Source organism: Poromitra crassiceps (genome assembly GCF_964638095.1).
Source record: "Poromitra crassiceps genome assembly, chromosome: 5".
NCBI classification, from domain to species: domain Eukaryota; kingdom Metazoa; phylum Chordata; class Actinopteri; order Beryciformes; family Melamphaidae; genus Poromitra; species Poromitra crassiceps.
Window position 1 is genome coordinate 43,940,540 of NC_139642.1, and position 72,089 is coordinate 44,012,628.

Below are 72,089 nucleotides of genomic sequence, written 5' to 3' on the forward strand. Positions count from 1 at the left end.
AGTCCGCATGTCTGGGAACGCCCACAAAATGTTAAACGGCTGGCGCGCGAGTGGGGTAAAACCGCCGATATATCTCATGGGCTGAGTCACCAAAAGACGGTGCTGCGGCTCTAAACTACAGGTTTGGGGGTTCTAGAGCAGAACACAAGACGTCTGCTCTGATGTACGTTTACTGCGGTGGTTAAATCCCCGATCATGTCTGCCTGGGCTGGGCTATCAGCTAAATTCTAACTTTGCTGAATGGATAGAACGGGGGTTTTTACCCCACCCTGACCACGCCCCCAGCCAGGCTGAGCCAGCTAACCCAGCGTCTATAGACCCTTCTCACGGGGGCCATTTTGTGTCGAAAAGGCAGAATAAACACAGGTGCGAGCAAAACACTAATGAGGGTTTCCAAATTCCAATCATGGGAGTTGGAAACCCTCATTAGTGTTTTGCTTGCACCTGTGTTTACCCTGGCTTTTCGACACAAAATGGCCCCCGTGAGAAGGGTCTATTGTGGGCGTTCCTAGAGCCTGTATGGGTGTTCCCAGACATGCAGACTGTCTCTATAGTGTTGTCAAAAGTGTCATCACATCATGGTTGTATGATATTGAATACTGTATGTTTTTTTTTTTGAAATTCTCTTTTTATTATAGAATTATCAGGTCCATTATACATTTCACACATTTTCATCATTGTATCCATCTTTTCATCATACACAACCATATACAACCATCCTACCCAATCATTCCGATGTCAATTCCAATAATGATGTTGTCTTTCTTAAACTTATGTACTGTTACTGACCATTAATCCCCAATTTCCTATCCTATGTCAATAACTTACATCCATAATCCACACTTTTATAGTGCTCGAACCCGAGCAATGGGGTGTGCCTTCATACTACTCTAACCCCTTATCTTATGGGGAGATGAAATAAAACAAACCAGCAAACAGACAGAAAAAAAGAAAAAACAAACACTATTACAGTTTACACAAATGATGGTCTAATATTTATGATGTACATTATCCAGCTTTCCCATCTTTTCAGGAACTTGTCCTGTTGCAGTCTAATTGAAAAAGTAATTCTCTCCATTTTATATATTTCGTAAATTATATCAATCCATTCATCTACTGTTGGTCTGTCCGGTCTTAGCCACCTTCTTGTAATTGCTTTCCTGCCCGCTGCACTCAGAATCCTGAATAAGTACCCATCCGGAGAAGAAGCATTTTCTGATGATAGGGCACCCAAGTACATCGTTTCCATTTTAAATGGAATTCCCCCATGAAACACCTTTTCCATCACCCCATGTATCTCCTCCCAGAATCTGACTAATACCGGACAAGACCAAAATACATGATAATGGTTGGCTTCTGATGACCCACACTGTCTCCAGCACATGGAAGAGTTGGTATAATGTCTTGACTGTACCGGTGTAATAAAGAATCTCATAAGGCCCTTCCAACAGAATTCTCTCCATGAGGCTGAACTTGAAGTCCTCCACTGCAACACACACAAGTTCTCCCACTCTTCATCAGTTATATATATGTCTCCATCCCTTTCCCATTTATGTCTTACATACCCTGTCCCTTCCTTTGTTTGTTGCAGGCCCCCGTAGAGTCTTGAGATGGTTTTTTGACTCGAGCAAGAGACGTATGCCTCTGTAAAAACTTGTAAAAAAATATTGTCCTTTAATTTTTCTTTATTTTCCCTCAGTAGCTGTTCTATATGATGCCGAATTTGGAAAAACCTAAAAAAATCTTCATCAGTCAGGTCATGTTGCATCTTCAGATTTCTGAAACTTTTCATGGACCCTTGTTCAATAAAGGTACAGTAAGCTGTTAAGCCCTTATCCGTCCAACCCCTAAATCTCGCATCCACTCTACTGGGAGTGAATTCTGGGTCAAACGCCCCCCATCTCAAGACTCTAACAGCTTCATTCAATTGGCATTGTACAATTGCCTTGTTCCACAGTTTGAGTGACAAGCTAATCCAGGGATTCCCCAATTCCATTAGGTCATTCCTCCATTCCTTTACACCCAAAACCGCTTGAATTGGGTATCCCTCTGTCCTAGCCATCTCAATCTCCTTCCACCTTGCAGAGTATTCTGAGTTACACCAGCATGCCAGAGGTCTTATCTGGGCTGCCGTATAATAATCTCTCAGACACGGGAGTGCGACTCCACCCTTATTTTTGGCTAACTGTAAACTCCGATATCTGATTCTAGCTCTACGCCCTTGCCAAATGAATCTCGATATAATTTTGTCCCATTCTTGAAATTGTTGATCTGATATTTCCAATGGCAAGGACTGAAAAAGATACAGCACTCTCGGCAAGATATTCATTTTTATCGATTCTATTCTTGATCCAAAGTTCAAAAAAGGTATTAAATCCCATCTCTTCAAGTCTTCCCTAATCCTCTGATTCAGTGGAAGGAAATTAAGCGAAAACAGTTTTGACAGGTCCTTTGATATATTCACTCCCAAATATCTTATAGATTCCGCTTCCCATTCTAGCTGAAATTTTGTTCTGAATACTGTATGTTTTGATGGTTGCATATGTCGTTTTATCACTGAGAGTTGAGTTTTATATATATTTTATGAAACCAGGCATTTATTTTCTAAGATAAGACAGGCCTCCAAACAGTTATGGGGAATTTTAATATAGTTGTGACTGTGGGGATAATGCTACAAGATGAAATATTGAGGATTTGAGTGATTGGGGAATAGAACTGTTCCCCTAATAGTAACTTGGTTGCCATAGTGATGCTCCTCTCTGGCAATACAGCAAAGTCTATCCAAAGATGAATTGCCCATTTGCCACATGTTCGTCCTTTTGCCATATGCGCTCATTTTTGACACTGACAATTGATGTGCTCATATGAACAGCAGTTCAGATTTCTTTATAAGGGGGTGCAGATTTATTCCACTGATGACCTGCTTGTTTACCAACATCTGCTTAATTAACCTCCCGCCTTGGCTTCAGAGGAGCTGGCCTAACAGACTACTGAGGGCCATCTCCAATCCAGGACAGCTGCCAACTGGGCAGCAGGTGACCGCATAAACCACTGGACCCAGGACAAGATTGATCACTCCAATAACACCTCAGGACTCAAATCTGCGAGATGATTGCCATAGTGATTAGATGCTCCCAATAAACAGAGGGCTGGCTTTTGGAGAGCAGCTCACACTGGGTCGTTTAGAGTCCACTGGGTCTGAACATGGCAGCTCTGTGGCCAGATGTTTGATAACTGACCTGTTTCTAATGCCAAGTTTGCCCACATCAGTGACCCTAAGCGTTATTGTTTCATTAACACAGTGAGTCATGGTGCTTTTCTCTGTTGCCAGTTGCCATCATCGTCAATCTACTGACATCAGTGTTAATCCAAAAGCTTAATCCGTTCAAATTAACTGAGGGTTGTCCACTTTATTTATATAAGTAGTGTTCTTATTAGTTGGAATAACTTTTATACAGTATATGGCACTGAGTTTCCAAACACGTATGAGAATTAAAGTCCACAGCAGAAATATAGAACTAGTTCAGATTGGATTTAGCAGTTTGGAAAATAGCCGTTAACTTGTATATCTTTCCCAGTTTTACAAAGCCTATAACAGCAAAACGATGATGAAACTTTTAACATTGCATGCCGCGTTGTGTTCTCTAACTAATAACATGATGGTTTTCTAAGGACATGCATTAAGAGTCCAATGCCTGTTTACACATTTTGTCTTTCATTCTTTGGGGCTCAGGGAGGATTATGGATGGGATGGAACTTTAAATGCCACTGTAACTCTAGGCCTACAAAATAACCCTACAGCCGGAGGCAGAACTCGCCATCTTCAGCTGCTCGGAGTGAGTCCTCTCTGAACTTCCCTACAGCTGTGCAACAATCTCTACACTGGGGACAGCTGTCGCCAAAAGACTCATTCTGAAGGAATGGAAGTCCTCCTCATCACCTTTTCAGGTGTGGCTGATAGACATGATCTCTGTTATGGAGAGACTCAGGTCCCTGAGAACCAACTCACTTAAAAGGTTCTCAACTATCTGGGACCCGTTTTTGGCCTACTTTGACGAGGTTAAGAATGACCAGTGACTAATGTTAGTGGTGACGGATGGCTCGCCCGGCTGGTATCTCATGGACCCCTTGCATGGGATCCCTGCACATTATCTCTTGCAAACACATACGCACCTTATGTGGCTGGTAGCACCATGTTGTAATGTGGTAATGTCGATGATGTATGTTTTTTTTCCCTGTGTCTGAGCCTGTTTGTGTTGTTCGTATATTGTTCTATAAAAAGAAAATTATGAAAAAAAAAAAACGCCACTGTAGATATACCCTGATTTTCTTTTATGTAATTTACGTTACTTAAGAGTGGTACTGCTTTCATATATTAACAAATGTAGAGTGACATGCAAATATTATATGCAAACAGACTTGTACAGTACATGTCAATATCACTAAGGTGTTTTCGCAGTCTAGAATGTATTATTTTTAAAATAAGTTTGATTGCCTGGCACGTAGAATTACTTGTGCTCAGAATGTCCCTAGGTGATGGTATAACATTAACAGACTCAGTGTACATAGAAAATACATTTTACATAGCATACACCAAGCATTACAATACACAATGCAGCGCTGCCGCCATATTGGACTGAAAATGCCTCATTGCACCAATGGGACAACAGCACAGAACCATGACAGAGTATTGCAGTTTTGTGGCCCTAATATCTGTTTCCGATTTGGTTTAGGCCCAATACACACACTCTCTCTCTCTCTCTCTCTCTCTCTCTCTCTCTCTCTCTCTCTCTCTCTCTCTCTCTCTCTCTCTCTCTGCCTATTTGTAATATTCATGGACAGAATATCAAGGCACAGCTGAGGTCTGGAGGATGTCCAATTCAGTGATGTTACAGTGGCATCTCCAATATTTGCAGATGTTCTTTTGACGTCATTGGGCTGTGATCTCTGCAGCGGAGCAGTTTTCTGCGTTACTGGTCAAGACCAGAGTCAGTACTTCCAAATCTGAGACGATAGTTTTCTCCCAGAAAGATGTGGCCTGTCCGAGAACTGCCCCACCTAATGGAGTTCTGGCATCTCAGGGTCTTCTTCACAACAAGTGAGGGAAAAGGGATTGGGACATTGACTGTCAGATAGGTGCAGCAGCTGTATTGGGTGTTGTATTGGGCCATGAGAGAGAGCTGAGCTACAAAGCAACACTCTTGGATTTACCCGTTAATCTTTGTTCCGACCCTCACCTGATGTCACAGCTTTGGCTAGTGACCAAAAGCATGAGATGGAGGAAGTCTTGCTCTGACCCTGACCCAGATAATCGTCAAGGAAATGAAGTATGGCTGGATAGTTTGTTTTTGAATAAATAAATGTGAGAAAATGTAATTTCTAAATTATAGTAGCATTGTTGTTTTGTTGACGTGAAAGCGCATTCCAACAATTGCAGATTTTGTGCAGAGGTCCAGAATCATGTCTGTCAGAGTAATTTAGATTACCGGTACTTTTAAACTGTTTTATATTATTATTATTAATTTTGGGTTTTGTTTGTGTATGTTTTTTTGGGGGTGCCACACACACCTAGCCTAGCCTTACAGTGGATTCCATCTGAGAAGCGTTAGGCCTAATCAGTATCCAAAGGAGGGAACTACATGAGTTCACTATTGTAGTTCTCCAGAGGACTGTGGTCAGGGCTTTGGGAAGGCTTAGCTTGCTGTCTCGAAGCTTTGAAAAGCGTGGCTGGGTGTCTTTAAAGCACGAGTGGAAAAAGCTGTTTTCTGGGAGTCTAGTTTGACTGATGGAATGAAAAGGAAGCAATAAAGTTGATTTATGATGGTTTGCAGTACTAACCAATTTCACAAATATTCAGCATCACGCAGCTTTTTGATTCCACATGGCGCCTCTGCCACTTCTTTCAGCCTTATTAGATTCATGGCTAATGTCACAATGTGACCGAGACACGGCTTCTGTCCACATAATAATACAAAGACATTCGATGGAATGACAAATTACCTGCGGCTTCTATCATGCAATATTAAAAACAGCAAAGTGATTATTGAGATATTATGCTATTCTCAATATTCAGTTCATGTGCTGGAATTATATAAAAATGTTTTATTGATGTAATTTAAAAAACCCTCATATTTTTTTGGATGATGGCTTCAGGACAGAGATGAACTTGTACTTATGGCGAAAAGGCAATATGAACAAAGAAGTGGGGAATAACCTTTGAAGATGATCTTCTCTGTCACCTCTTAGCCACAGGCGATGTTTCCAGTGAGGCACAAGCTAATTTCATTAAGACATGGGGGAGGGGCTGTGTGTGCCTCACAGTTGAGCCCACATTATATCCTTATAGACTTCATCAGTGTTTCAGCCACAGCAGATAAGCATCAGTCCATAGTATTGCAGGAGCTCATAGCAAAGAAGGGTACCTTGCTGAGTGACATCATGGTGCTCACATCGTTCAACCACTGAAAGCAGACAGAGGGCAGGAAAGGCACTAGTTGACAACCCAGTCGCCAGGATCAAATCTACCTCTCTGCAAACCACAGAAACGTTTGATATCTACGTTTCAGTGCCAAAAAACGTTGCATATAAACATGCCGTTTCCGAACAGAGGCAAGCATAATTATGTGACATATTAACATTTGTAGTTACGTGAATAGAACGTCATCGTCATAGAACATAATGACAGTCTGAGGTTTAATGAAGTATGTCGCAGTCGCGGTAGGAGAAGGGCTGGGAGTAGTGGAGCCGTAGCCTTTCCCACTTGTAACGTTTTCCTCATGAGAGAGCTGATTCGAATCCTGACTCAAACCCTAACCGCAACCAAGTTGCACTTGCTTTTGTTGCCTAAACCCAAATGTTGTTTGACTTGCCTAAACCCAACCAAGAAGTTTTACTTGCCTAAACTTAACCGACAATTCGAGTTGCGGTAGCCCACGGCTGGCTCCAGCAACTCGATACCGGGCTGAGTCGGCAACCAGGAAGAGCTGGTGTCTGTGTTGCAGTACTGAAATGTTCATATTTTCCATTTCCGTGGAAGGAAATGTAAAATATGAACATTTCGGTGGATCGCAGAAAGGTACAATGTTGACATTTTTTATCCTGGTGATTGGGTAGCAGTTGAAGGCGTTCTTGTGGGCACGTTATAGGAATGAAAGCCTGCACTTTATTTCATCTACTTTGAGCCTTTCTCCAGCTTCTATCATTGTCCTTCCACCACTGGATAACACTGCCAGGTAGACTGGAAGGGTGAAGCAGTGAGAACATGACCTTATCTCTTCTCTCCAGCTGCTCTCTGGTCCTCATCTATAGAGGGAGCAGGGGAGGACAGTGCAGAGGCATCCTCGCAGGGTTAACCCTGAAACAGGCCTGAAAACCAGTCCCAGTGACAGTCAGTCAGTCAGTCAGTCAGTCAGTCAGTGCCACAGCAATAGGAAGGTGGGGGTGCAACATTTACTACAAGCCAATTATAGCTTACCTCCGCTGTGGTGCCTCCACCATGGCTGAGTGCTCTGCAGTAACTCCCCTATGTCATGGCTTCTCTCCACTGCCCATTCTCCCTGTTCACCCAGGCACAGTGCAGTCTACTGTACCTACAGACCAGCGTAGGACATTAGCGGGGGCTGGGGGGTAAAAATGCTTTTCAAAAATTAGGATGACGGGGGCTTTTAAATGCTCCTGTAAAATAAAGAGTTTAATACTTCTGTATTTTAAAGTTATTCTGTATTTGCCAAGCATGACTCGAGAATGGCCAGCTAGGCATCCGTACCAGCACAATTAGTTCAACTAGCTAATGTTAACTTAGAACAAACATGGAGCGTTTTTTTTAATACGCAAACCACCCACTGTGTCATGACTAGAAACGGATCAATAACAAGTCTATCCAGTGTCTAAAAAATCTGTCAAAGAGTCTACTGTTGATATGTTGTGTTTTTTGTCTTTTGCCATAGGGCATGTTATTTGAAACATTACATAACATGCCAGACAATCAACAGTGTTGCTGAGATAGGAAATGATGATTTTTAACTGTGATTTTTATTAACTTTTAGAGATAAAACATGCTTGGATAAAAATAGTTATTAGTCGGGTTCAATTTGCCTTTGTAGATAATCAAGAAACTTTAAATTAATAACGTAGATGTGTTTAATAGAGCTTGGTCGCTGCCTCCTTGCGCTTGTATCCGGTATAGCAGCAGAGCAGCAGAGGCAGACAGCCTCAAACACGAGGTGATTGACAGCTCTATAATAAGCATAATAGCAGCGGATGGAAATGCGCCTTATTTCGCATTTTCTTTTGCCGACTTTCTGAAAATTTGATTACAATTGTCGATACCTTTGGATGGAAACTCAACTATTGATTGGTAAGGTATTTCCCAACATTTGATAAAATAGCCCTGGAAATGATCCAACATGCCTCCGAAACATATGACGACACCTAGGAACATTAGCAATGAGTTGAAATGGAATTTGCAAGCATATAGTATTTTGTTGCAATGAAAGTGCAGACCTGTGTTGAGTATGATGATCTATGCTTGTGTCTTATGTGTTGGCATGAAGGAAAATTATTTCCAGCGCTTGAATTCTGTTCAATCAAACTTTAAACCATTTTAATTAAAACTCCTGGAGCTTCCTATTCTTGGGCCTGTGTGTGTGTGTGTGTGTGTGTGTGTGTGTGTGTGTGTGTGTGTGTGTGTGTGTGTGTGTGTGTGTGTGTGTGTGTGTGTGTGTGTGTGTGTGTGTGTGTGTGTGTGTGTGTGTGTGTGTTTTATCTGTGTTAGACAAAGAGAGCATAAGGAGGAAGGGAGCGATGCTGCCCTCTCCCATCCCCAGTCAACATGTTAATTAAAGAATTATAAGCACTGTTCCACATGCAGCCAGTCACTGCCGATTAAAATGAAAACCTCTTTTTTCTTCTTCTTTTTTTCCTCAAAATCTGGGTGAGGTTCAGCTGATATGTAATTACAGCTGTGGTATCATTTTAGATTAGAATTCTGCTGACTTTGAATCATCTCATTTACACATTGGCACTGTCAGATCCATGTTAGTTTAGTAGGAATTGTCTTTGGTCAATCTGACTTGCAGTATGTTGCCAGTGCCACTGGGTGCAGGGTGGCAAATGTTGAACCGAACAGAAATGCTTAAAACCCTATCATCAAAGATTAGAAGAAGAAGAAGAAAAGAATCACCATGCCACCTGGGACAGAAGCTGGGCACCGGGCAGATGAGCCTCAATAAACTTTCAGTGTTTTACATTTCTTTTTCTTTCTTTTTTTAAGATTATTTTTCTGGCATTTTTGTTAAGACAGGACAGTAGGTAGATAGGAAAGGGAGAGAGAGAGAGGATGACATGCGACAAAGGGCCACAGGTCTAAGCCTAAGACTAAGCCTTTGTGGTATGCACTCTACCAGGTGATCCACCGGGGCGCACCAGTGTTTGACATTTCTCTGGCTGAACTCTGTCAGATGGAACCATGTTCAAATATCAGTGTTCAGCTCATCATCATTAGCTTAGAGCAGATTGTTCTGTTATACTGTATGCAACACTGTTTGAACTTCAAAGCCCTGAGATGCTTCAGACATGCAGGCTTTTGAAGTGGATCTGAATATGAACAGATAGCATGGTTTTGAAATCTGTGTTTGCTTGTGAGTGCTTGTGTGAGCTGATTGGCAATGGCCCAGATGTTTGGATCCTTCTCCTAAGCGGGGTTATGAGAAATAGGCTCAGCAGGAATATGAGCACTAAGCAGTACTAGTATCCTTGCGAGGCGGTTGGATTTGCGAGATCACGATCACACAAGAAATCCATCTTGCCATGCTGATGTCATTGGAGCATTATTTAGCCCTCTTCCCAACAAACTAGCATGACATTGTTGGTATAGATGGATGCCTTACTGTAGGTCTTTGATACCAGTTTCACTTAGGGGTGTCAAAAATAATCGGTTATAAGATGCATCGCGATGCGGACGTGCACGATTCCGCATCGATTCACAAATGTCAAAAATCGATTATTAAAAAAAATAATTATAATCAAATAAAATATAATGGAAGTACATGCAGTTGTTTATTTTAATTATGGATCATAATACAATGCAATTCCAAATGCACTTTTATTTTAAAAGTAGCCACACAGTGAGAAAAAAGAAAGTGAGAAAAAATAAATAATGTATTGCGGAAAAAAGTGATGCATCGATTTAAGATGCATCGAGATGCATCGATAATCGTAATCGAATCGAATCGTAGCCCTCTGAATCGTAATCGAATCCTGAGGCCAGTGAAGATTCACAGCCCTAGTTTCACTCTAGCTTTAAAAATGAGCCACAGTCCACGACATCTGCCATTAAAAATTGCACAATAACAAGTGCATAAAAAACCATCATAAAAAGGTGAGTAAACACTATGTTGTATTTAAACAGCTACGTAAACAGCGTTTACATGTGTTTATCCTCCACTACAGTCCTACGTGTCAGGTTACAGTAATGCGTAAACATCACAAGATATGCTACTTACTGTAAATGCTGGATTAGCACAAGGATAATGCCAGTAACATACATTTGTGGGAACAAACATTTTGAAAATAAAAATACAAATGTACCGTATATATATTTTTTGCTTGTCTAGGATTTGTTCATGAATGCGTGTGCCAGCAAATGTACATGTACTGTATGTGGTATATTTTGTTAAAATAAAGTGTTGAAGAAACCCAAAATGTAGTGGAAACTGAGCAACCAGTGCCACCAGCTAAAGTTCTTTACAGGAGAGGTAGAGTAGCTCACAAAGTTAATGGTTCTATTATATTGTGGTTTTAGGGTGTGGCCATGTTATCCCTACTATGGGGGTAGAAATGTCATTGCTAGAGATTGTGGCATTTGCTTTTTGTGTATTTGATGAAGCAAATACCTTTCCAATTGTTGTATTATTATAAATGGTAGATATTAATGATGAACAAATCTGGCTATAACACGTTTTGTGGAGATGATATCAAGCTCTTGGTGAATTCCCTCTATTGATTAACTTACAAAAATATCTAGTAGATAGATGATACAGTTGATATATAATGTAGCTATTCCAGTGGTAAATTCCAGGATTTCACACAGATCATTTCTTGATTATTGTTATACCCGAATTGAATAGATTTTAGCTCACCAAATACAGGCAGGAAAACAAGTCTCCCTGTAAGAAGAAACAAGTAGCCTGCATAGACAAACATTAACAACGTACATAACCAGCAAGCACTATACTTGAATTATACAACTCATGATTGAACTGAATATAATGCAGTTTCATTATGTGTTGACATGAACTGTTCATGTTCATAATGACATTCATGTTCACAATAAAAGCCTCGTTCTTGTTTGCAGCCACTGCGGAGTGCAACCCCTATACTGTTAACAAGCCATGCAAGAAGAGACTATTAGCCTCTCTACATTTGCTTTCAGCTGAATTCAGAATTGATTTTTCAAACTTTATTGATCACATTTATAACAGTCAGTGGACTGGCCATGTTTATCAGGCCATGTAGCCTAAACAAGTGTCATCTTCGGTCAACGATTAAAGCGCTATTTTCTGTTCCAAGGTCAAGATTAAAGTCAAAACGTGATTGGATTTTGTTATTTAGACCTATTAACTCTGGATCAAATGATCAGGAGCCTGCTAAACTCTCTCTATATACAGTTATATGAGCATACATTATGACATGTCAATGTTTTTTCTACTGTTTGATAGTCTGGTGTGATTTGCTTTTTTGGAACCAGTGGTGTCAGCCATTTCTAATTCCCTGAATATTTAGGTTGACGTTTCAGTGGCACAGTACATGGTTTTGGTTATTAGTTAACACACAGACGATGGAACGGAAACAGCAATGTTGTCAAGCAAGATGTAACAGCGTAGCCGGATCTGTACCCATACAAACAATATTAGTATGCTACCCTTAAACATGGTGATTCCAGTTTCACAATTGCCAGCCACAAGACTTGAGGTTTCATAAAATCTCTAATAAAACCCAGCTCATTTGTCCTTCCCCCACAAAAAGGAGATATTATTGCATCTTAATGTTAATGACGCTGTAGGGGATTTGGTGACAATATGCAGGCTTTATTGGTAGCTCTCTTGGGCTGGAGTGTTAGAGGTTATTCAAACAGGACCCCCTCCACCAAACACAGAGCTGTGTGTCTGTTTACCAGTGTTAATGCTGTGTTATTTAGTCTGCAGGCCCACAGGGACCCTGCAGGGTTAGTCTGCAGGGTGAATATTCATTTGGGACAGACACCTGAGACTTCACCCCCATTCCCATTAGAGAGGTGGTGCACGCACAATATCGACTGCATTGTTTCAGTGAAACATCTATTATAGTCGACACATTCATGCTCCATGAGGCTATTAGCATTCCTATCAGTCCATTTATTTACATGCATTTATTATGTATTATAATATTTAGCTTTTATAACTGTGCTCAATAATTCAGAAGAGTTGTTGTTGTTGTTTTGTTTCCTTTTTACAATGGCTGCCTATAGGAAAATTACATCTTAGTGCTCCTGTGTAACCCTAATACAGGAATACTATAGATGATGTGTGATAAAAACAGCATGTATCTAGTTTGAACCGTGTCATTTCTGTTAACTTTGAGTAGTGGAAAGTGAGGCATTGAAATGGCCCTGCTTTTGGGCTTCTGGAGACTCTCCATTGTGGGGAATATAATGAAGGCATTGAGCGCTGTATGAAATCCATTTCCCTCCAGATCAATCTGGCCTAATGTCATCTGTCTCATTCACATCCAACTGCCTCGGACTGTATTAATAATTGTATGGGCTGTATTGATTTCTATTGACCGTCGGAGCCTCTGTGAAACATTGTAGCCTTCAAGCGGCCTGACCCTAAATCAAGTGACATCTCATTAGAACAGACAGTGGCTCTTAAACACATCTTTTCCGGCCGTAAAAATGGAAATGGCCACAAGCATAAAGGTGGATTGTTTCTTCATTTTTTTTGCTGATATGTCATTTCCTGAATAATTCAATGGGCTCTTTCTGTGGTTGACAAAAGGTGTCTTGTTCAGTTGTTAGGTTGGCTAGTACATCAATTAATCTGACTGCACTGATTTCTGCACTGTATTACTAGACATGTAATGTATTGTTCTGCTGGTGTTTCCTATAGAAATGTCTAAATTTTGTAAAGCGGCATTTAGTATTTCTCTAGTATTCCTCGTCTTTTATCGACCTCTATCGGTGACTATCGGCATGTCTCTGGCACAGCTGATGGTATCCTGTAACTCAGGCAAATAATAAAGTCAAATTTTTTATGTAAGCCACATTTTTAATGTGATGGCGATGCCAGAAATCTCAATAATACACAAAGTAATCATTGAGTCATTGATATTGATCAACATCCCTATCACACCCCATATATATTTCTTCTTCTCTTATTAGACTTCTTTGGCTATGGGGCAGTAAAACAATCTTGAAATCTAGATATTGTCCCGCAATCCTATTATCATTGTATGCCATTCTTGAGAAATACGTCAAAACCTGACTTCTGAACACAGTTTATGATCATATTATCTACATAACCTTTACATGATGATTGTGACAATTTTATGTTAAACACATATAGCCTACACTAACACAAAATTCTCTTTTTCCTTTCTCTTTTTTTGCCTCCTGACGACTCCTTGGGCTTACCTTATCCTGATACCAGGTAAGTGCATAAACTCATACCACGCCATGCTTGGCTGAATATTGATATGTGTAATAAAATGAAGGAAGCATGCTGTCAATTGAGCAAATATCACAGGGTGAGAGGGCATGACCTGCGGTCGTGTGGATTTCCCTCATTCTCAATCTAATGAATGGCTCCTCACTGCTGCCATCTTAGGTTACTCTCCAGCTTCGGCCGCCTTCTAATTTGCACTGTAAAAAATTATTCAGCAGAACGTCATCTGCTGTAATGTAGTTCAATCAACACTAGTTCTTCTTCTTCTAATGGCTTTCCGGCAGACTAGATGCCTTGCGGCGCATTGCTGCCTCTCACAGTTGGGGATCAACACTAGTTCCCTTTCAACTAACTTTATAACATCTTAATTGTAGGAACAACTCAAACCGCATTCACTGAGCTAAACAAGTCCTTGATGCAGCTAAAGGCAATTAAGGGAGTAAGAAGTCGCTTGTCTTATAAAGTCTATTGTGAAGAAGATTAACAGTCCATGGGCCTTTTTCACAGTGGCCATTTTGTGTCGAAAAGGCAGGGTAAACAGGTGCAAGCAACTTCCAATGACATCACTGATGACATCACAATCATGCCACACACCGCCACCGCCCACACTGCCACCCACTTAGCCAATTTTAACTAAAAGATTATACCTACCTTACCTATATTTTTAGCTGGATGGCATGGTGCTGGCCAGCTCTCGAAATGTGAATGTCGCTGAGTAAGTGAGTGACTGATGACGTTACACCATTGGCCGGCCGTGGCACGTGACACACTGTGAGTTGGTGCATGTGCAGTCTCCTGACCAGACAGGACAGGACTCAGACAGAGCAGCCTGCAGCATGGAGCCTGCAGCTGGCTGGCTGGCTAACAAGCCATGACATGAGTCACATAAACAAATGGGATTAAAATGTGTCAGGCGATGGCTTTGTACAGGGGAGACAACGCTATATTCAACAGCAGCAAGAGTTGGGCTAGTGTTAGCAGCACTGCTAGCAGGTAGCCTTTAGCTACAGATCGCTAGCTGGCATGAGTCTCGACTCTTGAGACATACACTTTTCACCAAAATCTCTAGTTTAGGATTGGAATCAAGGACGAGAGTGTTGCTTCGATATACAGTATAGTCAGTGGGTTAGGCTAAGGCCACAGCCACTGTTTTAGGGTTAGTTCATTAAAAAAACACTCAAATTTAGAGAATTTATGTCATGCTTAGATATTGTTGTCCGCAAACAGCTTTGCTCATTCATTCATTCATTCATTCATTTAATCATAGATATTGAGTTATTTTGACTCCTTATAGTTGTATCTCTTGTAACAGTAAAATGGCATTGTGGTACACAGTAAACATAATGGTAAACGTAGGTTGGTAGGATGCTAAGAGAATAGATTCTAAATTGGAACAATAAACCTTTTTTTACAGTGCAACCCAGGCCAATATAAAGGATAATCTGTGGCTGGATCTGGGGCTAAATGAATGCTTTATGATTCAATGCTGACTCCCCATGGCTGGGCTCGATGCAGTAATGAGATAGTAATGACATTTGGGTTGGGGGGTGTTGGGTAATGTGGCTAAGCAATGCACAGGGGGCCCCGTGTATGCTCACTTGCTTGTTGGGGCCAGAGCAGGTCAGGTTTTAATATTGGACCACAGGCCAGTGCTGGGGAGTTGAGCTAACACTATAGCCCAGCCTTATTGCTTTCCGATGGTGGAATATTGACCAGGGTCAGACGAAATCCACGTCTCACCAAGGTTGCACATAAGAAATTCCCTGGAATTATTTATGGGATAAATAATACATCTAATTTCTCCACTGCAAAATAAATCTGTTTAATTTAACAATATGGCCGTTAGCCACCGTGCTCCCATCTCCATCACCTTCCTTTTAAAGTTCCAATCTCTCCATCGGGCTGGGCTGTTCTGCTGAATGCAGCAAAATGGCTGTGCTCCTTTTCAAGTTTAATAGTTTTTAGATTTGTAACAGAGTGACAGCTTCATGAATCCAGGAAGCGCCTTTCTTCTATTAGTATGCTCAACCTTGTAAATTCCTTTGTGACTCTTTGTAAATTTAAAGCATCAATTACACTGTTTTTTTACTGACGATCTGTAATAAATCTGTGTGGTAAACGAACATGCGCCGGTGTGTGTGTGTGTGTGTGTGTGTGTGTGTGTGTGTGTGTGTGTGTGTGTGTGTGTGTGTGTGGGCGTGTGTGTGTGTGTGCGTGTGTGCGCGCGCGTTTCACCCGGATACTAAACCAGCCACCCATTTGAAAGAAAATCCCACTCACTACTTGTCGGTGTGTAAATACATTTACATTCAACTCACTGTTTTCATGATTGATTGACTATAAAATTGAAATGCTTTCCCCAGGGACCGCGCATCCTCACCCCATTTACAGACACCTTTGTATCAAACCATGTCAAACTTGAAATGATTGCATGCATGGACCCCGTGTTCTTCTTTATGCTAATACATTGTTTCGATAAATCATCTCTTAGCCCCATAACGTTACATGAGATGAATGTATTGCACGGCCGTGCTGTTCGATCTGTCCTCCACAGTGCTATGCTTGCGCTTCCTCCTGAGGTTCAGAGTGTTGTGTCAGGAATATGGAAGCCAGGCCAGGCACTACAGCTATTACAGCCTGTGCATTCATTCACTCAGATATAAGCCACTTCCCTACACTGCCCCGTCGTCATACTCTCACCAACCCACATAATCCACTGTGTTCCCCTGCCTTCCTGAACCGCAGCATCCGTAGTGGTGACACAGACGGGACCTATATACAGCACGCGGGCCAGGTAAAGGCTACTGATGGATTGTCTGAGAATGAGGTCAGCACCTACGGGGAAGAGGAAGCCCCTGTAATGACTAGTGGAGAGCGCTGGATGAAGGCAGCGCAGCCGAGAACAGAGACTGGAGAGCAGAGCACGGCTGACCGCAAGGAGCACGCTCTGGTTTGGTCTCTTGGGGTTTAGATCACAACCAATTGCAGCAGCCTCAGTGCCTAGGTCTCTCACACACGCGTGCATGCACACACACACACACACACACACACACACACACACACACACACACACACACACACACAGAGCATGTTCAGGGCAGCGCTGTTCACAACCCTGCCTCCACCTTTACACAGGAGACTAGGTTGGTAGCTGGTTGGAAGTCTAGTATGCAGGTTTTCATTTCATTCCAACTAAACACTACACAAGGTGGTTTCACTATTAGCACACCTTCAGCCAGAGAGGAGGAACTAATCAGTGGAATCAGCCTCTGTAGTGTTTGGTTGGAACACAAATCTGCAGGCTCTCTGCACTGCATGCCACATAGTTTGCCCTGGTCTACAGGGAGGCGGTATTAAGGAATAATTTGATCCTTATTCTCCTTAGCATGCCCCAGGCCATATTGCTATTGAAACACTACCCTGTGTATTTGTCACACCATTAGAGGTTACCTTATTTTCAATTTGCTCTAATCTTTCAAAGGATTTTTTTCTCTGGCCCTGTTAATATGCACTACGCTGTCAAAGCACAAGCAACTCAGCCCCCGACAGTGTTTTATGAACCTCATTTACATGGAAATGGCACAATTATAACCCCTGTGAAGCTCCACCACTGTGATAGAGAATTGAGACTTTTTTCTGTCAAACAATGCATTTTTAGGCAATGCAATTATTGATGCCGAATTTCTTCTTGTTCTTCTGCTGGGCGGGGAGATTGCTTAAAACCCTAATATGTAACTATTTTACCGTAACTAGTAGAAATCCCATGTGCTCGATTCTTAAGCTCGCCCGCTGTGCGGCCTCGCCTGCCCTGCAGCTCGGCCATTGCGTGGCCTCGCCCACAGCTCGTCAGTTGCGTGGCCTCGCCTGCTCTATTGGCATGCGCAGCGCACAATTGCTCAACTTCGCATCACAATGGCTCGGGTGACCATCACTGATCACATCATGGAGTGCTCGAGTGTCACTGATGATGTCATAGACATTGTGACATCATCAGTGACATCATTACTGACCAAAATCATCACAAATCTCACAATGTGGGACCAAAATCGCAGACAGACAGAAAGACGCCACTTTGTCAATTTTATGGATGATGATGATGATGATGATGATGATGATGATATAACAGCTTCTGTGTACACTGACTTAATAGGGGGATGGCGCCTTTATCATTCCCAGTCTACACCCCGAACGCCTGTTCCATATGTAGCCTACATTTGGTGGGCGGGTCGGGGGAAAATAGTTACCTGGATGTAACTCCATTCCTGCTGCAGCTCCTTCATATTAAAAGTTTTCCGTTGACAAACTAAAGGGACACTTTTATTGATTAGCAGTGCTATTCTTCAATCAAATAAGTCGACCAAAGATTTTAGGATATTTGGAGCTATCTTTCAGCGGATCAGAACAACACTGCAGGGAGGAAGAGTACAAGCAGAAATTGTGAAATAAGGCGGAACATACAAACAGGGGAGTATGTAGCATCTATTAGCATCCTGTAATTACCACCTGTGGCAGCAGAGGCCGGTGTTGCTGCTGCTCTGTAGCTTTCTACATATTGGAGCTTTAAGGTGTGTTTTGCCTGTGAACTGTAGAAAAGATAATGGCAGCTATCAAGCTATCTAGCCTCTTTCAGGAGCTCCACACACGTGGAGCCGATGAGACGGCGTTGCAGCGGTAATCTTCTATCCTGCATGACTCCCACCTTTAGTAGGCTAGGCAGGGCCTGCTGGCACAATAGCCCTGCCACTTATCATAACCACCCGTCATTTACCCACAAACATAATCCTGCTCTCTGACTGGGTAATTACTGTTTGCTTCCACATTGTTGTGTCTCCACCATGCTGATAACCATGTCCAGAGCTGACAGCCACTGCTGGCTCTCCTAAGGCTCTACAGCTCTACAGTGCCATATGTGCCTCTCAAATATGCTTTATCTTTTTGTTGAACCCAGAGCACCGTGAAGGGACCAACTTGTTTCGTTGAAATGCCTAATTTTTTATGCTTAAATACAACCTGTATAACCCTTTCTGTTTGGAGGAGCCATTTCCACTGCAATACTTTTCTCTGAAAATTGAGTCAGTCACGTTGGGGCTTTCATGGGAGTTGTGGCATACGATGGGTGACCGTTCTTTGAGTCGAAACACAGGGGAGGACGATGACTCCTCAGGTCGACAATGGACACAGATGTATTAGGATGGGCTCCTCAACCTATCTTTTAGCACAGCAGGCTACAGCTGCAAGATCTTTGTTTACTTCAGACCTTTCCATAAAGACAAGGCTCCTCTAACTGGCTAGGATTAACACTGTGGAGAAGAGAGCTTCTATGGAGGAGATAGGAGAGGAATGCGGTTTGAGGGGGGGGTAAAAAGCAGCTGTTTGAAGACTGTAAAAGCATCATGATGTAGGTCCTGCTTGCTTGGTAATGATGACCCTGGATGCCATTACTCCAGCATCAGGGAGTCAACATCACGGCCCTACAATTTAGGAGCAGGATTCCAGACCGTAATGAGAGGCCCCCGCAGTCTGGCCTGCGTTGGATAGCCATGTGATACAGGAAGTCACCCCAGCTCCAGGTCACACAACAAGCTCAATGACTTCAGTGCTATGACCTAAACATGACAGCTTCTTACTGTTCCCAGCCATAGTGTTTGGCAGGGTGGGAATTTCGTCATTTTAGGGGCAGGGCCATCTGGCCTTCAGTGTCACAATTTCTTTTAGGGCACAAGGCCACATGCCAGGGCGCAAAGGCCATTGCTCTATTGACATCATGAAGAGAGGTTTTTCTGAAATGTGTGTTAAAATGAGCCAATGGCACATCCTTTGCATAGGGCAGGCTACATTAAACGGAGACCACTGACACTTTTAAAGCAACTGACAGTAGTAGGCTGGTAGCAGGGTATACTGCCAAGGGCTTGAAAAAAAGTCTGTCTTGAGAAATTAATAGAATTAGAATTAACATTGCATTTATCTTGAAACGTAGAAGCAGATGACATATAGATAGTCTATAGATTCTTCTGGTAAAAAAAAGTGATATGGCGTAAACCAATGGAGTATGTTACGAATACAATTTTAAACAATCAACTTCCAGTAAAACATTCCCTTTTCAATGTAACCTTTCCAAACTTGTATATAGAGCAAACTGAACAAGTGAAGCACAGCCTGCGTTGCTCCTCTCAAGGGGATTCATCAGATCATTTGGAGGAAGGACAATTGGTCTCTGCTGAATTTTACAACACGATTACTGTGTTTGGCCAAATTTTGACAGATGGGGAAGTGGCAATTCAGCAGCACAACTTAAGCACAGATAACTAATTTAGTTGAGTTCCCCATAGACCAAAGCTCAAATGCAATGGGGTCACTGACTAGCTCCTGTGACTGAATTACACTAGCCTCTTCATCATGACTACAGTACTGTACTGCATGTGCTGTAGACCTCCACTCGGCACACTTGTCCCCATACACCTTGACTCCCTGCACACACAGATTTAGCCGTGCCCTGAGTGACCAACCGCAGCTGTAATTCACATCAGGATTAGATCCCCCCCCTCTTGCTCTTCCATGGTTATTTTTCTATTATATATATGAAATTCCATCTAGGTGCAGACAGCATCCTCACTCAGTTGATAATGCAGTTTATTAAACTCTACCATGGTGGGCTTGGTGGAATGGAGGTCACATAGGGGACTCTAACCTGTGTCATCTATAATTCATTGTAGGAATATGCTCTTCTTAGAGGGATTAAAGTTTAATAACTCCACGGACTCTGTAAATACCCCTTTGTGCAGTGCTAGTGTCTTGCCTTGTGCAGAGCCCGGTGCTGGGGCCAGATCTGCTGCTGAGGAGGGGGCAGGGAGAGATGGGAGGTATATACACTGTATACTTGGAGACAGAAGCAATGGTAAGCCCAGGTTAAGCCCTGGGAGCCCCACCGTCAGCAGCCTGGTCTCCTGCATAGGGACAAGGCCCAGCTGAAATGTGTTTCCCTGCAGATAAGGTCCGGTCCAGAATAGGGCCACGGGTGAGATGTGGCCCCTATCTGTTATGGCTCTTATTGTGTGGGCGAGCGATTAGGTGAGGGGAAATGTAATACCTCTGTGAGAGTTTTGCTGTAACCTACAGCAGGGACGCGGGGCGAGGTTACACAGGGTTGAGGACGTGATGTGTCTCCCTGCAGTTGTATATTTACTTACTGTAGTCTCAGTAAAGTCTCATCAGTTTGTTATTCAGTCAAACTAAACTGCATGCAGGTGCATGGCATAAAACACTACGTACCCGGCACGCTCTCTTTGGAGCCTGAGCGAGTGTGGATGACTGGCTGAGGATAAGTACAGGCCTTATTGCCTTTTATATATTTTATTGTCGCTGCTTTGGGTTTCTCTGTCTGGCGGGAGTGGAGTGGGCTTCTGCAGTGGGATGCTTGACCGTGTTCGCCTGGCTCTGTCATCATTATTGGGTCTGTCTTGTTTATGGCCACATTTAGCCCGTGTGACTAGGCAGGGTCACAGTAAGGAAACAACCTCTGTTTGCCCATCACTCAGTGATTACAGCTTCAGCACTGAACTCCAGTGCTCCTGCCTCCTGCCGTACAGCACTGCTCTGTTATCAGTGCCTTTGCCATCTTTGATATGGCGGTGGGGACAACTTAGTGTCTACATCTGTTTGCAGTAAATCCATGTTTTGAATCAGACTTGCGAAAGATCACTTGTCAGTCTTTGAATGATCAGCTTGTAGTGGTTTTGGCTTCTTACAAATCAAAGAAATTGTTTCATATAGTCCATACTTGGTCCTGCTTTCATTGGCACTACTTGGCACCGGGCCAACCAATTAACCTCTCTAATTGGCCGTGTGGATTGTTTGAAATTCTGTTTGTTACATTTAGACCCCGAGTGGATTCTAAAGGGGGCACATGATGAGATGCATTGCGTGTGTGTGTGTGTGTGTGTGTGTGTGTGTGTGTGTGTGTGTGTGTGTGTGTGTGTGTGTGTGTGTGTGTGTGTGTGTGTGTGTGTGTGTGTGTGTGCGTGCGTGCGTGCGTGCGCGCCTGTGCGTGCGCATGTTAAGGTGCAGTCTCGGTCTAGGAGCCATGACTACCTATATGTTAATTTCATTTTCTCTTTAATATAGCTTTATGACTCATAATAAAGCTATGGGCATGTGAATGTATTCCCGTCATTTCCCCCCTCAATAGGCTCTGTCTTTCTAGTTTATGGAGCACGTTATGGGCTAATTACTTTGATTGGGATCCTGCTTGTAAAACCAAACCTGAGTCTGCACTCTATCTCCTCACTTCAAAGAAAGAAGCATCCATCCTTACCAACCCCCCTATTACTGCTGTGGCTAGGTGGGCTGGGAGAAGTACCTCACTTCAGACCCATCTCCATTGATGTTGGCAGTAGATTGCAAATATTCCTGACGGACATATCAGAAAAGCCTTTCTCTCTTTACACAACTCAATTCCACTGCTTGCTTCTGTTGTGTCTTTCATGCAATGAATGTGACTTTATATGTGTACTCTCTTGCACACTGGTGTGTGTGTGTGTGTGTGTGTGTGTGTGTGTGTGTGTGTGTGTGTGTGTGTGTGTGTGTGTGTGTGTGTGTGTGAGAGAACCACATGAAGGGACATGTATCCTGGGTCCCTCGGGGGCTGATCCTCTGACATGGGATGGATTAAGCAGTGGGGGAGATGGCTTTGTGTGATGCACTGGGCAAGTGGGCAACTGGTACGAGAGCCGGGCAACGCTGGTGTGATTCATTCACAGCAGCACACCTCCACCTCCACTGCAGCTCTGAATGAATGACTATTGCCTTTTAATTGGCTCAGGTCCTTACAACAAACAAACAAATTTTGCACACTTAGGTATGTGACAATCGTTGGGACTTTACCTTTACCTTTTACAGCTATGTGATACATATCAATGTTGTGGGGTGAAAGACAAACCGTGGAGAATTCAGATACCAGTAAGCCCAGCAGGGTGCTCAAAGGGGAGAAGTCATAGAAGGAGTGTGTCTAGTTGTTAAAGGATGGCTTTACCGGTAATCAACCCACTTTGTATCATTAATAATCTCGGTAATATAAGCAGATAAGATTTCCTGTTCAGGCAAAGCGCTCCTTTGTGACGCATTTTACGTCACAACGCGTCACAATGGAGCTGCGGAAGTTCTGCTGGAGAGGCAGAATCTGCTCCGATGTTGGCTTTTTTTTTTTTTTTTTTACACGTTCACTGCCAATGACGAGATATCTCGTCTTACAGAATCCAACCATTGACTGCCAAAGACGAGATATCTCGTCTTAAAAAAAAAAAAAAAAAATTTGACGGTCGGCCGTGGATCAACGCTCCCCCCGTCTCCTATAAAAATATTGGAGTCAGCGAACGTGTACAACCCATTCCACGGACCCACTAAGTGGCGACAGTGCTCTCCACACTAGGAAAAGCAGAGCCAAAACTGTAGGGTAACGCGCGAGGAAACCATTCTCTACTGTAAAATGGATTGGCGAAAACGCTTTCACTTTCGCGCATTATCGCGCTGGGGGCTGGCGGAGGGGGATTCCAAAAATAGACTGGGTGGAAAACACAGTTTGAAACACGCAGCATAAAGCCTAGAATCGCACAAAGCTTCATCAAAGCTCTCAAACCCAAGAAACAAGTGAGCCCTATCCACACTCGCTGCCAGGGAGGGAGGCTGCTCAAACTCGCAGCAGCAGCAGAACACTCGCTTGTGACAAACGCAGGCTGAAAGCCACCAGACACGCCCACGGAGGGAGGAGTTTGAAGGAGAGGCGTTCAGAACTATATTGTTTAGATGTCTGATCTCTCACTGATGCCAAAAATAAATGGTTAAAGTGACTGTTCTGCCTGTTTGATTGAATTTCACAAAACTGCGATTATCTCAGCTTTCACTCTCAGACGCTGAAACCATGCTGTACTCAACGGCTAATATCTACATAACTACTAACTCTACAAACTAACTCTTTTAGACAGAGTAAGGTAAAACAGGTAAAACACTGCCCATGTGCTTATATTACCAAGATTATATATGATACAAAGTGGGTTGATTACCGGTAAAGCCATCCTTTAATGGATAGCACCAGCACGAACTTCAGGTTTTGCCCTACCTTCAGGAAGTCATACTGAGGCCATGTCCACACGGAGACGAGTTTAGGTGTATCCGCTAAAGTTTCTTCTCATATAGACGTTTCGTCCAGACGGAACCAGCGTTCTGGGAGTATACGTTCTGGGAGTATACGCTAATTTTTGAAACCGGGTCCCAGAGTGAATAAATCTGAAGACGCCACCCTTGCATTTCCGTGTTTACAACCCATACGCATCTTTCCTGAACCGATGACGCCATAGCCCCACCTCTCTCCGCCAGCAACAATTTACAGTGCACTAGCGTTCGTGCTACAGCAGCTACTGAGCTTGTTAGGGCTCTTGCAGCAAAATATAATGCTCCTCTATTACCACCGTCAGCAACAAGTGGACACGGAGAACAGCGTGTACAACATCCTCAGGGCTCCACAGCTGACTCTTTCCATCCACTCCTCCCCTCCCTTCATCGGATATTTCCCAGAAGGCTTAGCGGCGGCTAAGTTTTCACAATAACACAAACAAAATCAGGCTAAACGTGTTAGATATAAATAATATTTATTTTTAATACAACATGCAATTCTGGAATATTTTAATATTGGACCAAATGGAATTAAATGAAATGTAAACCCTGAGTGTAACGGACATACTCGGGATGCTCTATATATATCCCTCGCAAATACAACGTGAATAGTGAAGTGAGAGGTTTGACGACCACAGGTTGCACTGTCACGTGGCAGCGTTACAGCGCCACTTACCGGCCTGGCATATATAGGCTACTACAGCGGATTCAGTGGTTTCATGTGGATACACACATTTCTTGAAACGATTCCGTGTGGATGTTCCTGTTGTATTGATTGATTGATTTTACATCAAGAGACTATGGCGTCTGGGAGGTAGCAGCTTCTGAGAGTGGCGCTGGAAGTACTTTTAGGTAGGAGGTGCTGTAAGGAAGGGATTGTCGGTGCTGCAGCGCAGAAGAAAATTTGATGTTTTTTTTTACTTTTAGTCATATTTAGAGGAATATTTAATTTTAAATTAACATTAGGATTATACTGTTATATGTCATTATTCAGTATCTTCTCCTTTTCTCACTCACTTTCATGTAAGCACCTGCTCTCCCTTTAGTCATTTTACACTACAACAGACAGCAACACAGGCATAAACACTGAACGTATTATTATTATTATGGAAAACCAGATTATGATGAAAAGAGAGCGCGTATGAAATAAGATTAGAGCTGGGAAGCACAAACTGTTTTTTAATGCATTTTGTTGGTGGTATAAACACAAGACAGCCAAATCCAACAATTTCGAAAATCCCATCTCTTGCCACCAGGGGGTGCTGCAGCACCCTCAGCACCCACCTTCCAGCTCCCTTGCTTCTGAGCATGGCAAATAAGTATATTGGTGGCTTTAGATGTTTCATAGGCATTAAAGGGCCACTTTAACAATTGTCCACCAGCTTTCTTAGTATCATTACAGTGTTGCTAGTATTTATATGCATGAACAATGTTGTTCACCTTCCCTCCATTTTGCCTGTAGCAGGAGCTCGCGTTCGCTTACCGGCAGATCGCGATGTGTTTTATACCATTTGGACTGCAAGCGAGTTTCTGCATGCGAACGGACAGCTCTCAGTGCAGGCAACATGGAGGCAAGGTAAACATTGTTCATTTGCATATACGACCGACATTGTAATGATACAAAGCTGGTTGACAATCTGCAAAATCATCCTTAATAGTGTAGCCAGAGGAACACTTTAAGGCATAAATGCATAGCACTCCCTATATAATTGAATTGATTTTGACTGTTATCCAGGCACTCTTTTTCGAGAAGACTTATGGCCTCGGCATGGACAGATTTTAGCGTTTTCACTTTGCTGAAGGGTCTTTGTTCCTAAGCCTGATCATCTGGGACTCTTGTCAAAAATTGTGGCTGGCCATTTGTCTTCATTCAGAGAACAATTGCAGTGTAATACGCCTACTGTCTCTTGTCATTTCCCCCCCAATTGTATTCATTTTTGCAGGGTTCAGTCACTTTGTTCTGAAAGGCAAATTATAGATTTTGTACGGGTATACACATCCAAACTGCCTTAACCCCGAAACACTCATTATTGCATCCTTACAAAGATCATGAAAATAAAGAAACGCCTGTAATTGTAAAATGTGCTCTGTATCCCAGTGGCATTCTTTGCAAGCATTCCTGCAAGAGTCCAGTAGAGGGCACGTTTTGCTAACTGGCTTTCTCTGTGAGATCACTTTGTTTTTAAATATATATACCACACTCCTCACTGCTGTAACTGAGATCCATAAAAAAAAGAAGTTGAACTCATAAAGCAGACATAAAAAACACCTTCCAACGTTTTTTTTTTGTTTTTTTGTTAAGTTATATTAATGTTCTGGTGCGGGGTCAAACCTGTTTTGTGGGTAGAAAGAATGGGCTATTTGTAATGCATGTTAAGAGAGAGAGAGAGAGACAGAGAGAGAAGGAGAAAAATGAGAGGGGGACCTGGCAGTGTGAATTATGCCGTGTTCTTAAACTCTGTGCTTTTCCTGAGACGTCACTTTTACGGTCAGCTTGTAAATCAGTTGTGGTGTACCTGAACGCATGCGAGAATATGAGAGGCATAGCAGCAGCCTTGGCCACCGCTCTGTTAAGCACACACCCACTTTACGAGCAGCGTCATGGGCCCCCCGGGAGAACAGCCCTCTGCCATGTGGTTTCACTGCAAAGGGAAACATATAGCAATCCCAGTCACAAGGTTCCAGGAGGCCATGCAGGCACACCTTTTCAGAGCTTCAAACTCAATGATAGATTTTAAGCATTGAATTTGGATCAGCCTCGCATTTGAGTTTCTTTGATCACTTGATTGAGGCCGCGCCATGGATGAGAAGTATCACTTAGCAGAGTTCATGGCACCCAGAGTTCATGGCACCCATTAGACGAGATGCTGCAGCCTTTCACAGGGTTGTTTGTGTCGGTTGTTGTAGCTCTTTCTAGCATTGCGGCAGCTTGTAGCCGTAGGAATGGAAGAGTTAAAGGCATCGCTATGCAACAACACCTCTAGGTTGTATCATGTACTATGCATAGATTCAACACTAATTTAATCTATTCACACTCGGTTATGGAGATCAGACCTCTTACTTTCCTAGTTGCTTGTGTTACTCTGAGCTGCATTTCCTCCACTGGAAAGGCTTCTTGTCCTTGCTTTTATAAATAAAAAACCATGTCTGCACATTGCTGTGTCACAGTTATTTAAATGAATGGTTTTTCTGTATTGCAGTATCAGCGTTGACAAAACAAATCTCCACACTATGAACATTATTGCTTACCTACGGCAGCTTAAACAAAAACATTATACCCAAGCTGCATCATGCCATGACTTGCCACAACAAATATTGTACAAAGACTTATAAAGCTTCTGTATCAGGCTTCAGGGTTTATATTTATTTTATTTAGCTGCATCTAAATCTGCCATTTCTTTGTTTTACTTTATTAGCGACCATACTAGAAGATTCCCTCAAAATACAGTTGTTTAGAATCATAATGCACAAACTCAACTCCTCATACAGGTCATAATAATGCATATTAAGTATCTGTTTCTATAGAAAGTCTAAATGTTACTTGACATTGTTTAGTACGTGCATTGTAATATAGTGCAGTACTTTGATTGAGTCCGTATTGAATGTCTGGCTGAGGAGCTAGTGGAGAAGAGAGGGTGAAGAGGTTGAAGGCTTGCAGTCCATCTAATGCAGCACACAAAAGACCATTTTCTAGATAGCAGGTATCGTTTATCAGGTGCACCTTTAGTATTACTAAAGGTGCACCACAAGGGATTTAAAACGGTTCAAACAACCAAGCAGTTGGATGGGATTTGGTTTGTATATGGAACATGTCAAAAGATATGACACTTTAGATAAAGACACGCAGACACCTCAGTGGGGTGAACTCCATATGTGCTTGCCTCCCCCGTCTTAGAGAGAACATGAGGTGTGTTATAGTGTTTCAGAACCCAGCAGGTCTTATTAGAGAGAACATGAGGTGTGTTATAGTGTTTCAGAACCCAGCAGGTCTTATTAGAGAGAACATGAGGTGTGTTATAGTGTTTCAGAACCCAGCAGGTCTTACATAACCTGGCGCTGCCAGATGGTTTGTTACACAGAACCACCTGGAACATGTCCTTGGACAACTGTTTTGAAAGGGCCAGGTGCATTAAAAAAATACCTGGCAGGTGATTGGATCAACCATCTGTCTATCACGGGCTTGCTTCTTGCTGTCGTCACACCTAAATCTCGCCTGTAGCTGCTCTGGACGTCGATTGGTCTGGTCCACTGCTGGTATGGAGTTAAACCAATAGCTTGGAGCGCGACCAGATGGATTTCTTGCGGGATCGTAATCTCGTGAATCCAACTGTGGCAAAATGTGCATTATTATAATTCATCATTTTGTTTCTGTCAACTAATTCACATTCACAAGCATCTAATGCACCAATCTTGAAATGAAAATAAGCACATTGTTACCCTCAAAAATCAGCATCCTTGAAACGCTCACATTTCACACACACACACACACACACACACACACACACACACACACACACACACACACACACACACACACACACACACACGTTGCCATGGAAGTAGGGTCAAAAACAGCATACTGTATGAATGCATGTCATGGTGAGATGTGGAAGCAAAGAACCACATGTAGGCCTTCACAGAGTCTGTTAAAAGCATTCAGTAGACACCTCATTGTTACATGGCCACTTAGTACCAACTGAGGACACTTAATAATCCACTTTTCTCAGAATCAAATCTTATTTGTTGCATGTGTAAAAGGTTATTTCTTAGAATAAAATGTTATCTGTTCTTTGGATCAAAAGATTCTTTGGATCCCCAATAATTTACTTAAAAAAGCTGTGGTAATAGTACTCTTACTTCCACTATTTCATATTCTATAGCATAACTATGAAATGGTTTAATTGATTAACATTGATCAAAATATATGTAGTTAAAATGAACAAATTTGTGTGTTTTCCTCTGCTTAATTACAGCTTTTCCTGAACCAAAGCAATTGTGGGGATAGTTAATTTGCTAGCTGTGGACATTTCCTTCTATTCTTAGAGAGAAGGGAGTCTTATTTTGCTATCAATAACATATTAAATACATGAGATTAATAATTTGACAACATCAACGTGACGGTCGCATTACACTGTGTAATTAACCCTGAGTTCACTCACATTTTCATGGGATAATCACAAGAAGCCAGTGAGTGACCTGGAGCAGAGCTGCCGAACCCTGGGTTCAAATCAGCATCAACTGAGATGTCCTGATGACACAGTGGTTTAAGGTGTGGTCTTTGCTGTCTTTCTCTACTTTTCACTATAATAAAGGCCAAAATAAAGAGCTTATAGCATATTAGGCTACATAAGTCTATATAATACACATGTGATTTATTATACAATGGCAGAATGTGTTGCCTTGTCATTATCAAACAATTTAGCTATATGCAAACTAAACACAGAAATACGTTCTCATTTGCATACAAGGAGAGCATTATTGAAGTTTTGATGCAGCTAAATGCGGCACTTTATGCTGTAGCTGAAGTTAAATTTCCACTGCAATGCAACTTTGACATTGATTTCTAGGTGATATACTGCTTAACAAAGAGCAGTCATGCCTCTCCTGATTTGACTGATGTGATTGAGGCTCTTGAAGAGCACATTACTGTTGTGACTGTAGTGGTAACAAGTCCTGCTGTTTAAACAAGTCTCCCATTATTACCAGTTAACCTGCAAAAGTACCACTTTAAGCAAATGTCTTTACTGATCCATGTCTTCGTGCAGAAATGTCATGCATTTTATTCTGTTGACACTGGAATGCAAGTGCACACCCAAGTGCTTATCAGGAATCAGGATACATCAACACTATTTAATTTTGTTGCAATGAGTTAGGCCGTCGCAGCAGAAAAGTGTGCATGCATAGTTCTGCATGAGATCCTGTCTCCTAATTTTAGTCAGCAAAATGTGAAGCCCCTTCTATTGAAGGCAGCTCAAAGTAATTTATTCACTTATGCCTGTGTATGGTGGAAATGGAATGCCCAAACCTTGCGAGCACATTAATTATGTGCCGGTGATAAAACAGTTTTGCTGGAAGTGTCTGGTTATACAAAAATAATGGGCCGCGCTCTGTCCAATGAGAGCTGAGAATACAGCCAGGCCTGGGTATAAATTTCCTTAATGCCTCCTACCTTCATATCTGTGGTGTAACCATCAGTCTCTCAGGAGGAAGACAGCAGAATTTACGGCTGTTCTCGCTGGAGTCTAACAGGTCCTAAATTACTTCTTTCCAGCCACCCCCTCCATTCACCTCTTTTCTTTCATATCCCATCTACTTCCTGATCATTCGCCTCTACCAACCCAAGCAACAGACACGGGCAGTTTTCAATTTCCAACAGCCGATCAAAGGCGTGTTTCACAAGCTTTTAATTTCAGGAATGGCATTTATTTGTCTACCCACAGGAGTGGATCGTGCTTCTCCTCTCCAGGGTGAAGAGTGTCCTCTCTAGCCGGGGCCATGGAGGGTCCTTAAGGCATCTCTGACTTTCACATCAACTGCTCTCTCCTCCATCTCGGCCCCATAATCACCTCCTCCAAAAAACATGTATCACATCATAGCATTACAGTGACCCTGCTCGCATTACAGCAGCAATAACGCGTCTTTTTAGTGCTTGATTATATCCTTAGGACAGATCAGACAGTGACCACCTTCCTGCTGCAAACTAATCAGCTCCAAAAAATTACTTATTGATCCCGGGCCAGAGTGAGGAGGGGGATTTAGTGGTGGGGTCAGTGGGAGGGCCTGTGGTGCCTGGTCTTCAGCCAGCATTCCTACACCATGAACACACACACACACACACGCATGAACACACACACACGCATGAACACACACACACACACACACACACGCATGTACACACACGCACGCACGCGCGCACACACACACACACGCACACACACACACACACACATACATTCATGCATGCATGCACACAGGCCAGGGCTTTCCTTTTTGTTACCCAAAATGAATCAATTGCCATCCAAACATGTACTTCTAATAAGCTCTCCTTTCGCGACATCATCATATTAGATGTGGCGGTAACTCGATCTGGTTTCAGTATGGAATACCGCAGCACACCATCTCTTCCCCTTTAAAATACATAAATTGGAAATGGATTTTTTTTATATACTATCTACTGTACATGACATTTAGCTGGGGAAAGTAATATCATGGTATTGGAATTGAAAAATCATCTCCAGTTGGAATGCCTATAGTTGTATTGAGTTTTGTAATAGCTTGCCGAGGGAGTTCAGAGTCAGACATGTATTGAATGCTAAAGTGTTTTGACGTAACTGCCGAAACCCTAGGCTCGGGCGAACCGCACGCAGCTCGGCCACTGCGCGGGCTCGGCTGCTGCGTGGCCTCACCTGCGCTATTGGCATGCGCAGTGCACAATCGCCTGCTCCATTGGCATGCACAGCGCACAATTGCTCAACTTCGCACCACTGATGACATCACTGTCACTGATGATGTCACAATGCCTATGACATCACTGATGATGTCACAATGTCTATGACATCATCGGTGCATATGACATCATCAGTGATCTCATGAGATGATTTTGGTCAATATTTTTTTTTGTGATACATTTTTTATTGACATCATTAGTTCAGGATAGGTACAAGACATTTTGAGAGACATTAGCCAGGATGCATGAGCCCTCCTCCCACCTGCCCACTCATATCACCCACCCAATACCCATCAGAACATGTGCTGAGTGACATCAAATTTTTATTTACCACAAAACAAAAGGAAATAAAAATGAAATAAAATAGAGGAGAGCACCCTCTATCTGTTTGAATATGTCATATAAACTGTATGCATTTGTGTTGTATAGCCTATATTTTAAGCCCACTGATGATTTTGTAGAATTGCCCGTCAGTGTTTCCATTTCAACTCCAGTTACTGTACAGTATTCCATTTGTTTGAGTGGAGCATGGTGTACATTGTGTGTGTTGTTGACTGTTTTTCCTGTCCTGTTCCCATGACATGGCAGCCCTCATTCCAGACAGCATTGATCGGATCTGTTCGAGATGAATGGATTAATTAGAGGCGGTGAGAGAGAATGAAACGCAGTCTGGCGTGGGGACGAATGGAACTGTGGGGCCGGGACTGAGAAAGCCATTAAGGCAAATTGAGGGCATTAATGATTGTTGTAGTGCCAGGGGCCCCCAGTGGCCCCCTCCTGTCCCTGGCACTGTGACTGCGTGATGCTTCCCTCAGCTGCTCTTGCAGCCGTTAGCTAAGCAGCAGTTCCATGGCAGGGTGGCTGACATGATATTACTACACTCCATACCTCTGAGACTTTAGGAGGTCTCAGGGAGGCTGCTGTCAGGATCCATAAGAACCACCTGCACCAGCACCACATGGCCACATCACACACAGCACAGCCTGCATGTGAATACTCATTAGAGACTTGTGACCAGGGCTGCTAATGCTGAAGAACACACACACAGAGACACTGCGGAGCGCGTCACCATTCAGAAACCACGCCCAAAATGGGGGGAAACACAAACCCCCCCCCCCCCCTTCCCCAATGGGCTACATGCACAACTCCACTACTTCCTGAAATTAGTACAGCTTCTTTATTTCCTGTCATCACTATTGGATGAACTGATTAATGTCAGGTGTGCTGCAGTCACAACAATGATCAGGCACACCTGATTAATCAGTTCATCCAATAGTGTAGGACAGGAAATAAAGAAGCTGTACTCATTTCAGGAAGTAAAGAAGTTGTGCATGTAGTCTATCCTGGCGTTCTCCTATGTCGCGTGCATGGTCGGGTGTTGTACACAAAGATCATATATATACTGTAGAAGATGAACACTCCAACATACTTCATTGACAGCAACATCCACATTTTTCTTCTCGCCAATTCTCAATGGCTTCCTTGTTTTCCTTGGGAGTACAAAAAAACTTTAACTGCCGATTTTTTGCATTTGTTGTCTGCGCAGACCACCACACAAGCTTTCCCCCGTGATGGGCGTGGCCTATTTCATGCAGTGTCTCTATAGTCATACATACTGTATTAAATATACTGTTATGTTGTAATGTATGTGCAGTAATGCTGTCTGGTTAATGTATTTATGTCTCATAAGAAAGAAGTGCTTTTGCTTCTATGTATGTGTGTAGGACTAAATAATATGTAGTCAACTCTATGTATTATTAAGCCCACGCCTTGTGGCAGCAGTGTGTCGAGTCGACACAAATAAAACAAAGAGCTCAATGTATATAATGAATAGCAGAATGAGACGTCGGCCTTGTGTTTATCTAATCAAACATCAAATTTGAATGACGATCAATTACTGTTGCACCTGCATTGTGTGACATGGACATACATGTACTTCTCTCTCAAGTCGTACAATTCACAATGACCCGATCCAATATCACATACAAATTATAGCTGCTGCGCAGCAATGGGTCGTGGCCGGGCAAGTCTCAAGGCTTTGAGCTATTATGACATCACAATTGCTCGAGTGACATCAGTGATGGCATCACAATTGCTTGACTGACTGATGACATCACAAATACAACCTAATTGCCATAGGTAATTAAGGCAATTAGGCTATACACGGGGGCAGAATTCAACGTTTTGATGCACTGTGGGCTCAATTTTTGACCGATCGAAAATCTGTTTGATACTTTTATGTAGGACAGTCTAACGATGCAGATGCTGAAGTTTGGTGTCGTTTGAAGAAAAAATGTGGGAGGAGTTGGGTTTAATTCGTTTTACAGTTTTTGCAGTTTTGCGGTCTTTAGACTTCATAATTGGCCATAGGTTGCATTGTACAAAAGTTTCTCCTCATTTGTCGCACATTTCGGTGAAAGTTGCAAAGCCGTAGCACGTATGCCTGATTTTTCATGAATTTTCAAAGTTTGAAACTTTAGACGGTCGCTGTAGTGCCACCGTTAGGACTATTGGCCCCACATGTGCTTCAAAGACGTTTGGCATGGGACTGGACCTTTGTGCAAAGTTTGGTTAGTTTTCATGCATGGGAAGTCGAACTTCCCGGGACACTAATAATACAGGCAAATACAATAAGTGGCCCTGCCGCTTCGCTGGCCCGGCCACTAATTAAAGCACTAACTACCGGTTGCACCTCTTTTTTTTTTGCATTAAGCCTCCATGAGATCGTTATACACAAGAGCGCTAGGAGTGTGATTGCTCTCGAAAATAATTCAAACCGTTGACGTTTATTATTATGATCACTATTATTATCATTATACTCTTTTGTTACAGTAATTGTCTTTGTGCTCCTTTCTCCTCCTCCTCCCTTGTATGTTGTTTCAGCCCTTCTCAATGTCTAGGCTGTTTAAATCTAATCTAGCTGAACACATTACTTCGCTCACACGGCCCCAAGCTGAATGTAGCAACTCATAAAAGCACAATATTTCTGCCATATTGATTCCTGCAGCAGAATTGGTTGGAGCCGTGAATGTGCTGCAGCACTGAGTCTGTACACTGAAATGTTTTGCAGCCTTGGGGGAGGGGGGGGGGGGGAGCTGGGGTGACCTTGGATGTCCCCCCCCTCTCTTACTTTCACATCAGTTTTTCCCATTCTGCCTTTAAGCAGCGTTTCATGGCTTTTGTGCTACGCTCACGTACGCTGTAACTTGTGTGACCTGTGATATGGTCTTTTCACCTGCATCACACCCTCCATTCATGCCGCCTCAAAGCGGAAAATATTTGGATTTGTTCCTAACTCTGATTGAGGAAATGACATGCGGTTCTTGTTTGATCTCTGGGTCAGATCATTTAATAAGACGGGTTCTATGTTTCCTTTCATCTTTTTCGCTCTTTCAGCGAGAGTTCACGCCGATGGAAATGGCGTTCTAAGCCTGTACTGTATGTGAACCCTGAGGAGAATTTCAACAGCATGATGCTGTGTCTTTCCTACAGCACATCTGCTATGCACTGTGCTGCGTTCTGCATCTGGAATGCAGAGGCAGCTATTTGTCTGCTTTTGTATTGTATTTAGTTGCTGTGTTTAGTTGTATTCATTTGAAGTATAGTACAGTCTGTATCAGTACACAAAGGAAGCTTCTGCACACTGTCAGTGTCTACACTTGGCCAGGTCTTGCTCGTAAAATTAACAAATTTACCACGAGAGGAAGGGGGTTGTGGCCCCATTTACCACTGGTACAGGGTTGTGGCACGAGGCGAAGCCGAGTGCTATAAACCCTGTACCAGTGGTAAATGGGGCCACAACCCCCGACCTCGAGTGGTAAATTTGTTTTCTACAACAGCTACCAAATAATATAAAAAATACACAATTGTAACATCCAATTCATTTATTTACAATCATTACTGGTTTCAGAATACATTTATCCTTCCGCCACAGAATATAGTTCCATACACAAGATCAATGATTGCACTAAACATTTAGTTGCCTTTGAGCCAAAAAACAACTAACCTATTCCTTAACGGGATTCACAGTTATTGATACATTGCCTGTAAAAGTACAGTTATTTAAACAGTTATCTAAAGCAGCCCGTTTTGGTGGTGGTGTGTTGATATCTGGTGACGGCAGAGGGCGTTTGTTTGTTTGACAGTCCCAGGTTCGGGGTCTGGGCGCTAGTCCGACCTCCCGCTAGTTCGACCTCCCGCTAGTCCGAACTCGTGACAACTCAAGCTCAGCCAGTTCTCTCTCCCCAATTTCACCATGTCGTTCTTTGTTCACTTCACCTTCATCTTCATCTAACCACTGCTCAAAACTCAATCCACCCAGTAAATCAAACGTTACTACGAAATCGGACATTTCCTTGTTAGAGATCGGCCATTTCCTTGTTAGAGATTTGTCGACTGACAGGCTAACAGTGGGCGGAGTCAGCACAGGGAGCGGAGTCAGCATCAGGGAGCGGAGTGATACTGCGGTTGGAGCCGAACTGTAGATTGTTGGCCTATTTACCACTGTTGCTAGCCAATCAGAATCCAGTATTCACTCATGCTGTTGTAGAAGAGATATTTGATCTCAAGTGACTACCTGGTAAAATAAAAAAACAAACATATGTAATTGGATGGCTGATGATGATAAAGTCTTTGACCAAAACGTTGCCTCCCACTCAGTGAATGATTGCATATCATTGTATAGATACTATAGTTTGTGGGTGGTTATATGTTTCGAATGAACTGGATTTCAACTTAGTCCTTTCAATATATTGTTTCCAGTGCTTTTAAAACCTATCCATATAGAAGTGTTAAGGCTAGGCTATAGTTTCGAGTTCAAGTGTCGCAATAGGCTGCATGCGGTGTCGCGGGCGTACAGATCTTTGGTTCTGCGCCGCGTAGACCCGTGAAGCACTAGATGACAGTGCCGTACTTGGTCATGAATAAAAATGGAAGGAATCGTGTTTACGTTCACTGAAATGATGGCGGCGGATAGTGATTTGGAACTGGAAATGGCTTTGTTAGATGAGGAGGAAGATCTAATTTCACTGTCAGCGGGAACCAACTGGAAGCACGTAGGAGGAAATACGAAGCGACCCAAACCAATCACAATTCTTGCACACAGGCACATTTTTGGACTGCTGCATGTATGTACACAGCAGCAGCCTGGATCTGCATACTACACCCACACTGCAGACACCTACTGTAGCTACAGCGACACTTTGATGTTAAGCCATAAATTAGCCTTCAGCCTAACTCGGTGAGACTCTGGGAGGATACACGGAGTGGAAACACAATTCTTCGTCTCCAGCTGCAATAGTCACAGCATTCGCTCTCTTAACTCGATTAGTACTGACAATTGAGAGAGATCCATGCACTCTCTAATAACCACAGCCATGGTTTGCAACTATTAGTCTTGATATCTGTCCACTGCTACGTGTGTGTGTGTGTGTGTGTGTGTGTGTGTGTGTGTGTGTGTGTGTGTGTGTGTGTGTGTGTGTGTGTGTGTGTGTGTGTGTGTGTGTCATATTACCTTGTTACCTCCATGCTGTTGCTTGTGCTGCTCTCTCTGCTTTGTTTCTCAAGTCAACAAGTCGGTGCATACAGTATACTGTACATTTGCAGAGTGCGAGTAGGTTTGGCAGTCTGCTGTGAAGGGAGCTACACAGCGATACTGAGTTTTCCTCCAACTTTTCACTGGCGGCTTGACAGTGATGTTCTTTTCAAAGAGCCAGCTCTATTGTGCTGCTATATTGTGCTGTGGTTGGGTCAAAGCGATACGTCTGATGTTGAACTGTAATAGAACAGAGGGCTGAGACCCAAACTCAGTGCAGGCAGATGGGAGGAAATAGGAAATTGTGTGTTGAGATCTACAGGCGCCGCTCTTTTGAATTCTGCAGCTCCGGAGAAAAGTTCCACCTGATGGAAATAAATTGGCTGGGGGAGGCCGTGTTGAGCCGGAGTCTCTAAAGACAGAGCCAGCTTCTAAATGGCTCAATTTAGCTTTTGTGGGAGGCAGAAAGCAGGGCAGGTCAGTGCCCCACAACCCGCCACAGTGAAAATCAATAGGTAGTTTCAGAACAAGGACCCTTATTAAAACAGGCCCTTTTTCTTCAGGTGTTTGGATGACACTGTCTCACAGAAATCATTAAGCCCAGCTCAAACTGCTCACCACGTTCAAATTGTTGCAATCCCTTTTGAGCCACACATCCTCTCTTGTTTTCTCTTATATCCCCCTTTTGATCTGGAAGATAGTGGACTACCATTACTACATGCTACAATCAGAGGAGAGCATAGCCTACACCCAATGTTGGATTTCCCAGTGTATTGCTTGCACACAATGGGGATCATAGAACAAATTACATTAGCTCTCTCTCTCTTCCAGATAAAGTGACAAAGGACAACAAAGATTTTGAAGGAGAAAAATCATGCAGAGGTTAACAGGAATGGTATTTTCATGAATGTTCATTTCAAGGTCTCGACTGTGTATGAGGCTGGTTTTATATCCCCACATTTGTAGAGTTAGCAAATATAGATGTTCTCTGTCTCTCCCTCTCTCTATTTCTCTCCATCTCCCTCTGTCTTAAAGGTCTCAACCTCAGACTTTTAGAGCAGAAATGACCTTTTTGATTTGACGTTAGACTTTAATGGCACACAGTAAAGTCTCGAGGCCAGCAGTGCTGCACAGCAGGCCCATTGTAGTAAAACAAAGCATAAAAATAATGTTGTTGACCCAAGGCTGCATGCCCACACAGTCATTCTGTTTACCTCCCAGAAGGCTGGCACACCAGCCGCAGATAGAGTGACAACACCCTGAGAATGGAGAGTCTTTGCAGCTATATTTTTGCCATGCACAAGTCTATTTGAGTCACAGTCTCTGTGCACAATTTAATGCATTGTGGTTTTGTTTGTTTGGTTTTCTTTCCACTGCAGAGTTCTATTTCAAATCTTGAATTTATAATTATAATTAATTAATGTACTGTAGGGAATCCATTTGCAATTTGTGGTCGTTGTGCGTTGTAATGTTTTCTCTTCCTGCTTTTGTTTCATTTTGTATTAACTTGATATCAAAACAAGGCAACAGATGCATTGAAACATCAAGCTAGTGCGTTACACTACAAGCACCAAACACAAACCATAATGCACTTGAACGTAGCGCTAACGCACAAGGCGTGGCCACTGATTGTGTCTTCATATGCTATAAATTGGATCGTAGGCAATTCCCAACACAGTCTCATATCATACTGGTGACACCAGCCTGTTGCCAAGTTGAAAGAACAAACATTCATAAGGCCACACCATATATTGATCAATACTGATTCAATATTTTATAGCCACTTTCAGACATGAACTCTGGGAATGTCTGTGGAATCAGGTCCTAGTTGTCCTTTCATACAACAGCTGGAACCGCTTTGCGAGCGACATGGACATTGCAACAAGGGTGCGGGTGGTTAAAATCTGTTTGCGACGCCACGCGCTCACAATGGACAATTGTGTTCACACATAAAACCCATCCAACTAATGTCTGGATATCTTCCGGAGTTCAATGCATGTCTGAAAATGGCTAAAGCCAGCTTTCATAAGGTGCTCATGCAACACTTATGCCATGTGGCAAGGCAATGGAAAAGAGAATCCATTTATTGAGTGATTTCTTTTTAATTATAGCCCTGCTGGCACGTCCCATCTCTCTCTGTATGTTTTATGTTCAGTTGGCTGAATGTGTTCAAAAGCCCTGAGGTAGGATGAAAACGTGTTCAAAAGCCTTGAGGTAGGATGAAAACGAGTGAGAGGAAAAACAAGAGAGATGGGGAAACGAAGAGGGAAAATGAACGGAGGGATAAAGGAGGTGGGGGTGGGGATGCTCTTTGAAGGAACCGCTAAGATGGTCTCAGTGCTAGAACATACTTAGCAAATCTGCAGGTTGCTCAGGAGAAGCGATTGAACCCGAGCAGCTGAGAGAATGTTGGGTGGATACTGGGAAGGTAGGGGGGGAGGGGGGCTAGCGGGGTGCACAATAGTGTAATACATACACAGTTTTGACATACTTTCATGATCTGTACCATACGCAGTTTTACAAATGTTTTTTGAAGTATCCAGAACTCTGAACTGTCAGATAGCCATGTACACTGTTTATTTATTACAGACCATATGTAAAATGATTAAAAACATGATTGTTAATTGTGGTACTGTTCTTTTCTGATCTTCATTTGAAGCACAACATATGTCATCTAAAATCTGCACATAACAGCGAGTTAGCTAGTGCAGCACCATGTTAGCCTTCTCCAGATCAATTGAACCGGAATTGGTTCTTTTTTTTCAGATTTTTCCCCATTTTCTCCCCAATTATACTTGGCCAATTTATCCCCATGCTGCCCTATTGGCTGCCCTGGTCGCTGCTCCACCCTCTGCCGATCTGGGGAGAGCCGAGACTAGCACCATGCTTCCTCCGACACATGCGCAGTAGCCAGCCGCTTCTTTTCACCTGACAGGTGGAGCTTCACCCGTAGGACGTAGCACGTGGGAGGATCACGCTATTCCCACCAGTTCCTTTCCACCCCAACCAGGCACCCTGACCCACCAGAGGAGGCGCTAGTGCAGCGACCAGGACACATACCACCAATCCGGCTTCCCACCCTCAGGCACAGCCAATCGTGCCTGTATGGATGCCCGACCAAGCTGGAGGTAACACGTGGATACGAACCTGCGACCCTCATGTTGATAGGCAGGGAATCTAGCGCTACAATACCCGGATGCCCCGGGAATTGGTTCTTTAAAGTTCCAAACAGGGCAAGAAATGACCATAAATAACTCAACACAACATGTGCAGCATAAGCCAAACAATTCCAATATGGCTCCAAAAGACCTATATTTACACCAATATTTAAGGTCAGGTCTTTTCAAAAGCATGACTACGTGACCTTTCCCCATTTTGTTTCTACACTTACCTTGCCAGTGATTTTTTTAATTTATTATTTAATTATGTCGCTGCGAAATAATGAACTGATGCAGCCTCCACACATCGTCGTACACATTTAAAAGAGCAGAACAACCTAAACCTATAGGAAGCAATTGGTAAATCTTTACTTTGTGTAACCTTAAACACCACCTGGTCTGAGCTAAAAAATCAACTCAAATGCAGGAACTGGTGCAAACATGAGAGACATCATGATGGTGGAAACATGACTAGAGAGACATCATGACAACGCATATATGGATACATTTGACCTTAATTAACACTCGCCGAGGCAGAAGAAAGTAGAAATAGTCTGTGCTAACCTAAAAGTAGTTAACTAGGTTGCAACCGGGAAAGAGTTTACCTGTTGCTTGGCAACACATGGTCGTGGAATCTTGAGGGAACTGTTTTTGTTGGTGGAAACAAATAACAGCCAAAGATCATCTGTTGTGAGGGGGTTTCACACCTGTAGCTCGTTTGCTTTGTTCCGATTCAGGGAATTACTTGATCAATATCTTTAGCTAAAGCAATATTACACTCAATCTACTGTAGTCCAATACAACAGCACTCCCTGTCATGTGATAGTAGTCATGTTATTATTCATGTTTTAGGCAGAATGTGTAATGTGGAAGATCTAAGCAGGGATGACAGAGAGTGAATATCTAACATTACCGGGCGGAGGGGGGGGTATCTTGGAGGAGGAGACCCTATTATACAATGTGGGTTGAAAGTAAATCAGATTAGACAACAAAGTGGAAAAACAGTAATTTAGTGTTGCATTAAAACAGATTAGGGGATGTGCAGAAAGTGCTCTTTGACACTTGCTTGCAACGTTGATGTTTGCTAGCCACAGTAAATGTTTGAAGTACCTGCGAGTGTCTTGATAAAATATCTTTGCTGGCATCAGCTTCCCCTTGTTTGGCCTCATTCTATCACCACTAACTACAGTCTGTGTTCACAATGTGAGCTGTGCCATACTAATAAATTAGAAGGAAATGCAGCATTGCCTTTTCTTTGTTCTATTTTAGTATGTAAATGAGTACCGGTAGTTTGCATAATATGCTTTATGTTTCCAATGCCAATTAGCCATAATGTTTGACGCATAAAATATCCCAAAGTTGTGCAATATCTGCCAGCACACTTGTTTTAGCTCATGTTTAGAGTTGTTTACAGTATTTAGAATGCAATAAAACATCATGGATAAAGTCAAATTATAATTAACATGCCATGTAACCGTAAAGCATTTAAAGTACCAATGCAAGCATTTTTGTATTGATGACATCATGGATTTATAGGCGGCTATATGAACAGCCCGTGTGTATTTGTAGCTTGGGGGTGTTGGCGCTGCCGGCAGTATTTGTGGCGTGGTGTGTGTGAAGGCTGCCTCCTGCAGTGTTCTGACTCGGCCTGTAATGGCTCTGCTGGGACGGCCTGAAAGTGCTTCTTCAGCGCTCATTAAGGGAGCAAATTGAACAGGTCTCCCGCCCTGGCTGTGTAATGAGGACCTCCCTCTCTGCCCCCCCCCCCCCCCCCCCCTCTCCTCCACCACCACGTCTATTGTTCGCCTACAGTCAGGGTCAGAGCCGGCGAGCAGTAATTGTATCACTCTGACCCTCTTTTGGTTTTTATTTTGTCACAGAGACCTGCTCTTTATTGGGTGCAGGCCATCTCTCAGGGTGCCCCTCCTCCCACACCTAGGGACAGGGGTGTTGCCTGCCTGCCTGCCTGCCTGCCTGCCTGCCTGCCTGCCTGCCAGCGATCAATATGCCACTGTCGTTAACTGGATTTGTTGCTGTGGCGCTTGCTTATGAGGCAGCAATTAGAGTGTGAAACGGCAAGGCCAGGGTATGAGGCTGTGGCCGGGGAAGCTCTGGCCTTGGGGGGGATGAAAATGTCAGGGGCACAAACCCAGTTTCATTAGGGCCTGAAGAGACGATGACAATCCATACTGTCTGTGTAATTCATTCAGCCCAAGGGGTGGGCGGGTGGAATTATTTGTGAGAGACGGTTAGCAAACAGAAAGGAAGGGGTCACAGGTTAGGAGTAACTGTGGACACTTGCTCACTGTGGAATCCACTTACATGCCTGTATTGTTTTATGAGCAGATCAGTGTAGCTTCGCCCTGTATGATACAGCTGAGCTTCAGACTCTTCTCTCCTGTTGTCATGTACTGTATCAACTGTACTCTCTGTGATGAACTGAATCAGCTTATCTCTCAGTAAGGTGTGCTACACATATGTGCTATATGTCTCGTAAAGAAGCTGTTTCGCCAACGCTTCTTTAAAATGTTATCTGCTCTGTGTGTGTGTGTGTGTGTGTGTTTAAAGAGCATGGTGCAAGTTAGAGACCACTTTGCATTAATATGTGGGACTTTTATGTAGCAATTAGGATTCTCTTTTGTTTTTTTGTTTTCCCCCACACATACAGTAGCTGCATCTAGACTTTTTTGTAAAGCAACTGGCACGGGCGCATGAAAACCCACAAATCGAGCAATAACACCTGTGACATTTTTAATAAACAATAAACGTTCCCTCTGATCATTACCTCCGTATGCCGAGTGTCTGTCCGTCTATATTTCCAAATAGGCGTTATTTTGAAAAACCGATTGCATATTGGGGGTCAACTAGTTACGTTTGTCTACTGAAACTATTAAAAAATTCATAAAGTGTCATATTAACCATAGATAGAGTCCAAACAAAACAGAAAGTAAACAGTTGCCTTTGGGGGGGAGATGGCGGAGCGGGGTTTTCTTCTCCCGTCAATGTCGAAATGCATTCTGGGCAGTGTCAAATTATCGTACCAGAGGGTCAAAATGATGGTGATGATTGGTGGTAAATTATCTTACAAATACGATAATTATCGTACGTCTGCCAACGCTGACTCTGGGTGTTTTTTGGCATGCTGTAGCCTACACATTGACTGTATATTATTATTATTACAGTAGCCTGAGTGGCGTCACAGGTGTTATCTGCCCAGATGGCTTTTTTTTTAGCATGTGCATTATAATGCCACCTTTTTCTCCATATTTCTGTCCTGGGGGCATGTTTTAATTTTGTTTTTGTTTTTTGGGGGTATTTTCATAAGAATGGTCCTAACTGTAAATTAAAAATAAATTGCCTGCACCATGCTCTTTAAGTAATTTGGAGGGAGCATGGCCATGTCCTGCTTTGTCTGTGTCAGGCGATCCGCTGGGCTCAGATGGGTGATACTGGGGGCAGTTGTGGCGGTTGGGGTGCCTGGGGGTCCCCAGTGTCCAGATAGTTGCCTTTCGGGGTCATGGTGTCCCTGGTCTGACATGGGGAAGGGGTGCCCTAATGTGTCATTTGGGATTGACTCTGACCTAAGGCGCTAAATCACCTTCCATTTCGGGGGACAATTAAGTTTGAACCTTCGCTGTGTATTCCCATCAATTGATTCTGTCCATGGCACTCAGCAAGCAGGGGCGGGGTTGTCTATTTAAAGGGGAATACCCTTCAATTTTAGTCCGTCCACCTTTTTCTTTGATCCTATGCCCTATGGCAGCCCAAACAGTATATTAGTAAATGTGAGCAATAAATATCAATTCCTGAGTTAGAGATTGGTAGAGACAGTTGGAGATGGGCTTCTGATTTGCAGAGATGGGAAGTACAAATACTTTGTTACTGTACTTAAGTAGGATTTTCAGATATCTGAGTATTTAGTTTTTCTGACTATTTTTTTTTGCTTTCACTCACTACATTTTTACGCAAATATCTGTACTTTCTACTCCTTACATTTTCAAAACAGGCTAGTTACTTTAGTTTTAATGCACGGCAGACAAAAATGATGTAACGTGTCTCTCTCATCTTGCGTTTTACTTGAGTAAATAAGTTGAATCAGTACTACTACTTTTACCATTCTTTTTTACACAAGTAACTGTACATCTACTTAACCCATTGATACCTGATGGAGCATTTGCGTGTATATCCCTCATTTGTGTGTGTATCCCTTTAAGACCGCAAACCGCGTGACGCGGTCTTAAAGGGATACACACACAAATGCTGCATCAGGTATCAATGGGTTAAGTAAAGAATGTGTACTGTGTACCTTTCCCATCTCGGCTGATTTGTAATTTCATAAATACTGTAGTATACAGTACCTATGGTGAAAACGAATTGCAATTTGTGCATGCACAGAAGGGTGCACAGAGGGGTGCTTGTATGCAAAATGAGCTTTCTATTATTGTTGCGATCTATACTTAACTCTCAACCATAGAAAATCATCATGGGTAGTGTCAAATTGCACTTATCTAGCCGGAGGCCGAACTCGCCATCTTCGGCTGCTCGGAATCCTCTCTGCTCCTCCCTATGGCTGTGCAACAGTCTATGACACAGGGGACGACTGTCGCCAAGATACTCATTCTGAAGGGATTTGGGGCCCGTTTCTGGCCTACTTTGATGAGGTAAAAAGCAACAAGTAACTCGCCCAGCTGATTTAGCCCTTGCGTAGGATTCCATGCACAGCATCTCTTGCAAGCACATGGGCACCTTACGCAGCTGGTAGCACCATGTTGTGGTGTTTGAATGTTGATGATATATTATGTACAGTATGCTTTTTCTTTCTTTTCTTTTCCTGTGTCTGAGTTTGTTTTTGTTTTTCATGTTCTGAAAAATAAAACATTGGGAAAAAAGCCCTTATCTTTCCCTTTGGAGCTGGAGCAATACACATCGATATCACAGACAAGAGCATGGAACAAATTATTTCTTGATTCTAGCAACAGGAGACAACAAATGTTCCCTAATACAGATCAAACTGTCCTAGGCCGTAGAGACATTGTATTTGAATGTTGAGCTTGTTTTCCCCTCTAACACCTGACTGAAGGTGAAGAACACATCACACAGTTTAATGCACTTGAGAAGAGAATATAATTCTGTGAGTCATGATTACAGAGAGTCTACAGTGTAGAGTGGTGGAGACTGAGAGAGGGGCTTGAGGTGGGACGAGAGAGGAATAGTCATAGTTTTAGTTCTGGGCTCTATTCCAAAAGCATGTGCACAGTTGAGAGGGTAATGGAGCACATATTTTGAGAATAGAGAAACAGCCATTTAGCATTAAAAAAAAAAAAATTGTGCTTGAAACACAGTTTGTACACATTCAAAATGCCTGGAAATGAACTTGATGATCGTGTTAGCTATTAGCTACAATAGGTACATTATAATGTTTGTTTAGTGGGTTGTTTTCCTAGCTAGGATTCAGTGTTAACTCACCGTTTTTAAGCTGGGAGCTTTAAAGATATTTTTAATGGGACAGGCTATTGACAATCTTTTTGCAGCATGGTGTTTGCTTAAGATGAGATGTTAACTTTTAGTGCTTGGCGTGTTTCTTGGCTCGGTCCTTCGCACGGCCAACGTGGGTTCGAATCCGACCCGAAGTCCTGTGCCGCATGTCATCCTCTCTCTCTCTCCACCTTTCCTGTCTGCCTACTGTCCTGTCTAATAGAGAGCCGCAGGGATGACGTATTTTTGTAGTCAGAACGCGGAAGTCCCGGACTTCCTGGTTCTTCACTGTTTCTGTCTATGGGATTTTTGAATGGGTTTTTGCCACGATGCTTCAAATAAGGTCTCTGGGCAATGCAAGCTTAATCAAACGCGAACCAGTGTTCAGCGGGATAATCTTCACACATGAGGACCACTTTCATTAGTTTTGAAGCATAAATGCGAGCCCTAGAAGTAAAAAGCTCGTGCTAAGCTAATCCAGAACTACACACAGTGGCCCCTATCGTTGCATCGGCCTAGTTTCTACGCCGAGCGCCTGGCGCAGTGGGCGTGGACCAGCACACTTGATATCTTGGTCTTGGTGCTACACGCAGTCTAAAGCATTACAACCACGCCTTTTAAGCGTAAAATTATGCACCGTCATGCTCATTGGATAAGTGCAATAAACGAATCGCACGCTTGCCTTTTAAGCTCCAATTCCTCTGGTCCAGCAAAACCAGACAGAAGCCAAGCGCTCTGCCCCCCCCCCCCCCCCCCCCCTCCCTTCATCCAGTCTGTCTGTCTCCATATAGGCTATTATTCCATATTATTATGCTTCTCAAACCAATCTAACTGCAGTTTAAATACTGCAAGCATGTAAATACGCTACACTATAGCAAGATCAAAGTGAAAAGAATGTTCTAAATGCATCAGCTAGAAAAATATAGCCTATTAGATTGGTGAAAGTTTGTCCAGAAAGATATCATTTTCTCTCGCCTGCTGCAGGAAGGATGATGCACATAAATATACCCTACATTATGTAAAGTCATTGCATAAATGTGTTTTTATTGTAAAACTAAATGTGAAGTAGGGCCAAGTTATTGGAGCGGACATCACAGTATAGCAGATGACAGTAGGAAGCGCGTTCCGCTGTCACTTATCTAAATCACGTTAAATCGACAAGGGATATATATAGGGCCAGGAGGACATATATGTTTCACTTAGGGTGGTGTTTTAATTTCGATGTTTTATTTGGTCCAATATTGAAATGTTCTACAATTGCAGGCTGTGTTACCATTACACATTATTTTAGATCGACCTTTTATATCTATTTCGCCTCATTTGGTTGCTATTTAGTAGCGAAATGGAGTACCCAATTGCATGCTGGGACATTCACAGGCAGTGAACTTACAACTGCTATTTCCTATAGGACGTGTGTTGTGTCTGTCTGAGCGAGGGAGTCAGAGAGAGACAGTCGTATAGACCAAATCAGCGGGATGTTTACATTTACTTCCGGGTACCCCTGAGGTCCACACATTATAATGGCGGTGGACGGCACAAACTGACATGTTGAAGACAAAAACAGACAAAGAAGACAAAAATGGTTCGTCCGTGTTGTGTTGTTGTTTAATATCATTCATAACAACACTTTCACTAACGTTAGTGGAGACCAGACTAGCTAATTTACCTGTTGGACCAGACTAGAGTAGACTTGAAGCTAAATTAAATTGACCTGACGTCAGTAGCTCTGTCTGTACCAGGCTCTTTCTCGCCGAGAAGAGCCTGGTGACGCGAGGTTACTCTGTCTGTAACGTAAAAAAACAGCGAGTTTGACAGACAAACAAACTTTATTAGCTAGCTAACACTACATAAAACAAACACAGAAGAAAGGCTAGATACGTCGGACAAGCATGTTTACCAACCGTTTAACCATTTAAATTGAAAGTAGTCGGCCGAAAACAACGAGAGGGTTTGACAGCATTTATATGACAACACGCACATTTAAACCTGCCGCCTTTCCCAAGTGGTACCCGGAAGTAAATTTGTTTACATGGTGACGTCACGGTGATTTGGTCTATTGTGCCTGTCAGACTGAGGAGAGAGGGAGAGAGTGACACAGAGAAGGGTGACAGAGGAGAGAGCCAGAGGGGAGGGAGAGAGCCAGAGGGGAGCGCTCCGCGCAACTGGCGCACTCTGAATAGGCCTGCTTTTCAAAAGCGCAAAGCACTAAATTTACGCCAGGTGGGAAGATAGCAGTACGCCGAGATTTAAGGCCGACACGCCCACTCTGGGCCATTCTGGGACTGCGCCACGCCCATTCGGCCTAAAGCGCATTTGGCAGCGTAAAGCCATATTGATATCGTCCCAAAACAGGCGCAAGGCACGTTTTTTTGCGTTTAAGGCCCGTTTTAGCGCCGAAGGCCTGTGGGAGAATAGGGCCCAGTGTCGCATAGGCTTCCCCGTCACGTCAGCACTCAACCTGGACTGTTGTTGATTGTGTGCGCTGCTGTACACTGATTACCCCGGGCTGAACGGGCTGAACCAGGTGAGGGAAAGAGAATTTCCGTGTTCATCCTTTGAAGTGATGACGTTATTGACGTATAATATCCCCGTCGACTCAACAGTGTAGTCTCATTTAGCCGTTTGCTAGCTAGCCGCCCTTAGTTTTAACAGCACGTAAAAGCTTCAAAACTCATAAAAGTGGTCCTCATGTGTGAAGATATTACTAAACACTGGTTCGTGTTTTTTTTTTTTATATATATATTTTATTTTTCATTTCTTATATGCAATAAAGACACACAAGAACAAAAAAAAAAAAAAGACACACAAGCTCAGTCACAGGAAAGGAAAAGAAAGAAAAAGCATACACATATCAACATTACAACATCATAGTGAGGTGCTACCACGATATATAGAATCCAGTGTGAGGAGTCAATGAGAGATCAGTTGGGTGAGTTACCCGTTGCCCCTAACCTCGTCCAAGTAGGCCATAAATGGGTCCCAGATGGTAGAAAACTTCCTAAGTGAATAGACTACTTGCACAACTCCACTACTTCCTGAAATGAGTAGGGCATCTTGGTTTCCTGTCCTACACTATTGGATGAACTGATTAATGTCAGGTGTGCCTGACTGCTGCAGTCACAACAACAGTGATCAGGCACACCTGACATTAATCAGTTAATCCAATAGTGTAGGACAGGAAACCAAGATGCCCCACTCATTTCAGGAAGTAGTGGAGTTGTGCAAGTAGTCTATTGGTCCTCAGGAACCTGAGTCTCTCCATACGTATAACTGAAACCATGTCTGACAGCCATAGCTGAAAAGAAAACACTGGTTCGCGTTTGATTAACCCATTGATACCTGCGTGTATATCCCTCATTTGTGTCATTGTGTGTGTATCCCTTTAAGCGGTTTGCGGTCTTAAAGGGATACACACACAAATGCTGCATCAGGTATCAATGGGTTAAGCTTGCATTGCCCAGAGACCTTATTCGAAGCATCGCGCCAAAAACCCATTCAAAAATCCCATAGGCGAAAACAGTGAAGAACCAAGAGTGTTAGCATCGATGATTTCTGGACTCGTTCCTGCGGCTCTCTATAAAGGCAAAATGCCCAGAAAATAATAATAATTAAAAAAAAATCCGGGCCTGTCACTCACTCACACACACACACGACCGAATACATTATCTCTTCCGCCTGGCAGAGATAACAGACAAGAAAATGAGGACAGGTGAGACAGTGAAAATGGAGGTGGTGAGAGTTAGCAAAGCTACATGTCATTTAAATCCTGATGAATACATTTAAACTGTTCTGCATTCCAGACAGAAAATCTCACCATTCCAATTCTTCATCACTGAGTCTGAGTTGTTAACTATTAAGCTGCTTAGAACAGTAATTACACAATAATTCTACCACTGTATCATGCAGCCTGACTCCTCATGGTGAGTGGCTGCTCTGCATACCATCATGAAGCCTGACTCCTCATGGTGAGTGGCTGCTCTGCATACCATCATGAAGCCTGACTCCTCATGGTGAGTGGCTGCTCTGCATACCATCATGCAGCCTGACTCCTCATGGTGAGTGGCTGCTCTGCATACCATCATGCAGCCTGACTCCTCATGGTGAGTGGCTGCTCTGCATACCATCATGAAGCCTGACTCCTCATGGAGAGTGGCTGCTCTGCATACCATCATGCAGCCTGACTCCTCATGGTGAGTGGCTGCTCTGCATACCATCATGCAGCCTGACTCCTCATGGTGAGTGGCTGCTCTGCATACCATCATGAAGCCTGACTCCTCATGAAGCCTGACTCCTCATGGTGAGTGACTGCTCTGCATACCATAAGTGCACCATTTCCTTCCTTATTTCCATCTATCACAGCACAGCTGTTCAGAGAAGTAGAGCATGCTCATCTGTATGAAGTCATATGAGTCATAACTTATGACTCATAAGTTTTAGCAACGCTGGATACTAGCTAGCAGTTTTATAACTGTTATACAACCTGCTCACTGTTCTCTGCACTCTGATCCTCTCCTTCCTTCTCTTCCTCTGTGTTTTTTAACCATTTTAGCTGTTCATCTGCTGCTCCGTCTCCGTAGACAGTCTCCTTGCGTTCTGCCACTCCGAGAGTGTAGTGCTCTGAAGAACTAAATGGTATGTTCCCACAGTGCTTCGAATGTACAAACGGTCCAGTCTGTGCCACAGTGTGCTCTGGCGCTCGGAGTGACTATTCACGAACGCACCCTAGAGTCAGGCCCTTGAATTAACATCTCATCAGAGTCCCTGTCTCTGACCTGGGGCAATGGGGAGATAATTCTTGAGATCAGAGGGAAGAGCACCTCCTACTGGTCGCTCCAACACCACTTGTAGGACCGGTCTCCCATCCACAGAGTATCCACAGCCAGGTCTGGCTGTGGATACTCTGTGGATGGGAGACCGGCTTAGCTTCCCCAGAAAAGCCAGTAATGTAATGCAGGAGCCACTGGTGCTGACAATGTATATGCCGTCTGTTTGAATGAAGAATGAAGAATAATACAACATTTAAAAAGGCCAAAACACTGGAAATGTCTCAGCACTTACCATTAAATAGGAATAGCTGGCACATGATTGCTAGAATTCACCCTGCTTGGTAATGGGCTAATTTACAGTACAATCTATGGTACAGTAACACACAAGGGCTGTGGAACTCTTATTTAAATGCAAGTCATTTAAAATGTCAATGGTTCCACATTATAACAATGCTAACAGCCACGTGCTAGAGGAGTGTGACAATGCTGCCGTATGCCAATGTCACTGCTACAAATAATGCTATTAAAATAATAAAATATCTGCAAGGGTATCAGTCTGCACAACACATTCAATAAATATGCAAGACAGTGGAGGTCACTGTTAGCTTCACACATAAAGTACAAATGCACAGAGAATAGGAAGACAATAATAGTCTCCTTTATGAACACTGAAGGTGTTCATCATTATGTCTTGTTTTGTCCTCTATGATGTCTTTGATATATCTAACTTCTTGAGATTGATTCCAGATTAAAAGAACGGAGAAAAGAGCAAAGAAGCACCAAGATTTAAATTAACATAACTTAAAGTGAGATTCTTGTTTTTCTTGAGTTTGGCGTTATCTTCTTTGGTGATAAGCGGTCATTGCTTTGGTGTTTTGCACTCAATGTAGGTGTGACCTGCGTTGTGTAAGGCCCCTGCAGCTGGGAATCGAACTCGGAACCTCCGGCACGGGCGGAGGACGCTCTAACAAGGAGGATAAAACCCATGGGCTCTAGCGTCTATCGCTAGAGCTTCTCTTGAGGCGTGGGGGAGTGAGTTTTACTCACTGCACAGCACTAACCGCTGGCTACTGTGACATACTGTAGGCACTGGCCAAACATCATAACAGACATTCAGTGCAGACGGCAGCTAATAAACAATTGTGAAAAGTACTGCACCATTCCAAAAGAAACAAAGACACATCTGCATCGCTCCTCATTCTCCCGTCTGATCTTTGAGTGCTGTTCATCTTGGAAAGGCAATGTCCATGTCATGCTATTTCTGCCCATGGACATGGTAGCTTGTCCTCCTCTGAGTGAGTCATCTGATTTTCTGTTGATGAAGTTGAGTTTCTGTAGGTGGCGCTCTTTTCTTTGTCCGTTCAGCCATGGTGGATGCTCAAACTACCGACCTCTTCTGTTTATTCCAAACAAATCACTGTTGCTGCTTTAGTGTTCAGTGTTTTCCTGTCCTCCTGTGCTTTTGTGGTAGCTAGACAGATTTCCTATCCTACATGTAGGTCAGACTGATTTCCTATCCTACATGTAGGTCAGACTGATTTCCTATCCTACATGTAGGTCAGACTGATTTCCAATCCTACATGTAGGTCAGACTGATTTCCTATCCTACATCTGATTTCCTATCCTACATGTAGATCAGACTGATTTCCTACCCTACATGTAGATCAGACTGATTTCCAATCCTACATGTAGGTCAGACTGATTTCCTATCCTACATCTGATTTTCTATCCTACATGTAGATCAGACTGATTTCCAACCCTACATGTAGATCAGACTGATTTCCTATCCTACATGTAGATCAGACTGATTTTCTATCCTACATGTAGATCAGACTGATTTCCTACCCTACATGTAGATCAGACTGATTTCCTACCCTACATGTAGATCAGACTGATTTCCTACCCTACATGTAGATCAGACTGATTTCCTACCCTACATGTAGATCAGACTGATTTTCTATCCTACATGTAGATCAGACTGATTTCCAACCCTACATGTAGATCAGACTGATTTCCTACCCTACATGTAGATCAGACTGATTTCCTACCCTACATGTAGATCAGACTGATTTCCTACCCTACATGTAGATCAGACTGATTTTCTATCCTACATGTAGATCAGACTGATTTCCTACCCTACATGTAGATCAGACTGATTTCCTATCCTACATGTAGATCAGACTGATTTCCTATCCTACATGTAGATCAGACTGATTTCCTATCCTACATGTAGATCAGACTGATTTCCTATGCTACATGTAGATCAGACTGATTTCCTATCCTACATGTAGGTCAGACTGATTTCTGAGTGTACATGTTGAAGAAAAAAACGTGTTTACTTAGCACTTTGTTCTAACCCATTTCATATCAACTACTTTCGGGCAGAAAAACATTTCCTCAGCTGAGAGGCTTGAGATGAGACAGGAATGTAGCGAGCATGCAATCACGGTCATAACCAGAAACCTCTCCATCTACTTTTCTCTCTATCTCAGGGTTCAGGGTTCAAGGTTCTTTATTGTTACATCTCAATATACAAGTACACAATAGTAAAATTCTTGCTCCACCACGACCACGACATAGCATCATATTAATAATCAGATCAAATAAAATAACAAGAAGAAAGTCAACGTTATAATGCAATAAAGTACAAAAAGATGCAATAGAATAATATTGCACAATACAATCTTAGTTAAATTTGGCTAAGTGGGTGGCGGTGGTGTCTGTCATGATTGTGATGATCAGTGATGTCATCAGTGATGGAACTTGAGCAATTGTGATGTCATCAGTGATGTCACTTGAGCAATTGTTGTGATGTCATCAGTGATGTTACTCGAGCAACCGTGATGTAGTATGAGCCAATGGCGCACAGTTGCACGATGGCGCCTAGGTGGATGGGCGGTGTCTGTCTGTCTTTTTGTCTGTCGGTCACAATTGTGGGAGCCCGCGGAGTGGGCGATTTCCATAACTGCAGCCATGGCGCACCGTCTCCAGAGTCTCCACCCTAGGAATCGAGCATCTCTAGAGTCTCTCCACCCTACGCGCCTTCAATTCCTAGTACAATACAATACAATACAAAACTGGGATAATGCAATAGTGCAACAGGCAATAGTGCCTCTCTCATAAAAAAAATCTTGTAACAAATAAGCAGCACTGTTTTTAAGCAGCACTATAGAACAGGCAGTCTGTTTTTAAGCAGCACTATAGAACAGGCAGTCTGTTTTTAAGCAGCACTATAGAACAGGCAGTCTGTTTTTAAGCACCACTATAGAACATGCAGTCTGTGTTTAAGCACCACTATAGAACAATGTTTGAAGCGAATGGGAAAATCAACACCCGTGTCATTGGGATGTTCGTGCAACTATAACTATTTAAACATTTTCTGTGCTTCACTTCTCGAGGCCATTCTCAACAAGGGCGCAATAATTGACTTTGTTATTTGTTGGTGGTTATTGATACAAGTACTACATGTGCTTGGGTCCTCTTTTACAGGACTGCAGCTCTACCTTAATTTAATGCAGTGTCGACACTGTGGAGGAGTGCATAAGAGCTGCCTGAAAATAAAGATAGCTCGCCTTTTTAACGATGACAATTGACACAGTGTGTTTTGGTTTCCCCTGCGCCTAACATGAAGGCGGTCTTTGGCCCCTCTGTCAGTTGTGCAGGGCTGCCGGAATGCCAATGTCTGTCTGAGTCTGTTGAGAGTGCTGCTATTAACGATGTCTGTAGGTCTGTAGCTGTGGCTCTGAGCAGGAGGGCTGGAGAGGAAGGCCAATGTCCTAACTGATAAGGAAGGGGGGCTTAGAGAGATGCTTGAGAAGCTCTTGTCCTCCCTCCCTCCCTCTCCTCGCCTCCCCTCTGACTCGTCACAGCTCAAGTATTCACTTCTCACTCATTAGTGGCTGCTGCCCAGGCAAAGTGTTTACCCTGTCCTGTCATGACAATGACTAGCACCCTGTTATCTGTCTATCTGCTGGCTCGGCCCGAGGTGGGGGATGACAGTCGAGAGGAGTTTCCACAGAGGCGGATGAAGAGAAGCAGGAAGAGCAGGCCAGCTAATGAGCTGCAGCTCTCAGGACCCTGGGAGAGGGCTGTTTTTCACCTAGGCAGGGAAATTCCATAAATGACAGGATCTGGTTAAAGACGAAGCGGGGCTGGAAGAGTGGGAGGGAAAGCCAGTTTGACATGAAAAAGCAAAAAAAAAGAAGGTAGGAGACAGATAATCCTGTGGAGTTTAGTCTGGATTCCACCGTATGTGAACTTGGCTCATGGTGTACTTTAAAGAATCTATTTTCACAGTTGTGAGGAGGGGTTCTGCAGCAGGAGGGTCCCATTACCCTGTGACTTAACAGCTGCTTTGAAATAGCCTCTTAAGCCTATAGTTTGATCATCCTAATGGAATAGCAAACGCATTGAACTGCTGCTGGACAGTGTCCACTCTATTACTTTTTTCTTTTTTTCTTCAATATTTTATTTTAATTATTTTAGAGCAGTACACAAACAAGACAAACAAACAGGCTCAGACACAGGAAAAGAGGAGAACAAAAACATACATATATTATCAACATTCAGTATTACAACGTAGCGCTACGAGCCGCATAAGGTGTTCATGTGCTTGTAAGAGATATGAATGGGATCACACACAAGGGGTCCATGTCATGAGAGACCAGCCGGGTGAGACACCTGTCGCCTAACCTCATCGAGGTAGGCTAGAAACTGGTCCCAAATAGCTGAACATTTTCTAAGTGAGTTGGTCCTCAATAACCTAAGTCTCTCCATCCATATAACAGAAGTCATGTCTGTCAGCCACAATTGAAACGAAGGTGAAGAGGGGGACTTCCATTGCTTCAGAATTAGTTTTTTGGCAACGGTTGTCCCATGTCAGAGACTGTTGCACAGCTGTAGGGTAGTTCAGAGGGGACTCTGAGCAGCCCAAGATGGCAAGTTCCGCCTCCGGTTGCAGGGTCATTTTGTAGTAGAGTACCTTAGGCCTTGGCCACACTGATCCGTCAGAAAATGGACAGAATTATTGAACGGACAGATGTCTGTCCGATGCATTGTTTTAACAGGCAGATGTGTCGGAAAGCCACATGTCATGACATGAGTATGACTGGCAGACTAACGTAAGGTCACGTGAGGGTCTGTGTGTGGCTGTGGCTGGGGGAGTGTCTGTGCACTCCTCTTTGACTGCAACCCGATCTCCCAAAAAACAAATCTCGGAACACCTCCTCTCGAGACCTCGACTCTGATTGGCTAAACGGACAGTGACTATCCGACCATCCGACCATCCGATACGTCCATCCAGAAAAAGTTCATCCCTCTTCAACTTTCTGTCCATCAAAACGTATGCAAATTTTCTGGATACGTACGCTTCTGAGTGCTCCACGGACAGTCGGACAGCTGTCATTGAAAATGAATGGAAGTGAACAGAGAAATGAACGCACACGGACAGACACCACGGATCAGTGTGGCCAAGGCCTTAGAGTACCAATCAAATATTTTTGCCCGAATCCCGTTAGTGAAGGACAGAACCAGAAGGCATGAGATATTGTGCCGTATTACGTAGCTTTGAATGAAACCATTTTGATCTAAATTCCATAAATTAAATTTTAATAAAATGTCTCTAGTTTTTTGTTGGTTACTTTTGCTTTATTTTTTGTTTGCTCCAAATCACATAGCAGCTTGTTGCACATCACATGCATACCGATTGAGAGCTGCTGACATTCTTGTGTGCAAAATGTTCCCAAGATACCTGCAGACAGATGCTCCAGCCTACCCAAGATACCTGCAGACAGATGCTCCAGCCTACCCAAGATACCTGCAGACAGATGCTCCAGCCTACCCAAGATACCTGCAGACAGAGGCTCCAGCCTACCCAAGATACCTGCAGACAGAGGCTCCAGCCTACCCAAGATACCTGCAGACAGAGGCTCCAGCCTACCCAAGATACCTGCAGACAGAGGCTCCAGCCTACCCAAGATACCTGCAGACAGAGGCTCCAGCCTACCCAAGATACCTGCAGACAGAGGCTCCAGCCTACCCAAGATACCTGCAGACAGAGGCTCCAGCCTACCCAAGATACCTGCAGACAGAGGCTCCAGCCTACCCAAGATACCTGCAGACAGAGGCTCCAGCCTACCTAAGATACCTGCAGACAGAGGCTCCAGCCTACCCAAGATACCTGCAGACAGAGGCTCCAGCCTCCCGGGGGACTTCTTCTGAGCCAACACCATCTCCAAAATAATTGTGAAATAGCTATGTTGGTTCACAGCGCAAAACGTAGTTTCACAATAACGGCTCTAAAATGGTTTCATTTCCATGTCCATTTGAAAACAATTGTCGGTTCATTTGACGTCACAAATAAAACAACGTTGCTCATGTTTAGGCAACTAAAACAACTTGGTTACAGTTAGGGTTATGGTTTGGGTTACGGTTAAATACAGGACATTTCGGGGGTTGAACCGGCTCTCTTGTAATGAGGAAGTTGCAAGGGGAGGATGCTGCCGATCCACCAAACCCATCGATGCACCATTCCACCCCTTATGTGGCCTACTTCAATATCAGTCGTTATGGTAAACGACCACTCCAGCAGTCGCCTCTAGCAGCCAAACAAACGTTACCTTCTTTTTTTCAATATTTTATTTTCAACTTTTTTGAACATATGAACAAGACAAACAAACAGGCTCAGACACAGGAAAAGAAAAGAAAACATACGAGAGAGGGAGAGAGAAAAAAAACATATTATCGACATTCAGTATTATGTCGTGCTACAAGTCGCGTAAGGTGCTTATATGCTTGTAAGAGGTATTGTGCCTGGGATCCCACACAGGGGGTTCATGATAAACCAGCCCAGCGCCCCCACCCGTCGCCCCCAACCTCAACAAGGTAGGCTAGAAATGGGTCTTAAGAAATGTCTTAAGTGAGTTGGTCCTCAAGATGTCTCTCCATCCGTATAACAGAGGTCATACTGTATCAGTCAGCCACAATTGAAAAGAGGGTGAGGAGGGGGACTTCCATTCCTGAAGGGCTATTCTGTAGGCCTTAGAGTACCAGTCAAATATGTTGGCCCAGAATCCCATTAGTGAAGGGCAGAACTAGAAGACATGAGATAGTGTGCCCTCTGACACCTGACACCTGTCACACAGTGGTGAGACAGAAGGGAAGATCTTGTGTCATTTCTGTTGGAGTAGTGGAGACGGTGAGCGGCTTTAAATTGGATCAACTGATATCTGCTATTAACTGAGCAGAGTTGTACAACCGACAGACTCCTTTACAAACGTTACCTTCTAACAGACTTTTTTTTGTGTAACTACAGTACATCGTCTTTGGGCTGTGGACTAACGTTACTACTAGCAGGTCACACTTTTTTGGAGAGTGGGTTGGCTGAGCTCAGGTGTGAATTATTGCCACATTCTCTCCTCATCATTAGAGCAGTCGGAGGTAATAAAACTAGCTTCTTCCTCTGCTCAATCCACAGGTGTAGAACAACTCACAACACCAAAACAGGCCATATCTGGCCTTCCCATTAAGGCCATGGGACATTTAGCAGTTTGAGAAGCCCATATTTATTTTTGGAAGAGTGAACTATATGCAGAAGACAACCATACTTTGAGCTATGGAATGTCTACTTCAACTGATAATGATGAGCAACTCAGATGTGTTCTTGTCTTGAAATGGTGTGTTGTAGGCATATTGACTGTAGGCCTAATGTAGCCTACATAAATATGGGATTAAACAGATGCTATCAAGAGATTAAATCACTTCTGAATAATTGATGTTATTTTCATCTCGTCATAAATTTCTTTACATTATTGACTTAGTAAATGGAATGAACTCAGTTTCCCCTTTTTTGTACAGTAGCCAGTCCTCCTCCACCCTCCAGGGCATTCAGCCTCCACAGTGAAAAACACATACCGTAAGTCATAAATCACATCAGTTTCCACACATTTGTTGAAAGTCTTTTGCTTTTGGAGAGTTAGCTGCCATAGCAGGCTTTGAGGCATGGCTGCTGCTGGACAGATTAGTAGAGAATCAATCATTGGCTTTTCTGTCAATGGAGTTCTGAAATGCAGGAGAAGACAATGGGTGCTGATGATACAGTCTGAGTGTGGGACTGTAACGGTTCAGCTTACACATTAAATATGAGCTGTTTGTTGATCTTGGTTCACTCAGTCTTTGGAGCAGCATTGCAAAGCTCTTCCACACTTTTCCTTGGCTACAAGATCATCACAGTTGTCTATTGGTCCTTTCCTCATTTGAGGAATATATTGTCTGTTATATGTCACAGTCAACCTCTCAGACTCCCTCAGACTATGTGCAGCTGAAGTATGGTTGATGCTTTGTTAAAGAAAACCTTCTAGCTATTCAAAGTTCATAATATGGAGTTTTCTCCTCCATGAAGTAACAACTTGGGAATCCCTGGCATTCCCATGACATGTGTACATGTGATTATGCTCTACTATGTGCAATATGTTTGCTTCACAACAGCCGCATGTCTGTTTGAAATCTGCAAACAAACACAAATACTATTAACTAGCTTATTTACTGCTAAACCCGACATGAAAGCTACAGTAGAGAGAAGAACAGGACAGGTACACGGCTAAACGTGATGTGAATAGCAGGTAAACCCACACAGTAATCCAGCGTTTTCACAACACTTGATAGGCTGCCTCCGTCCTCACTCCTCCACCATGCAGTGAAAGCAGAGGAAGGATGCATTACATCCAGAGCTCATGTCCTGCTGATAGAGGCCTCTCTCCACACCGAGCTCAGATGTCCTGTCCTCCATGCTTCTCTCACTCTGTCCTTTAAGCTCCTCTTAGGGAGTATCAGAGAGTAGAGAACTTAACGCGCCGCAGCTCTGAGAGCAACTTCCTCTCTGTGCTTTATTGGCCTGGATAAACCCACATCTGTTGACTTGTGTAATGTCACCAGCAGAAACTGAGGTGCTTACACATTTCTCTCTCTTCCATGTATCATATTCAAGCCACAAGCCTGGATAGGAAAAGCAGTCCTGGCAGCTGTGAGGCTTGGCCAGCTATTTCACTGAGGGTCTCTCCATATATTCAGCCTCCCACATTTCTCTAGGCCAGTGGTTCTCAAACCTTTTTCACATCAAGGACCCCTAAACTGACACAAATGAGACCATACGATGTTGCACGGTCTGAGAAGATTTTAGCTTTTAGATGTTTTATTACAGAAAGTGTATGAAACCCATGACCAAAATAGTTACACATTCTGTCACTGTTACTTACAGATGGAATTGTAGTGAAAATTAATTACCCCCATTTTTGCGCGGGACCCCCTGGAACCACCGCTCTAGTCTACCCAGTAAGCTGGACTACTGAGAGCTTAATCCATATGGCCATCTCACCTTCTCTGGCAGCATGGATTTTACCCACCTCAGAGCAAAGTGCTGTGCATTGTTGGGCAATGCATCATGGTTGAGAGGTTTGTCACTTTTCCAGCATAATTTTGTGCAGGGTTTAATGTGTCGACTGTATTCAAGAGAGTTGAAGGGGAGGGGAAACACAAATGTCTAATAGATACAGTATATGGATTCTTTGTCATGCTGGAAGGGAACGGGCAAAACCTGCTAAATAAGGAAATCATATTTCAGTGAATGTTAACCTGCATGTGGTGATGGCTTCATGAGTTATGGGTGTTTTTATGAGTGTTGTGCACGTGCCTGTGTGTAGCCACGCGAGTGTGTTTTTGTCTCTGTGTGTCTATATTTGTGTATCGCATGTATAAGAACGATTGTGTGTGTTATTGGCGAGGATAGCGCGGCGCAGAGCACAGCTTAATATCTATGTGTGACATAGAGGTGCATTAATAAGCGCCTGATCCGAGCCCAGTGACAGGACTGCTGACAGAGGAGGATCACGGGGAAGAATCATGCCCTGCTGAGGGAGCCTGGGTGCAGGTAGGCCCATTCCACCTTCCCCAGGTGTCATTATGGATGCTGGGCTGGAGGGGGCGGGGGGGCGGGAAGGGGAGCAAAGGAGGGAGGGCCTCTACTGACATCTACATTAATCACCCCTCCACACATCGTCCCCCTCCTCACACACCCCCCGCCCCCAACACCAGCTCCTAATCATCCCCACACAGAGGCCCAAACCCAGTAAGGGGATACTCAGGCCATGAAAGATATCCAGCTAAGAGCTCCCCAAATACCACTCTGATCTGATCATGAGTGATGCTGCTACCTGAACCTCTGACCTGGCACACAATTAAAAACACTTTCCTCTCTCTCCCCCAGACGCGCGGGAGGAGCGGCTTTGCAGAAACTACGCATTTTTTTCCAGCGCGTGCGCCTGATTCATGCTTTGCATTTGAGATGTATCTTCGTTACGTGCAATTAAAATGCAGCAAATCGTGGTCTCTGGATTGGATGGCCGCCAGACCCCCGGGCGGGGGGTGTGTGTGCTGGTGTCCCGATTGTCTCGTCGTAGAGATCACACTCTCCACTCGGGGACACCCTATTGATCCACAGCCTCCCTTCCTGGCTACAAGCAAAGGCAGCACACCAGAGCAGCACATTGTCACATTGCTGCACTGTGTGAACCCAGTTAGTGGATCAAATCTCCTTAATTATCAGGAGAAATAATTAGAGCATGTATTAATTAAAGGATATGTAGCTATCAAATTTGAAAGACAGATTCATCAAGTCCTACTGTGCATCAAGTTAATCAGTCTTGTATAGAATAATAACCTATTGTAAAACAGAATATTTTGTGTATTAGTAGAAGACATTTTTCAATGTAATACTATTGTGATGTTATTAGTATACTGTATGTTATGGCAAATGTAGGAATATAACAGGCAATGTACACCAGATACGTTACGGCTGCGTTGCGGATCCGGCAGAACTGCTGGATCGACTCTCGCCCATGTTAATTGATGGGCGATACATGCAGTACGGAAAAATTATGCACCTGTTCTATTTTTGCCGGATCCCGCATATGTCTGACAGATTACATGAGTGTGGGTCTGTTCGCAGCCGTACGGAGCTGTACCGCATCTGTTCCGGAGGCGGTGTACATTAGCCCTTAGAATCAACTTGAGCAACGGAAGTCGTATCACTGACTTGAGTATATGAGGATGGATGTGGGCCAAGCCAAACAACCTTCATAATTAATGGGTCCGCCCAAGATCCATCCTGACCAGATGGTCTGAGGACAATAATGGCAAATTATCTGATTGATTATTAGTTTTGATTTAATTAGAAACACATAATTGCAGAGAAAGTTGACAGTAACCGAGGCATGATTTGTTTAGGTTAGAACAAACGATGTGTTTCAGCATATGGTTCTAGGTGGAAGTTGTCACTGCAGGGATGGAAAGAAGAAAGGAGAGGAGATAATTGCATGCAGGAGTGTGTGTGTATCCCCCATGACTTTTCCCCCTGTTTTAATTTCATGCTGAGTTTTCATCTTCCTTGTTGAAAAAATACAAACCACTACTTTCACTTTGCTTTCTCCCCATTTACGCCACGTCCCCATCTGTGTGTTATACCTCATCTGTGTGTTATACCTCATCTGTGTTATACCTCATCTGCATGCTTTCATCTGTGTGTTATACCTCATCTGTGTTATACCTCATCTGCATGCTCTCATCTGTGTGTTATACCTCATCTGTGTTATATCTCATCTGCATGCTCTCATCTGTGTGTTATACCTCATCTGTGTGTTATACCTCATCTGCATGCTCTCCTCTGTGTGTTATACCTCACCTGTGTGTTATACCTCATCTGCATGCTCTCATCTGTGTGTTATACCTCATCTGCATGCTCTCATCTGTGTGTTATACCCCATCTGCATGCTCTCCTCTGTGTGTTATATCTCATCTGCATGCTCTCATCTGTGTGTTATACCTCATCTGTGTGTTATACCTCATCTGCATGCTCTCATCTGTGTGTTATACCTCATCTGCATGCTTTCATCTGTGTGTTATATCTCATCTGCATGCTCTCATCTGTGTGTTATACCTCATCTGCATGCTTTCATCTGTGTGTTATACCTCATCTGCATGCTTTCATCTGTGTGTTATACCTCCTCTGCATGCTCTCATCTGTGTGTTGTACCTCATCTGCATGCTTTCATCTGTGTGTTATACCTCCTCTGCATGCTCTCATCTGTGTGTTATACCTCATCTGCATGCTTTCATCTGTGTGTTATACCTCCTCTGCATGCTTTCATCTGTGTGTTATATCTCATCTGCATGCTCTCATCTGTGTGTTATACCTCATCTGCATGCTCTCATCTGTGTGTTATACCTGATCTGCATGCTCTCATCTGTGTGTTATACCTCCTCTGCATGCTTTCATCTGTGTGTTATACCTCCTCTGCATGCTCTCATCTGTGTGTTATACCTCATCTGCATGCTCTCATCTATGTGTTATACCTCATCTGCATGCTCTCATCTGTGTGTTATACCTCATCTGCATGCTTTCATCTGTGTGTTATACCTCATCTGTGTGTTATACCTCATCTGCATGCTCTCATCTGTGTGTTATACCTCCTCTGCATGCTCTCATCTGTGTGTTATACCTCATCTGCATGCTTTCATCTGTGTGTTATACCTCATCTGCATGCTCTCATCTGTGTGTTATACCTCATCTGCATGCTTTCATCTGTGTGTTATACCTCATCTGCATGCTCTCATCTGTGTGTTATACCTCCTCTGCATGCTTTCATCTGTGTGTTATACCTCCTCTGCATGCTCTCATCTGTGTGTTATACCTCATCTGCATGCTCTCATGTGTGTGTTATACCTAATCTGCATGCTCTCATCTGTGTGTTATACCTCATCTGCATGCTCTCATCTGTGTGTTATACCTCCTCTGCATGCTCTCATCTGTGTGTTATACCTCCTCTGCATGCTCTCATCTGTGTGTTATACCTCATCTGCATGCTCTCATCTGTGTGTTATACCTCATCTGCATGCTCTCATCTGTGTGTTATACCTCCTCTGCATGCTTTCATCTGTGTGTTATACCTCCTCTGCATGCTCTCATCTGTGTGTTATACCTCCTCTGCATGCTCTCACCTGTGTGTTATACCTCATCTGCATGCTCTCATCTGTGTGTTATACCTCATCTGCATGCTCTCATCTGTGTGTTATACCTCATCTGCATGCTCTCATCTGTGTGTTATACCTCATCTGCATGCTCTCATCTGTGTGTTGTACCTCATCTGCATGCTCTCATTTGTTTTAATTTAAAAAACTAGTCAACCTAGAAAACATTATGTTTGTCAGTAATGTTGTCAGTTTCACACTAATAAAAGATGTAGGACGGTCCTCTACCAGTGGAATGAAGGATAAGCTCATAGAGTGTCCATGAGTTATCATTGGCTGCCTTACAGCCACACCGTCATTTTTATGTAACGTGCCTGACCCTGAGTAAACATTCCCTCCATTTTAATTAAAATAAATCTACTTTGAGCTGAACTCAGAATCCCAGGAGCACTAGCTCCCCTAGGTACAGTCAGCTGATTGAGAGGGCGAATAAAAAGGCTTGGCATGAAGGAGAATTACACTGTTACTTTTCCATCAATGCACACTGCATTGTTTATGTTTGAAGAGGGCTTTTCTTCTTAGCAAATTACCTTTTTCCACTTCTCCCCCACCCCCTACCTTTTATTGGTCTTCTTGAACCTTCAGCAACACTGAAGACACAATCTTTTTTGTCTGGGTGGGTGGGTGTGTGTGTGTGTGTGTGTGTGTGTGTGTGTGTGTGTGTGTGTGTGTGTGTGTGTGTGCGCGTGTGCATGTGCATGCACATGCAAATGTAAAATCTAGGACAGAGTGGAGGCACTGAGAAGATAGCATTTGCATTCAGCTCACAAACATATTAAAATATGAAGACAAATCACTGTGTCTGGCCAGCTGACAGCGCAGCCTGCAAAGGGAGCAAGCTAGAAAACTTACAACATGTCGCTGATGCCAGTAAGGCCTTTATAGTAGGCAGGACAAACCCACCGCTCTAACCACGCTGTAATGTAATCACTATGGGAGATTTCTGCATTCTGGGCTCATTTCAATCTAGTATTAAACATACTTTTGGGTCATGTTGGAATAAAAACATTGCTTGTATCGATAAATATCCACCATTACTACTATAAAATGAAAAAATAATTTTGAAAAAGCCCGAAATAATACGATAAATGGAGCTCTGTTTAGAGGGGGGATTCCAGCGTCTCAGGCTCCCTAGAGAAAAACGGCACACCAAAAAATCAGCACTCCTCGGCTTTGAGAGTAAATTCCCAACTGGATTTTCTGATTTGACCATTGGTCTGTCACTTAAATTGTAGCCAACCCCTATGACACGTAATGGTGAATGTACATTTTTGATTGGTTTGAGTTATATTGACGAAAATCGCGTAATTTCCCTTCAGTCGCTTGGCTGCTCGATTTAACTTTGAGGTAACATTGACATACCACACACGAAATTGTTCGCAAACTTGTCCTCTAAAACACTGTCGAGTCAATTTTCGTTTTTCGTTTGGGGGTTTTTTGTTATTGGTGTCAGAAAGTGCAGTGCGCCATGTAAAAATCCCCCCTGCTTTTTCTTCATTAAATGAGGAAGCGCGAGACCGGAGCAGAGCAGATAGCTGCAGCTGGGCTGCTCCCGCTCCCCCTCCCCCTCCCCCTCCCTCCTCTCTCTCTGCACAAACAAGTCAGTGGTGGAGTGCTTCTCAATGTGGGGTCAGGGGAGAGGATTCAAGATTCTCTGTTGTCTCTCTCAACCTAATATATATGGAATTCTGAACAAAATCATATCTAGGCTACATTAAAAAAAATCTGATTTGCATCTGAGAAACCAAATTTCATCATATTGGGGGTCCATGGCCCCAATGTGAACTAAATTAGGAGTCCTTAATATGAAAAAGGTTAAGAATGATTTACAGAAACACAATGCCATGGGTATTCCCTTTCCCTTCCTTTTTTTTATGATGAGGCAGGATTTGGTTTATCAATAATAGCCTACATATAATTTCACCTTTTTTTTCTCGACGCCCCTCCCACACACACACCCCCTCCCCAGTGGCGTGCCTGACCAAGTTGGTGCCCTAGGCAAGATTTGTGCTGGTGCCCCCCCTCCCCCAAAGAAAATATAATAAAAATTATATTGCAGCGAATTCCACCACTGCAGTGCAGGCTCAGAATCGCCCTTCCCCAGTGGCGCTGGAAGTACTTTTAGGAAGGGGTGCTGTAAGGAAGGGACTCTCCGAAGAAAATTTGATGTTTTTTGGACTTTAATCCATATTTAGAAGAATATTTAATTTCAAATTAACATTAGGATTATACTGTTGTGATGTCATTATTCAGTATCTGCTCCTTTTCTCACTCACTTTCATATAAGCACCTGCTCTCCCTTTAGTCGTTTTACACTACAACAGACAGCAACACAGGCATAAACACTGAACTTATTATTATTATTATGGAAAACCAGATTATGATGAAAATCAAACACTTTTGAAGAGAGAGCATATTAAATAAGATCAGAGCTGGGAAGCACAAACTGTTTTTTAATGCATTTTGTTGGTGGTATAAACACAAGACAGCCAAATCCAACAATTTCGAAAATCCCATTTCTTGTGTACTATGGTGAAGGCATGGCCCGCCCGACTCTGCCTCTGATTGGCTTACCCTGATCATGTCAAATCTGAGATATTCAGCCTTTTGTGAAAGGAAGCATTTCAAGCACATCATTGACTCTGAAGCTAATATTTTCTGATATAATGACACCTCAAAAATAATTTCCTTCAATAAAAGAGTGAAAACAAAGGAATTTTGTTTGGCCAAATAATATTTTTTAGCTGCAACCAGCAGCGCTGGCCCCTGCGTGCGCAGACCCTACACCTTCTTGCTGGTCTTGATTTACTGCTGGTGTGCATCAGATAGCCTATTCTAGCTTGTTTGCTCTCTGTGCATCGAGCCTGCTGCTGCCTGGGTGTGTGTGTACTGTCAATGGTTGTATGCTGTAGTGCCCTGCGTGCCCCACCCCCCTCCTCCTCCTCCTCCGTGGAGGAGTGTCTCTGCTGCGGTTTGCTCTGAGTTTGATCTGCACTGAAAAGCGCGCTGCATCCCCCCGCTTTTTTACAGCGTGTCGCCAGCTCCCAGCTGAGAATAATGTAACTTTTCAGAAAGACGCTGGTGTCGCCGTGTCGGCAACTAAATCATATGGATGGGCTATCGCAGCGGACACGGATGGGGCTCAATTGTGGCAGCAGATGACTGCTGTTCACAGGCACAGCTAACAGTATGCTTCATGCATATCGATGCGATTTCCGTTTCCTCATGACTTCTTCTCTCTTTTCTCCTGGCCTTTCTGTAATCTGGAGAGCACTGTCGCCACCTAAAGGTTCTGTAAAATAGGTTAGACACATTCAATAGCTCCCATATTGTAAGAGGCGATGTAAGAGGCTTAGATCGACATCCCCCCGTCAAAAAACGCAATTGACGAACATGTTCGTCCTTGGCACTCTACGTTACTAAACGAAATGACGAACATGTTCGTCCATGGCACTCAATGAGTTAAACTAATTAAACCCTACTCCTAGCAGCAGCTATAATTCAAGTTAAGTCTGCCTTTTTATTTCACTTGATATCAGGCCGCTATGCGGCCTTCAAATCTAGTTTGGTGGGGCTCTGGTGTCGTATTGTGTTGTGTGTGTAAGGTCTGTGTATTGATATGCATGTGTCCTGCACTCCGTTGGGATCCCAGCAGTGCACTCCACCAGTTTGAAGTTGATTGGATAAACAGTTCTCGAGATAAACCACTTTTTGTGTTCCCAGTAGGTGGCGCTATGCCAAATTGCATGGAATTTGGCACTGCACTGTGTTGGGTTCCCAGCAGCCTCCTCCCCAAGTTTGAAGTCGATTGGACGAATGGTCCATGAGATAAACCACTTTTTGCATTGCCAGTAGGTGGCGCTATACCGAATTGCACCAAATACGCCACTGAATTCCATCACGTCTCCTAAGCGTACTCCCCCAGTTTGATGTCGATGAGATGAATTGTTCAAGATAAACCACTTTTTGTTTGCCAGTAGGTGGTGCTATGCTGAATTGTACGGAATTCGGCACTGCACTCCATCAGGTCCCCCTAAGCGCATTCCCCAAGTTTGAAGTCAATCGGACAAACGGTTCTCAAGATAAACCGCTTTTTGTGCTTGCCAGTAGGTGGTGCTGTGCCGAATAGCACATAATTCGGGCACTGAACTCCATCAGGTCACCCTAAGCGCACTCCCCAAGTTTGAACTCAATCCAACAAATGGTTCGCGAGATGAACCACTTTTTGTGTTTGCCAGTAGGTGGCGCTGTGTCGAATTGCACAAAATGTGTCACTGCACTCCATCCGGTCCCCCTAAACACACTCCCCAAGTTTGAAGTCGATCGGACAAGTGGTTCTCAAGATAAACTGCTTTTTGTGTTTGCCAATAGGTGGCGCTATGCTGAGTCTGTGTGTGTTTGGGGGTGGGCTGGCGTGGTATCAGACTTACTTTCGTGATGCAAATTGTGACTGACACTGCCCGCGGCCCGCCAACCAATCCGACCTGGTGTGTGGACATGATGTGGTTTGCAGGACTTTCCAGGTGGTTTCCAGGACTTTCCATGTAGTTCCAGGATATTCCAGCACTTTCCAGGTGGTTCAAGGACTGTGCAACCTGCCCATGACCCTCCCCAGACAATAACCCACTGCCATGCACATTTTCAGCCCAATCCGACCTGGGGTGTGGGCATGAGGTCGTTTCAAGGTGGTTTCCAGGACTTTCCAGGTGGTTCAAGTACTGTGCAACCTGCCCATGACCTTGCCCAGATAATAACCCACAGCCATGCAAATTTCCAGCCCAATCCGACCTGGGGTGTGGGCATGAGGTGGTTTCCAGGACTTTCCAGGTGGTTTCCAGGACTTTCCAGGATTTTCCAGGTGGTTCAAGTACTGTGCAACCTGCCCATGACCTTGCCCAGATAATAACCCACAGCCATGCAAATTTCCAGCCCAATCCGACCTGGGGTGTGGGCATGAGGTGGTTTCCAGGACTTTCCAGGTGGTTTCCAGGACTTTCCAGGATTTTCCAGGTGGTTCAAGTACTGTGCAACCTGCCCATGACCTTGCCCAGATAATAACCCACAGCCATGCAAATTTTCAGCCCAATCCGACCTGGGGTGTGGGCATGAGGTGGTTTCCAGGACTTTCCAGGTGGTTTCCAGGACTTTCCAGGATTTTCCAGGTGGTTCAAGTACTGAACAACCTGACCATAACCTTGCCCAGATAATAACCAACAGCCATGCAAATTTTCAGCCCAATCGGAGCTGGGGTGTGGGCGTGAGGGGTTTTCCAAGACCTTCCAGGCATGAATTACATTTGACGTGAGGCCCACTTTTTCAGGCGTTTGGCAATGTAATGAGTGATGAATCCTAATTTCCCCTTAAAATTTGATTTAAAACAAAAAAATGCACGATTTTGGCCAGGACACTTTTGATTTGTTGTTTATTGGCCATATACTAGTAAATATAACAAGATAGGTGCATCATAAACTGTTACAAATATGTTTTTCAGAAAAACACACAAACGGGTTTGTCCTCCCTATTTATAGGGCAAGCTTGAACATGCAGCTTGACAAACAAACAGAAGAAAAAAAACATGAAGTCACAGCTATTAAAGGCAACAGAAGTGGTTCCCTTACCCAAAGCAGTCTTGTCATGGTGTTAGAGCTGTATTTTTATTGGGAGACTATGTTTTTTTCTAAGGCAGCTTCAGGCCAAACACTGTGGGTGATTTTTGAGAGCTTTGTTCTATGGCTTTCTTTGATGTAAACTCATAAAATGGGAAATTCAAGCCTTTTCGGCTGTGTTGCTGTTGCTGGTGTGTCTGTTCAGGTACAAAAAGACTTGCTATATGTGCCAACGTGTTAGATTCCATCCTACATCTCTTTATGTGTTGGTGGTCAAACTTATTTTCTTGATTTGAAAAGAGTCTATAATGATGATTAATTTAATTCAAGATTCAAGATTGTTGAATTAAGCAAATTGTATATTCTTAGGAAAACAGCCAGAATGATTGTTTAAAATCCTGTAATTGCACAACACATTAGCCTGTTATATCTGGGCCACATAGTTTTTGTTTTTTTTGTTTTTTATGAAGCGTCTACATGTGTGTGTTTAATAAGCTTTGCAAGCTTACTATTTATCAAAGCTGCTCAACTCTGGTGCTCAAAAACACAAAATATCCGTGTAATTACATTATGGTGTTATGTCAGTCATTTGCTCCAGAAAATATTGCTTTTGTGGCTGCATAGCTGTCGCTTCTTTCTTTTTTTATCACTTGAGGTGGGGCAATATTTAAAAGCCTGTTGACTGAGGATTGTTATGACTGAGACCAGTAGGGGGAGCTCACAGCTCATAGCTCACTATAAGAACATGGTGCTGTGTGCAGTGCGGCCAGGTACAAGACTCCTCCATCCCTCTGCAGCAGCACAGAGTCAGAGACCGAGGCGCTGTACAGTGCACAGCACACGTCCATTACATTAACCCAATTTTTTTTTACTCTGTTTACTGTCTGAATACAGTCTATTTCAGTTTGTACATTTGGATTTTCAATAACTTTATCCTGGGGGGATAAGAGAGGTTTTTCTCCATGTGTTTGCAGGGTCTCGGACGGTCAATCACAAAATTGATTCCTGATTGAGATCAAAATTATAATTCTGCTTCAGTATGTGAATAAATTACCATCTTATATTCCCTCTCTGCATCTTTAATATGCATAGCCCACCTTCAACACATCCGATTGACTAATGCCGCAGTAGGCTATAGCAGAGTAAATATTATTTATGATTTTTATCATCCTGTCTACATGATTTCTTTGTACCAAATTATTATGTTTTCCTTTAAAAACTATCATTAACGTTAAACTCATCAATAAATCAATATTTTACCATGCACTTTACCCATTGTTATTACATATTCTACCTGTTGGCTTTACACAATGAATGGTCAAAATAACATGGGCAGATGGAATTGGTACACCAGTGATGGTGTAGTCACATTCACTACACTGTAGTGAATGAGATGGATACCCCCCCCCCCCTCCCCAGTCTGGGATTATAATAAAGCAAACAACTTAATAGTAATAATCATCATCATCATCTGTACATGTTTTCACATATTTAGGCTATCTACAGTAGCCTATAGGCTATAGGCTACTATTCACTATAGAGAATGTTATGAATTGATGTCATAGCCTACGGATTTCTGAAAGGCTGAAGGGTGGACGCCGCACTGGGTAGGCACTGGCAGCTATCCTACTCAAATTAAAATAAAATGTCCTATGAGTTCATGTGGGTTTACCTTCCACTCCACTTAATGCTCGCTGCTTGCCTGTAGAAAGGCTTCACTGGCCTAGGCTCTGTTCTTCAGAACTTCAGACCACTTTGGACTGAGATCCAAGTGCTCCTCGACTTTCCTCCTCCTCGGTCCTTCCCTGCTCTGCTCTGCTCTCACAGGCAGGCAGGCAGGCAGCTAGCTCACCTACCGCCCCGCACCGAGCCCTGCAGCTGCTTGCTTCAAGTGTGTCGTGCCGAGCCCCAGTCTGCTGCGGGCTGCGGCTGTGCGGAGTGCGCATAGACCGTGCGCTCCTAGTGGCAGCGCTATTGAAACCAAGAGGGAGGATAGGGCTATGTTGAACTGACTTGCAGTATCTACTTGACTGTACATTTACAGTGCTTTAGCTCCGGCTAAGCACATGGGTGTTTTGAGAGCGCGGTCCCTTTCTAATAAAACCACTCTGTGGTGGGGATGCATGAGACGTTTTCAGTGTTTGTATCAATCAGACACACCATGTGTTGAACTGTGGGGGCATCGCTTGAAGATTTGTGAGGCGCTGGAGACGCGTCTCAAGGAAACGAGGACCTGCGGGGAAGCGCATGTTTTTTCCCCCTCTCTGTGTGGACTTAAATTAGTATTCTTGTCGGTTGTGTGGGCTTCAGCTTGTATTCGCGTATTTTAGGTCATCTCGGAAAAAAGAAACTGCGAAAGATTGCGGATCAACTCACGGGACAAGCGGGGCAAACGGTAAAAGATCGCGAGTGACTGGTTTGGATTGAAGGTTTTCTGGATATGTCTACCCCGAGCTGTGGGTGACCCAGTACTGTTGAATGGGTCCTCTCAATTCATGGACACCGATGCTGGCTTTTGTCAGTAACTAGGACCTATTTATAACTTCCATACACAAGGAATAGACTTGCCTGTCATATTGGACATCTTTTTCCAGGTGAATTCAAGGATTTGCGCACCAGCCGCGGATGTTGAATATGCTAGTATGGGTCCGCTAGCGTTCATCCTTGTTGGTGGATTACTGTCTTTTCAAGTTGATGGTAAGTTGTCATGTTTAAAACTTTCTCTTGGATGTATTAATAAACATCCAGTTCTGTTTTCAGTGTTTTGCACCTACTGTGCAATTAATGATGCGATGCCAGACACTTACTCTGCATTTGCTACTTAGTTGTTCTTACTTTTATGTCATTGGGGTGTTTGACAAAAATCACATTACAACAGAGCTGTTATGGTTGCCAAATGTAAATCTGCAATCAGGGAACGTTATTATTAAACTTAGCCTATATGTTGTATAAAAGTAGCCTACATGTATTTCACCTCACCTCAACATGCATTCAAGCAATTTGTCTGAAAGCAATTGAAACCAAGGGAGGATATATGTGCAAATAAGGAGAATTCAACGAATTTCATATTCAATAGTCATTTAAACCTAATAGCCTATCAAATGGCAGGGTTAAGGTGCAACAGCAGAGGAAATAATAGCACTCCCAGCCCATGGCATTCACA

The 72,089-nt window shown here is 43.4% G+C and overlaps 1 protein-coding gene across 2 annotated transcripts in view; it reads left to right on the forward strand.

The window, feature by feature from the left end:
* The first annotated feature begins 71,394 nt into the window (after nt 1-71,394).
* robo2 (roundabout, axon guidance receptor, homolog 2) overlaps nt 71,395-72,089 on the forward strand; it is a 234,005-nt gene continuing 233,310 nt past the window's right edge. For both annotated transcript variants that reach the window (XM_083637643.1, XM_083637644.1), the window contains exon 1: nt 71,395-71,623. In XM_083637643.1, coding sequence (XP_083493769.1) covers nt 71,569-71,623 — 55 coding nt within the window. In that variant the 5' untranslated portion in view covers nt 71,395-71,568. The remainder of the gene's footprint in view (nt 71,624-72,089) is intronic.